Genomic DNA, 72,089 nt, shown 5'->3' with positions numbered 1-72,089 from the left:
TATTCAAACTAAGGGCAGCTAGCTGGTGCAGTGGATAGAGCACAAGTCAGGAGGACCTGAGTTCAAATCCCACCTCAGACACTTGACATTCACTAGCTGTGTGACCCTGGCCAAGTCACTTAACCCCAATTGCCTCATCCTGGGTCATCTCCAGTCATCCTGAGGAATATCAGATCACTGGATCCAGATGGCTGTGGAAGAGAAGTGAGGCTGGTCACCTTGCACAGCCCTCCCTCACTCAAAACAAAGTCAAGTGCAAGTCATGTCATCATTTCTCTGATGGCGTGGTCTTCTTTGGCAACGAAAGACGAACACACACTATTCAAACTGATGGAAATATTTCAGACTTTGACACAAGGTAAAAATTTTGGCTGTTGATTTCCAGTACATTGTGTGCTATCTTTCCCTGCCCACTGGACACACATTAATAACAAGTTTGCTTTCTCACTTTGGCACTCGGGTTAGGCTGTAAGAACACACTTAAGGCTCTTCGAGGTCACTCCTTAAAATGAAGTGGAGTATTAAACTTTGAAACCTTTTGTTAACTTTTGACTGAACAAATAAAACTACCTCTTTGACATATTGGCATTGTGCATGATTTTACTCTACATTATTTTTCTTGGCAATAGATCTTTGTTGTTGTTTCAGTCCTGCATGACTCTACATGACTTCATTTGGGATCCCATTTTGGTTGGCAAAAAGTACTGGAATGATTTGCCATTTCCTTCTTCAGCTCATTTTACAGATGAGGAAACTGAGGCAGACAGGATTAAGTGATTTGCCCAGGGTCACACAACTAGTAAGTATCTGAAGCTGGATTAGAACTCAGGAAGATGAGTCTTCCTGACTGTTGGCCTGGTACTCTATCCACTGTGCCACCTTGCTGCCCACAGAACAGATCTGCTTAGGAAATAAACATGAGATTTTAATGTGCATTTCATTCAATCATTAATTCATTGCTAGGTGCAAGCCACTGAATAAGGCCTGTGGTCCACAGAAAGAAAAGTTCCTGCTCTCCTGGAAGTTGTCACATTAAAATTCTTTCTGCTAAATAAGTCTCAGAGACTAAAATTTCCCCTCTCTTCTCAGCACAAAGATGCATGTGCCAGAAGGAGCTGATACATCTCTCCTTTTTCTAGATGACCCAGGAAATATCCCCAAATAATTTAAATAATGAAGGGGGGGAGGAAGTTGTAGACAGAAGGATAATTGAGAAAAACAAGTTATTCTCCTGAAATCTGAGGTAGATCAGGAAGGACTAATCAGGCAGTATGATGACTAGATTTTAAAAGAGAGGCAAATAGTAATGAATCACCTTCAGCCTACGTGGGGTTGAAGACAGAAATCTATTTTCAAGATGCAAGAAAAAGGAGTTAACTTACTCTAGAGGTTTCTTGTGTGAGATTCCATGCACTGGGGTTCATGTATAAAATTAAGAATATTGGAAATAAGACTCTTTTGAGAGGCAAAAAACAAAACAAACACCACCCTCAGATTGTCCTCTACATATGAGACAGTGTTAAAGAGCTGGTCCCCTGGAAAAGAAGACTTCCATCATCTGCAGGAACTGAAAAGACCCTCCAAATTGTAAAGGGCACACTGCAAAAAGGAGAGCCTGGTTAACAGGAAGCAGAGGGTGATGAGTGCCATCTGGTGGAAAACAAGAGAATTGCTTAACTTCTGGGAGGGTTGTAGGGAAGGGAGTCCACCTGGAACTAGGAGCCATATAGAGTAATAGAACAGTTGAGCAGGGATGGGAGGCAGTGGAGACAAGAGGCTCCCTGATAAGCTCAAGAGGACTAAATTGTAGCTGTGGAGGACAGCAGCCCTGGTGGAAAATGTGGGAAATGAAAGCGGATGAGACTAAATAAAGCAGCCAAAGAATTGGAGGGAGGGGAGCATTGAAGGATGGGTGGGGAGATATTTCCAGATAGAATCCTGGGTGGGGCTAAGGGTCTGGCGGGTGTGCAAGGAAGGTTCGCTTATTTTTTATGGACTCATGTTTGTCCCCTTCAATTTCTATGAGTTTGTAAATAAAGCAGCGTTGTTCCCCTGTGTGTTTGTGAGGGGAGTAGATGACCAACCAAGTGGACATGTAGTTCCCAGATCCCACAATCACAGAACCTCAGAGTTGTAAAGGATCCAACAGATTATTTAGTTCAACTATTACCTGAATAAGATTCATAAGACATACTCTATTAATGTTTACCCTTTGCCTTAAGACCTCTAGTAAAGCTTCTATTACCTGTTGAGGGAGTTCATTTCATTTTTTAATACCTCTAATTCTTAATTGCCTTGCATCAAACCTGAATTTGAAGCTTCTACCTATTATTCCTGGGCAGCTAGGTGGTGCAGTGGATAAAGCACAGGGTCTGGAATCAGGAAACCTTATTTTCCTGAGTTCACATTAGGCCTCAGAAACTTATGTGACCCTGGGCAAGTCATTTAACTCCATTTGCCTGAGTTCCTCATCTATAAAATGATCTAGAGAAGGAAATGGCAGACCACTCCAGTATCTTTGCTAAAAATTAAATTTTTTTAAAAATTAAAAACTCCAAATGGGGTCACAAGGAGTTGGACATGACCACACAGCACCAAACATCTATTCCTCTTAGTTCTTCCTTCCAGCAGAACCAGTTGAATCCCTCATCTGGGTGACAATGCTTCAGACATCTATTAGTCCTCCTTCTTCCCAAGTAAGCATCACCAGGATAAACATCCTGCTGGCATGGTCCTAGAAGGCCTTCACCATCTTCACTGCCATCTTCAGGGCATAGTATCAATATCTTCACTAAAATGTAGCACAGTACTTCCAAGTCAAGCACAGAACCCAAGTGGTGGTCTGACCAGGGCAGAGGCTACTCCAAGTTTTGTTGAGAGTTATGGTTCAAGAATAGATGTTCATAGTAGTGACAATATATACTGCATGGAGAAAAGTCATCATTCTTCAAGAAGAAACTAAGGAATTAGAGTTCAGGTTCATGCTAGAACTTTGGAGTTGTTATAAGCCAATTGGCAGTCCAAGGCCCCAACAGTAGTAGTCCCTGCAGCTAAAGACCTTACTCTCCCCAACCCCAGCTAGGCTGTTATCATTCAATCAATCAACCAACAGTTATTAAATTCTTACTAGATGCCAGGTGCTGTGCTTAGCTCTGGGAATACACATACAAGAAATAGACAGTTCCTACCCCCAAAGATTTTATGTTCTAATGCAGATGGGGAATCAGAAAGAAAGATACACAGCACTTTCTCATGATGGAGGAGGCTTGATTTTAGTCTTGAGAGAAATGAAGAGATTGCTGAGCTGGGCACCTACCTTAAGTGGAGGTTCTAGGAGCAGACACAGAGGCAGAGAAAAGATGAATAAGAGTTGTGAGTTTGAAAAGAGTAAATGAGAAGTTGTAGTTGTTTGCCCTTCATTCTTGAAGAGGACATTAGGAGGGTGATGTCTTGACTTGCAAGTGAGTTGGATTTAAGTGAGGCAGAACTGTGCAAAGTCATTGGTCTCACTCTCTTCTCCAGGGTCATCTGAGTCTCATGGTAAGACATAGATCAAGATGACTGGAGATGATCCCAGATACATGGGAGATCTTGGTCTTTTTAAGCTAAGGTCTTTCCCAGATCTCAGTCTGAGATAACACTCATTCAGTGATTTAAAGCTAAGTCAGAAATGAGACAAAAGATGGTCTCATTCACCTACTTAAAAAAAAATCAAAGTGGGAATGGAAGACCTTCAGTGTGTCTGGCTAGAACAGAAACAATTGCTATTTAGACTCACTCTGAGCCATTGAAACCCAAACAATGACCAAGTGAGGCTTGAGCTGGAACCTATTGCTGACCAGTCCTAGAGAGCTGGTGTGATTTGGGTTTAAAGCCTGGTGAAGTAGCTCCATTTGAATCCTAAGGGTCTTTATGAGAAGTATAGAGCTGGAGAGAGATGTATCACACAAAGAGGCTTAGACTTTCTTTCTTGGAGAACAATCCAATGGAATGGCAGTAGTAGATCAATGGAGTTTTAAAACTAAGACTCTTGTACTTAGCAGAGTAACAGCTGGGACACACCAAATTCCTGGACAAAGCAAATATGTGTTTGGACCTAGCAGGACCCAGAGTCAGGGAACAGAGGCAGAATCACGATGTGGGAGAAGGCTCAACTCTTTTGTTATCTTAAGTATCACAGCCCTAAGCATGGGGCCTTGCCAACAAGGGTTTACCAGGGAAGGAAGGAGAGTTGTTTTGATTGCTTGTGGGTTTGTGTGATTTTTGTTTAGGATAGAGTCTTTACTATCCTCACAGTTTTGTTAACTTGTGGGTGGTTTGTTTATTTTTGGAAGCTGAAGGTCCTTTTCTCTTTGGTTAGAAACAAATTCTGATGTTTCAAAGGGAAACACTAGGTGGGGACACGAGTTTAAGAGACACATATTAAGAAGTCCCCAATTTTGAGCCTAGTTCACCAAAACCCATAATCATGGATTATAAGGCTGGCCCATATTTGGGACCATGGGTTATATCCTCAACTTACAACTAATGACTAATAACACCTATAGCACTTTCCTCACAAAATTACTGTGAGGATCAGATGAGATAAACTTAAATAAAGTACTTTGTAAACTTTAAAGCACTTTATACCAGTAATTATTTAGTTTGGCTTGGCTAGGCAAGCACCAAGTCAAGTCAGTAAACATTGATCAAGTGCTAATTATATGTCAGGCTGGTAATATAAATACAAGCAGAGAAAAAAGACCTTCCCTAGCCTCAAGGCGTTTATATTCTAATGAAGGAAGACAACTCATAAAAGGGAACTGAAAAGCTGTGGGTGGAAAGGGATAGAAGAGAAAACATGGAGGTACCCAGGGTAGGGACATCATGGAAAAAGTCTGGGAGAATCAAGAGTGCATCCTGGAGAAGAATGTACACCACTAACATACAGATGGCAAACTAGCCAATTTGGGGCAACAGTCATTATGTAGCATGTGAATGTGTGGCAGCGAAGAGACAAGAGCTCCAATGAACTTTCAGAGACTCTTCTGTGACTTGGTGACTCATCTGTTTTTCTTTTGGGGTTTTCTCTGGATTGGTTCTGAATGTCCTGGCTTCCAGAACTCTGTGACAGGCCATCAGAACTTTGTGTGAAATGTCTGTGTTTTGTTGGCTATGTGTGGATCCAAAGTTGGGTCCTGTGGTGCTTTGGGGCCCTGACTCAGGGAAAATTGTTCCAGATTTGTTTTCAAATTCCTGCTTCTGACACTTACTACATGTGTGACCCAAGTCATTCCACATCTTTGAAACTCAGTTCCTCATCTATAAAGTGAAGTGGTAAGATTAGACACCTAAGGTCCCCTACAGATCTAAATCTGTCATCCTATACATCAAAAAGTGAATCTGAGGAATAATGATAAGTATAACACTTGCATAAAACTTTATTCTTTGGTGGAGACCTTAAAAAAGGGGAGACATCCTGGTATTCTGGCTTCCAGTTTTAGGAGAGAAGACATAGGGTTCCAGATTCTCTTCAGGAAGAGATCCCTGAAGGGAGGGAAAGATCCTGGAAAGAAGGCAACATGTAGAGAAACTGGCACCTTGATCATGTCCCTATCCTCAGCCTGCTACACTAGAAACTTCAGACAACTTTCCTTTGGGTAAGATCTGAAACACTCTTGCAACTGAGCTAAGATATCTCCCTCTCAGCAAGAAAGTCCGTTCACTACATATATTATTTGGTATATACTCATCTGTATACCTTCTCTGATTTCCATAGCTATTGGCTTGAACAAATAGGTTTATTTGCTAGATGTGTTCTTTGTGGAACTGGCATTTTGGGGGAAAGTCAGTCTTTGATATATAGCTTGGGAAACTCATTCCTCATTAAAGAAGCTCAACTTGAACCTGAAAAGTAACTCCCTTAGAATTAACGAAGAAAAAATGTGAAGGAAGGTGGACTTGCTGTACCAGATCTCAAACTGCACTATCAAGATGTAATCATCAAAACAATCTGACACTGGCTAAGAAATAGAATGGTGGATCAGTGGAATAGATTGGGTATATAATACACAAGTAGTAAATGACCATAGTAATCTAAATCACTCTTACATAGAGAAATCCACATTGAAACAACCCTGAGGTACCACTTCATACCCATCAGATTGACTAATATGACAGAAATGATGACCAAGATGACTTCAGAAAAACCTGGAAAGACTTACATGAACTGATGCAAAGTGAAGTGAGCAGAACCAGGAGAACATTGTACATAGTAAAAGCAATATTGCAAGAGGATCAACCATGAGTGACTTAGCTCTTCTCAGCAATACAGTGATCCAAGACAATTCCAAAGAAGTCATGATGAAAAATGCTATCCACCTCCAGAGAAAGAACTGATGGAGTCTGAATGCAGATTGAAGCATATTGTTTTTCACTCTGTGTGTGTATGTGTGTGTGTGCTGTCTGTTTCTTCTTTCACAACATGACTGATATGGAAATATATTTTGCATGATTGCACATGTATAACTAATATAAAATTGTTTCCCATCTGAGGTGGGGGAAGAAGAAAGGGAGAGAATTTGAAACTCAATTTTTTTAAAAATTAAATTCACTTTTAATTCCCCTCCCCTCCCCCAAGGAAACTTTTCAGAACAGGGTCAACTGGCTAGTAAACTTCAAAAAACCTTTTAAAAAACCAATACTGACCCATGTGGACTGTACACAAGAACAAAAGTCAGCAAAAATCTCAACCCCACCCCCCACCCCAGACTTGATGGGAGTAACAAATGTTCACAAAAAAATGGAATATAAAACATTAGTTGAATTGTCATCCTAAACACACTAGAACCTATCTTTTATTCAAAGCATCACCTTAAATTAGGAGAAACTGAATTAGAAAAGTAAGCATAGGTAAGCTTCAGTGGATTTTAAAGTACAGCAAACAAACCATATTCTCAAGTTTGATTAAGTTGCTTATGTAAACTTAAAGTCAGGAGAATAACTTCAGGGTCTGTACTTTTTATATCAAGGGCTTTAAGTAAACAGTTGAGTGCTTTCCTGTATTTTCCCGCTTTCTTTCAGTTCCTTTCCACACCTGACAAGAGCCTCATACTCATCTGTTCCAGGAGCTGAAGTCGGATTGTATGCAGTTGTCTCTTGTGAATCTCGACTGGTCCCAGATGCACTCTGGGTTAAATGTGAGTGAGACACAGACAAAGAGCAGGGCTCACTTTGGGACAGTGAGATTTCTTCTACGGGTTCCTCTTCTGAATGTTCAGACTCTTGATTATACTCTGCTGTTTCTTCTTCTTCTGAATACTTGTCTGTACCCTTTTCATTACTGGCATCTTCTTCCATATCTTCAACGTGGTCTAAGACAACATTAATAAGGAATCTCCTTGAAGCCAGGGATCTTCTAGAGATTGCAGAATCATTTTCACCACTACATATTACAGATAAAAATAATTCAGATTGGGGTCTATTGCTTTTAGGAGTTGAGCTCAATTGTGTTAGTAATGGATTTGGAAAAGGGGGTAACATTTCTTCTGTCACAGAATCATCTTCATCATCTGAAACAATCCTCTTCATCATATGTCTCATTTTCACAGGGGCTATTTCATCTTCCATTTCACTTTCTTGATCAGAGAGATTCTCAAGCTGTGGAGGGCTACTCTGCCCTCTAGGATCAGTTGCTAAATCCTTCACGCTAGGCTTTCTTTCAGTGAGCTCCAAAGATTGCTTGGAAAGATTCTGTTCACTCTCTAGAGAGTCTTCCAAGAAAAGATTGAAATCACCAGCCTCCTGCAACAAAGAAGCTAAGTTGACCTCATTTGGTCTAGAATTCTCCATTTCACTTGTGCGTGCTGACAAATCACCAACTAAGCTAATGAGAGAAGGACCCAATTCCATAGACTTTTCTGGACTAATAGGCAAAATGGAAGATTCCAGTAAAATCTGAGCATTTGTTAGTTGATCTAGATTTGGCTCACGATCACCTTTTGCAGTTTCCTGAGTGTGATCTGGTAGAACTGGATGCCTATGAGCAGGTTTATTGGTATTTAATATTTCCATTTCACAACACTTTTCATTGGAAAAAGTAGTTATAGATTCATCATCCATTTTGTGTTCTGACCCATGAACATCCGATTGTTTTCCAGACACATCTACATTCCCGACAGAGAGATCATATGCCTCAATGTCTTCAATAATGCTCAAATTTGCCATTCCAGAATGGAGAGAGTCTTCTTGTGTAAGATCATTAAATTCAGAGCATTTTTCCTTTGACTTGGCAAATTTTGCAGGTTCTTTTGGCCAAGTTTCCTCAAGTCTGGCTCTTGTGTTGCTCAGTAAGAGCTTGTTATTCTGACACTCTAATTCAACCAGGAGTTGAGCCTTCTGAACCCTTTCTTGCACATACTGAGAATTCCCTACCTCAGACTCCTCAGGAACAGACACATCATGGGTGAACATCAAATCATGGTCAGAGATTCCTGCTATTCCCAAAGTGTGCAGGTAAGCAATATGTTCTTCCAATTTCTTATCAGTCTTTCTGTGACCAACATGCAGAGAATGCAGTTGCAATTGTGTTGCAGAACTCTGAAAATCCCCTATTGTAAAGAGCTCTCTCAATTCTTGCTTGCTAAAATATCTAACAGGGTTTTTTTGATCCCCAGTTGTTTGTCTTATTAACGAGTCCTTGAAAACCTGTCCTATATATTTTCTCCTCCACCGTACCGCAGGTGATCAACCTATAAACCACAACATTTTCTTTTTGCCCAATTCTGTAAACTCTATCTACAGCTCGTGCATCAGTTGCAGGATTCCAGCTAGGATCAAAAATGACCACTCTAGTTGCTGCAGTTAAAGTGAGACCTACTCCACCTCCTTGGGAAGTAAGGAGAAAAACAGAGATACCCTGACTGTTGAAATAAGTCAATTCGCCTCTGTCTTTCTGAAACATGAGTAACAGTTCCATCAATACACACAGTCTTGAAATTCTTTCTTTAGAAGGTGCTCTATGATGTCTACAAGTTTTCTGGATTGAGAAAACACCAGAGTTTGATGTCCTTCATCTTGTAATCTCTTAAGCAAAGCCATAAGGAACATCGCTTTCCCCGATTCTTGCATTAGGGATTCACGAGGTACCTGATCAATCTGGATATCAGAATGAACGACTTCATCTTCATCTCCACCAGAGAAGTTGCCTTCTTTGAGACCTAACAAACTGCAAGCCTGTGCTGACAGTAACCTCGGGTGATCACACAACTTCTTTAAGACAGTCAGCTCAGCCAAAGGCGACCGTGTTTCCATTAACAACTGTTTGATGTGCTTTAGGGATACAGATTTCCTATATATTTCTTCTTGCAAAGGTACTAAGTACACCCAAATAACTAACTAATTTTTCCTGAAAAGGAAAGGCATTTCACAGACAATGACACTACTTGGATCCTCTTCAGGAAGATTGCTTTGGGGTTTATTGACACTTTTCTTCTGTACATCTTCTTTAGTCCTCCTGAGAAAATAAGGTTTTATAAGTGTCATTAAGTTTTCAGATATTTTCAGTCCCAGGGCCTTCTCTCCTAAAGTAGCATCTTTCTCCGTGGCCCTAGTAATAGGATTTTCATATTCCATTTTAAAGGTTTTAGATGTTCCTAGCAAGGATCCCTGACAGGCAAAATCAAAGAGGGACCAGGGCTCATACAAGTTATTCTGAATTGGGGTTCCTGTCAGGAGGATGCGATTTTTCACAGGGATAGCCCGGGCAGCAATTGATGGCAGCTTTTAATTTTATGGGCTTCATCAAGTATAAGATAATCCCAGATAAACTCTTTTCCATCCAGTTGGGAAAGCTGCCGCCAATTGTTGATCAGCATTCGGTATGTTGTAACAGCCACCCCCTTCTTCCTCTGAATCCTGTTTAGATTTCGGGTATGTTCATTCTTGCCGGAACCATGAAAGGTGGCAACTCTCATTCCTGGGGTCCACTTAGCAAATTCTTCAGTCCATGTGTTGATAAGGCTGGTAGGCATGATCAGTAGCACATACCTCACAAGTTCAGCATCAAACATGGCAGAAAGGAAAGCAATAATCTGAAGAGTCTTCCCCAGTCCCATGTCATCTGCCAACATGCCACCTTTCTTTCTCTCTTTATACAGACTATAGAGAAAGGCCACACCTTCTTTCTGGTGCTCAAAAAGTTGATCGTGCAGTTCTCGATGCAGCATCAGGCCACTGTTGCCCACTTCGACCAACTCCTCATCTCCTCCCACCAGTAGCTCCTCCATGACTTCCTCTAGCCTCTGGATTCGGCTCAGAACCTTGTCATTGGTAAAAAAAAATATCTTTTGCTAAATAGAAAAGTTTAAGGGCTTCTTCTAGATTTCCATTCATGGTAGCTTCTTTTGCTTCTTTTACATATCTCCGGTAACTGGCTGCTTAGCCCGGGCTTAGATGCTCTGCTGCATCCCCTGCGGCCTCCGACTCCTCCATGGCCGCCTCAGACTTAGCCTCGGTCCAGCTCTCTGGCTCGGTCTCGGCCTCGGTCCCAGGCCCAGGCCCGACCTCAGCCTGGGGCTCTGCCGTCACTAGGGCTGCGGGGATGCTTAGGAGTTGAAACTCAAATTTTTAAAGAATGAATGTTAAAAATTGTTTTGAAATGTAATGGGGGGAAAAATAAAATATTATTTTAAAAAAGTATCTCCCTAAGACTAACAATATTTAGGGAGGCAGACAGATATAATTTTAGCTTGGTATCCTTTCTGTGAGGAGAGTAGAGGGGCTCTCCTCTGGTCCCAACCTCCTACTTCCCCTCTTGGCAGGAACCAAAGTCTCTCTTAGAGAAAAATAAGTGGAGAAGACTCTAGAGGTATCTCTAATCATACCTCCCTGAGAGCCACATCCAAACAAATCCATATAGATATAACCTACATGGGCAAAACATAGAACATTCCCCCTTCCCCAACCCACACCCACCCACACCCACATATATATCACTGATTCAGCTTATGTGATCTTCGGAAACTGAGCTTAACATCTTTATCCTTAGAAAAGTAGTGCCCAGCATAGGCACTGGGACATGATCTATTACATCAAATCACAAATAGAAAATGGGACAGCCACAGTTTAGTTCCTCCTTGAATTGGGACACTTCAGTTGTGAACTTCCTGTATAGAGAAACAGATGGTCTCATATTACTTTACCTCCATCCATTTAACCTAGTTTCTTTGGGCCAATAGTGCAACTTGGTAACTTTTTTCTTTTTAAATGAATATTTCAAAAGCATTGTTTTGTGATTATTTTAATTACAGCTACAGAGCCTTTCTCACTGTTACCACTCCCCCTGCTGTACATGAGGAGTGTTGGGAAATGGGGCTGAGCATAGGTACAGAAAAACAAAGCAGCAGAGTGGTACTACACCCAGAGAGAAAGGGATATGCAGGAGATATGCACTACACATATCTGTAAAGGATTTATTTTACTTGCTTTGTCAGTGAGTGGGGAGAGGGGTGGGAATTTGGAACTGAAAATAAAAACTGAATCTTAAAAAAAGAGGATGTAGGCATTGACACTTGCCTGGACTGACTGCTGATTCCACAGATTCTGCTCCAACATAGATTAACTTTGACCAGGAAAAGTAGTAATTCTCAGCAGTGATGAGGCAAACTCCCTCTGAATTCTTTTTCATACCTGAATTGTTTTTGTACTAGAATCTGCTGGCCAGTCCTTTGGAAGTGTGAGTCAAATAGTCTTTGAGAACTGTATTATTATAGTTTCTACCTGCTCAAGGAAGACTTGAATTGTACATTGGTCTGGGTGCAGATCAAACTTATGTCTGTGCAGGGGAGACAGGGCAGCTTTTGAGGTGGTTTAGAGTCATGGGATTTCAGCGGCTCATTTTAAGATTTCATGTTTTCTTATACGTTGTCTCCTTGATGTTGTATTGTGTATTTGTCCATTTTATGTTAAGGGTAAAAAATGTTGTATGCAGTATTTCAGTATGTGAGACTAATACCTTAGAGGAACCAACTTCACTATGCCTATGTAAAGTAACTGGCAGTCACTGAAGATAGAGCATAGTCAAAAGGAAGTAGGGTTAGTTAGTGTGTGGGAGTTGTGTTAAGTTCTCTTCACTCAGAATGCCTCACATTACTCTCCACAAGGGGGCTGGGGAACATGCTTCCAAGAGAGTTATGATGGTGAGCAATAACAGTGCCACTTGTAGACTTTCTGTACCTGGTTCCAATCTGCTAACCAACTGATTAAGATGAGCCTTTTCAGTTGGCTACGTAGTCAGAACTGGAGGTGCCTTCAGAAGGAACCAGCTAACCAAAGCCTCAGTACTTTTCTGCTCTCTGTGGATCTCTGCCCTTAGTTTGACTCTTTACCTGAGAGCGTCTGTCATTGCTCCAAGGGGAGAGGCCTTAGGCCTTGCCTTTTCCTCTCTCATCCTCAATAATCCTGAGAAAATTGACCTTGGTCCCTTACCTTGCTGTCTGTTCTTTCTTTTTAGGTGGAGACTCAGACATTGTTTCAAAAGTTCAGGGGAGAGCAAACCTCTAGGATCTGGGAGCCACTGAGGCTGAGATACTGGGAGGATTTCAGTTCAGTGCTGGATTTGGCCACATGTCCAGCACAGATGCCCTGAAGAGCAAGGGATGACCTTGGGGAATGAGCTTCAGGAACCAGCCCAGCAGGAGTGGAGACAAGGACTTATCTTGAAGTCATGTTATATGTGAGCATGAACTTGTGGGATCAAGCTATGTAGAAATTATTAAGTCTGAGTCCACTCTCCCCAGAAACTGAAGTGGTATAATGGAGACTGTACCCCTCAAGGTACTGGGGAGGGGAATGTTTGTACTTTTATTATTGTATATGATAATGTTTAATATAAAATTTTAGAATAATCTCTTTGTTCTCTCTGAAGCAAACTCAGAGAGTGCCTTTTCCTATGTCAGCAAAAGCCAGCCAAGGCCGACTCTACACTCCTTCAGGAGACCTTTAACCTAAGACACTATATCTTGAATAATGAGGCTTTCCTTTGTATCTTATTATCTATAGACATACACTATGTTATGGCATATTAATGGTAAAGAAAAATAGACATCTGAGGTCGTAATTTCTATTGAACTTTGTTTAGCCTTTTCCTATGTCAGTTATCTGTTTAGGGCAGGAAGCCTGCCACTCACTAGTGGTGGGATTTCCTTCTTTACCACCGAGACATATGTTTACCCAGCTGGAATCCCAAGGCCTGACCAACATTACTTTGTTAATTGTCCTGTCTCACTGAATTTATGATTTGCTCAATTAGGAGAGTTCCTTTCTCACAGCAAAAGGTATATAAGTCAGAAGATTTCTGCACTGGGTAGCCAGAACATTTCTGGCTCCATAATGCATTATGTTACCGTTGTCTTTAATAGGGAATTGATTAATTAATTAATTAAATCATAAAATGTATGCAATTAGCCTGTTGCCTTTTCTTGGTAAGTTTTCAGGTCAACATATATCTTTGAAATAAATATATTTATAAAAGCTAGTTGAGATTAAGTGGATAAATGGAACAGGAACACTATTCACTGCAGCTAATATTACTATCGTAACACAACCTTACAGTTGTTGTGTTTGTCCTTTGTTTACAAAGAGGAGCATGACATCAGAGAAATGATGACATGACTTGCACTTGACTTTGTTTTGAGTGAAGTTGAGCTATGCAAGATCAACAGCCTTACTTTCTTCTCCTGAGCCAGCTGGATCCAGTGACCAGATATTCACTGGGATAACTGGAGATGGCCCAGTTTTTAGACTAAGGCCTTTTCAGGTACTCACTTAAAGTTAGGTAATGCCCATTCAGTGAATAGGACTCTTTAAAAGATAGTGAGTCAGGGGGATGGCCCTTTAATAGAAAAGAGAAAATTAATACATAAATCCCTCTGGGAGGGGCAGGAGCCTAATGGTTGTTGTTTTGAAGAGAAACGGTTACTACTGACATTCACTGTAAGCCAGGAGGGTCCAAAACCAGCCAGTGAGCTGAGGTTGGCAGGGACCCTTTGCTGTTCAATCCATGGGCTTCAGAGTGCATAGGGTCCAAGGCTTTAGGGAAGACAAGAAAGAAAAAGAGAGAGAGAGAGACAGAGACAGAGAGAGAGAGAGGGAGGGAAAGAGGGAAGAAGGGAAGGGAAGGGAAGAGAAGGGAAGGGAAGGGAAGGGAAGGGAAGGGAAGGGAAGGGAAGGGAAGGGAAGGGAAGGGAAGGGAAACACAACCAAGGGGCATTTGAGCTAATCACTCCCCAGTCCTCAAGGTGCTCCCTAGGATGATGAAGCTCCAAAGTTGAAATGAAACCATTTACTCTGATAGTGAGGCTAGAGAGATACGCATACTTACTAATTGTTAGACCCATAAATCCATACACTTCTAGACAAGGAGTGGTGCTGCCCTATAGAGAGGGACAGAGCTGAGGGCTAGAATAGATGTGACTCCTTAGTAACTATAGAGAGCATGGCACTCATCAAGGGAAGGCAAGTACTCTGAAGGAAGTGTCTAATGGTGCCACCTGGTGTTTAAACAGATATCTTCAATATCTATTTAAATAAAGCTGAAACTTTTATTTCAATGGCTTAAATAGGCTTTACTAACATAATTTTTTAAAACAACTCTATTTTCATCATTTCACCTGATCAAAAATCTTTAGTGACTTCCCACTGCCTGTAATATGAGATGTTTATGTTGGTATTCAAGGTTCTCTAGGGTGGCAGCCTTGAAAGGAACTTCAGAAATCATTTAGTTCAACCTATTAACCAAAACATAAATCCCTTTCCCTAACAAGTTCTCACCAAACATCCACTTGAAGAGACCTCCAGTGTTGGGGAATGTCCTACTTCCTAGGGCAACCCATTCTATGTATGTTTCGCAGTCCATTCAATTCAGTTCTCTCTAATTATTTATAGTAACGCTTTAACGAGATGGGTGTTTGTTATTGAAAGACTGGCAATTTCTCTCTAACTTAATAGATAGTCCCTGAGAGCAGGTGTAAGTCAGAATTTCATTAACCTGTGGCCAACCTGATAATGTATGTGCCTTTCTGACAGTAACCTGATCTTCAGGGAGTATATATAGAGTCCACAACCAAGACCATACTCAAAGGGAAGGGCAGAGCCAAGATGGCAAAGTAAGGGGAGCATTTTTCTCAGCTCTATTAATATTCTTCTCTAAACTTTTAAAAAAGTATCAAAATGAATTCTAAGTGGCCCAACTAACAAAAAAAGTCAAAGTGAATCATTTTTCAAGCCTAGGACAACTTAAGAGGTCAGAAAGAGAGATATGTGAACACTGGGGTGGGAGCTGGTCAGGAGCACAGTAAACTGGAAACAACATGGGTCTTAGAGGCAGTGACAGAAGCAGTAGCTCTACTGGGAGTACTCAGCACTTAAATGTGGTAAGGGATTTAATATCTGGTGATAATGTTTAATATAAAATTTTGGAATAATCTCTTTGTTCTCTCTGAAGTAAACTCAGAGAGTGCCTCTTCCTATGTCAGTAAAAGCCAGCCAAGGCCGACTCTACACTCCTTAAGGAGACCTTTAACCTAAGACACTATATCTTGAATAATGAGGCTTTCCTTTGTATCTTATTATCTATAGACATATACTATGTTATGGCATATTAGTGGTAAAGAAAATATAGACATCTTGGGTCGTAATTTCTATGTGAAACTTTGTCAAACTCTGTTACCTTGTTGTATTTACAACCTATGCAATTAGGAAATTCCTTTCTAATGGTCCAGTTAGTCACTTATGGAGATCATGAATCTGAAGGACACAGAACACTTCTTTGTCCTAAAACATATTTAAGCCTGCCCAATTCTTTGTATCGGTAGCCAGAACATTTCTGGCTCCATAATGCATTATGTTACCGTTGTCTTTAATAGGGAATTGATTAATTAATTAATTAAATCATAAAATGTATGCAATTAGCCTGTTGCCTTTTCTCTAATTAAGTTTTCAGGTCAACACTGGTCAGAAAGATAACACATGGGACTCTTGTGCTAGCACTGGGCCCTGGACTAGATGCCATTTTGCAAGTCTATTGCCCATAACCTAGTTCTAGGTCCTCATTCAGGGTAGTGAGGAGCACTTGTGATCATAAGAAAGCAGAGGTTCTATTTGGGTATGGGTTGCAATATCAGGGCAGGGAGGAGTTGTGATTGAGAGGAAGCAGGGGCCCTACCTTTGGCACTGTGGGTAAGTACTAAAGCATAAACTAGAAGAGCAGTGACCATATCTCTCCTTGGATACACCACCTTGAACACACCAAAAACTAACAGGCCTCTGGAACTAACTATGAAAACAGTAGGGCAAAAAGTCTTAAGCTTGGGAGAATTATCTTTTCAAAGAAGACTATGACATCAGAGAAATGATGACATGACTTAGACTTGACTTTGTTTTGAGGGAGGGAGGGCTGCGCAAGGTCACCAGCCTCACTTTCCCTCCTGGGTCATCTGGATCCAGTGACCAGATATTCATCAGAATGACTGGAGAAGGCCCAGGGTGCAATAGGAGACCTTGGCCTATGTGGGTACTTACTTAGAATGAGGCAATGCCCATTCAGTAAATAGGCCTCTTTAAGAAGTAAACAGGGAATGGTCCCTTTAATGAGCAAAAGAAAGAAAAAAAAATAAGCACATGGAGCTGGGGGGGAAGAGCAACAGTTAGGGAAATGTACTTTGACATTCAAACAATGTGGTCCGCTCCTCAGAGTTGCACTCTCTGCAGTAGAATTTGAATGCCTGGCAGTTCAGCTAAAGAAAGGATCTTATCCTTGTCCAGTATCTTATACTGATAGGTGATCTTCAGACTCTTCCTAAGACAATTCAAATGGAAGTAATTAAGTTTCCTGAAATGGCACTGGTATACTATCCAGGTTTCACAGGCATACAACGAGGTCAGCACAATGTCTCAGTAGACCTTCAGTCTGGTAGAGAGTCTAATACCTCTCCTCTCCCATACTTTCCTTCAGTAAATTATTTAACTTTAAAAGACTACAATCAAAGACTAAAGTGGAGGGAAAATTTGTGTGTGACATTTTGTTCACAGATGATTATGCACCCAATGCAGCCTCCGAGGTTGAGATGAAACAAAATATGAATTGATTCTCCACTGCTTGTGCCAATTTTGGCCTAACAATTAACACCAAGAAAAGAGAGGTTCTTTAACAGCCAGTGCCACACCATACACATGTGGAACCATCAGTTACAGCAAATGGAGAAATTTTAACTGCTGTAGATAAAGTTCACTTACATTAGCAGTATACTTTTCAGGGATATACACATAGATGATAAGGTTGACACACACATTGCCAGAACTATTTCAGTATTTCACATAGAAGAGGCACAAGAGGAAAAATTTTTACAATGGAGGGGAATTAGTGAGGGGGATTGGATAATATCTGAACCTCATTTTCCTTTGTATTGGTTCAAAGAGTAAAGAAAAAAATACATACATACACATATACAGTTGGGTATGGAAATTCATCTTATACAAAGTAGAAGGGGAATGGGCTAAAGGAAAGGGGAAATGATAAGAGAGAGGGAAGATTAAGGGAGGGGGTGGTCAGAAGCAAAACAGACTTTTGAGGAGGGGACAGGGTAAAAAAAAGGAAAGGAAGAAAATAGGATGGAGAGAAATATACAGTTAGCAATCATAACTGTGAATATGGATGGAGTGAATTTACCCCACAAAATGGAAATGGATGGCAGGATGGATTAAAAATCAGGTAGAAATATGTTGCTTACAAGAGACACACGAAATAGAAAGCCACACATAGGGTTAAAATAAATGGCTGGAGCAGAATCTATTATGCTTCAGCTTAAGTGAAAAAAAGGCAGGGGTAGCAATTGTGATCTCAAACAAAGGAAAAGCAAAAACAAGCTTAGTTAAGAGAAAATTAGGGAAACTACATTTTGCTAAACGGTACCATAGACAATGAAGTAATATCAATATTAAACATATATGAACCAAATGGCATTTCTTGAAGAAAATGTTAGATAAATTACAGGAGGAAATAGTACAATTATGCTAGTGGGGGACTTCAACTTATCCCTCTCAGATCTAGATAAATTAAACCATAAAATGAATAACAAAAAAGTTAAGGAGATGAATAGAATGTTAGAAAAGTTAGATATGCTAGGTCTCTGAAGTTTACTGAATAAGAATAGAAATAAACCTTCTCAAATGTACATGGCACCTTCACAAAAATTAACCATGTATTAAGCCACAAAAACCTCACAACTAAATTCAGAAAAGCACAAATATAAAATGCATCCTTTTCAGACTATAATGCAATAAAAATGACATTCAATAAAGGAGCATGGAAATAGATTTAAAAAATTAACTGGAAGCTAAATAATCTAATGATAAAGAAAGAGTAGACCAAAGAACAAATCATGGAAATAATAATACCTTTAAAAATAATGACAAAAATGAGACAACATACCAAAATTTGTGGGATGCAGTGTATTGCCAAGGCAATATTCACAGCACTAAAGGCGATTATGAATATGTCAGTGTAGTTCTGAATCACAAAGTATAACAGACTCTCTACATGGAAGGCAGAAGAAAAACATTTATTAAGACACCAGAAAGTCAAATCCCAATACCAGAAAGTCAAATCTATCATAGTAACCAAGAAGTCAATACACACTGGCACAGCAGGGGACAAAGGCATTTCCAATCTTTCCTCCCCCCCACCCCAACTCCCCTATTGCTGGGGCTTTCCCACAAACAAACACTCAGAAGCCTAGGTGTGTCTGCTTGCCTGTGTCCTTCCCAGCTTTGACTAGTTTGACCAACTTCCTCTCAGCTCTGCTCGACCCTTCCTGTTCTACCCATTCAGCAAGCTCCTCCTACCACATGTGACTTAGACTTTCATGTGATTTAAGCAGGTTACATGGGCCTATTAATAAATGGGAAAGATCTTTCCATTTAAATTACCATTACATGCAGCCAAAGCAATACTTAGGGGAATTTTATATCTCTAAACACTTAAATCAATAAAAGAAAGAAAACAGATCAAAGAATTGGGCATTCAATTAAAAAAATAGAAAAAACAAATTAAACATATCCCTAATTAAATACTAACATAGAAATCCAGAAAAATCAAAGAAAAGATTAATAAAATTTTAAGAAAAATTGAATTAATAAATACAACTATCAACTGACTTTATAAAAAATAAATGAAATAGACAAACCATTGGTTAACTTGACTAATTGAAAAAAAGAAAAAATGAAAACCACATTACCAGGGTGAATGCACCAATTATGAAGATGAAATTAAAGCAATTTTTGCCAAATTATATGTCAGTAAAATGAGCAATCTTAGTGAAATGGATGAATATTTACAAAAATATAAATTGCCCAGATTAACAGAAGAGGAAATAGAATAAATATCCTTCCTAGAAAAAAAATTGAACAAGTCATAAATGAGCTCTCTAAGAAAATATTCCTAGGGTTAGATGGATTTACAAGTAAACTCTACGAAATATTTAAATAATGAGTTCCAACTATTCTTAAAAATAGGTGGAGTGTTACAAAATTCCTTCTATGACACAAATATGGTTTTAATACTTATACCGGGAAGAACAAAAACATAGAAAGAAAACTATAGACCAATTTCTTAACTAATATTGATGCAAAATTTTAAAAAATACTAGCAAAGGGACTATCCAATATATTACAAGATCACACACTATAACCAGGTTGGATTTATCCTAGAAGTTCATGGCTCAAAATTAGGAAAACTAGAAGCAAAACTGACCTTGTTAAGAGTAAGAACAACAAAAATCATATAATTATATTAATAGATGCAGAAAAAGCTTTTTGACAAAATAATATACCCATTTCTCTTTAAAAGCACTGGAAATCAGATGAATAAATGGAGCTTTTAATGAAATGAAAAGTAGTATCTATCTAAAACCAAGAGCAAGCATTATCTGTGATGGGAATAATCCTGAAAATTTCCCCATAAGATCAGGGGTGAAGCAAGGATGACCATTATTAACATTATTATTCAATATTGTACTAAAAATGTAGCAATAGCAATGAGAAAGGAAAAAAAAATTGAAGGAAAATCGGAATGGGCAATGAGATCATAAAACTATCACTTTTTGCTGATGATGTCATGGCATATTTAGAGAAGCCAAGAGAATTGAATAATAACTAATTAAAACAATTAACAACTTTAGCAGAGTTGCAGCATATAAAATATAAACTCATATAAATCATCAATATGTTTATAAAGTATCAACAAAACCAAGCAGGAAGAGATAAAAAGATATATTTCATTTAAAATAACTGTAGACAGCATAAAATACTTGGGAGTCTACCTGCCAAGACACATAATAGAACTATATGAACACAATTACAAAACTTTTTTTACACTAATATAGATCTGAACAGTTAGAAAAATATTAATTTGCTAATGGGGAGGCGAAGACAATGTAACAAAAATTACAAAACTCCCTAAATTAATGTACCTATTCAATGCCATAGTAAATAAAATATTATGGATAATTTTGATTACATGAAATTAAAATGTTTTTGCACAAACAAAACTATTGTAGCTAAAATTAGAAAGAAAGTAGTAAAGTAGGAAATAAATTTTACAGCAAGTTTCTTTGATAAAAATCTCATTTGACAAATAGAAAACAAGTCTCCTTTTAAATGGCTAAATTTCTGTCATCCTGTATTTATACAGCTGATTTTAAAAATCTAACTGCAGAACTTTACATTCATTTCTATTATATTTCATCTTTTTCATCTACTAAATTGTAGAGGTGATAAGTTACTGGTAAGTATGCCCCACAATGAAAACAAGGATCTTTAAAAGTACTGAAGAAGTAAATTTTACGTCTTCAGAAGTCTTGATTGAAATACAGCTCTTGAATACAGGTACTTAAGGCATTATGTGAAAAAGATGAGCCAAAATTAATAACTCATCTTTCAAAGAAAGGTAAAACATTCAATGATTTGGTCAAATTGATTTTATTTATTTCAATCAATCAATATACGTACCATACTCCTGTTATTTTACAAAATTTGTTTAATCACCTGATTTCTTTGAAAGACCATTTTTTTCTCCTGAAGTATTATACTCAGTTTTGCTGGGTAGGTGATTCTTGGTTTTAGTCCTAGTTCCTTTGACTTCTGGAATATCCTATTCCATTCCCTTCGATCCCTTAATGTAGAGGGTGCTAGATCTTATGTTATCCTGATTGTATTTCCACAATACTTGAATTGTTTCTTTCTAGCTGCTTGCAATATTTTCTCTTTCACCTGGGAATTCTGGAATTTGGCCACAATGTTCCTAGGAGTTTCTCTTTTTGGATCTCTTTCAAGAGGTGTTCTGTGGATTCCTTGAATATTTATTTTGCCCTCTGGTTCTAGAATCTCAGGGCAGTTTTCCTTGATAATTTCATGGAAGATGATGTCTAGGCTCTTCTTTTGATCATGGTTTTCAGGTAGTCCCAGAATTTTTACATTGTCTCTCCTGAATTTATTTTCCAGGTCAGTTGTTTTTCCAATAAGATATTTCACATTATCTTCCATTTTTCCAATCTTCTCGCTATGTTCTGTGATACCTGTCTTTCTCACAAAGTCCTTAGCGTCCATCTGTGCCATTCTAGTTTTGAAAGAACTATTTTCTTCAGTGAGCTTTTGAATCTCCTTTTCCATTTGGCTAATTCTGCTTTTGAAAGCATTCTTCTCCTCATTGGCTTTTTGAACCTCTTTTGCCCATTGAGTTAGGCTAGTTTTCAAGGTGTTAATTTCTTCAACATTTTTTTGGTTCTCCTTTAGCAGGGAGCTGATCTGCTTTTCATGCTTCTCTTTCATCCCTCTCATTGCTCTTCCCAGTTTTTCCTCCACCTCTCTAACTTGATTTTCAAAATTCTTTTTGAGCTCTTCCATGGCCTGAGCCCATTGGGTGGGCTGGGACACAGAATCCTTGATTTCTGTGTCTTTGCCTGATGGTAAGCATTGTTCTTCCTCATCAGAGAGGAAGGGAGGAAATGTCTGTTCTCCAAGAAAGTAGCCTTCAATAGTTTTATTTCTTTTCCCTTTTCTGGGCATTCTCCCCAGCCAGTAACTTGAACTTGACCTCTGAATATTCTCCTCACACCCACCTCGCCTCCTGGCCCTCCCAGCCAGCGTTTGGGGACTGAGATTCAAATGCTGCTTCCTGCCTTAGGGCTTTTGGCAGGGGCAGGGCTGCTATTCAGTGTGAGAATTAAGTTCAGGTAGTCAGGTCGGGGCAGGGCCGCCTCTCAGGCTCAGTTCCCTCAGGGGGTTTATGTACAGACCTTCCACAATGGATCTAGGCTCCCGCCCACTTGGGGAGCCCCTGTCTGCCGCCGCCTCTCAGCTTCTATCTCCCAGGGGGGCCCGAGCCATGGGAGCACCCCACTCCCCTCTCGACCCGCCAAAGAGACTCTCTCACCGACCCCCGTCACCTGTGGGTGGAGGGGCTTGTGCTGCCACTGGAGATCCCGTCCCTGAAGCCTGCTCGGATCTGTACCTCTCTGAGCCGCGGCCGCTGCAGGTCTGGGCTGGGCTCCGCATCTGCAGCGCGACGGACCTTTTGCAAGAGGTTTGCAGGTCCCTCTGTGGGTGGAGGGACCTGCGTGGCCGCTGGAGATCCCATCCCTGTAGCCCGCTTGGATCTTTTCCTCTTGGTGTCGCGGCCGCTGCAGGGCTGCCCTCAGCTCCCAGTCCCGGTGCCCAGTCCACAGCACAAAGGACCCCCTGCGAGAGGTTTGCAGGTCTCTCCGGAACAGAAATCTCCCTCGCTCCAATATTCCGTGGCCTCTGGGTGCAGAATTCACCGTGAGTTGGTCCCCTCTAGCCATTCTGTGGGTTGTGGGTTCGGAGCTACGTGTATGTGTGTCTTTCTACTCCGCCATCTTCTAATCACCTGATTTCTTAACAGAGAAATAAGGGCCTTACTCTGATTTCCACATCACACAATGGAAAGATCCAAGTTCCTTGAGATATACAATAGAGAATGCCTAGCCCCACATCTTTAACTATTCAAAATAACATTACTCTCATTAGGATGGTGTTTCATGATTTAATTTCTTCTCAAGTATCGGATCTTTTCCACTTAAGGCTTTGCTTCTGCTCAGATTCCATCTCTATTAAAGCACTGGCCATTCTGTCATGATCAAAATGGCATCTTGGACTTGGTATGGTCTACTTTCAAGGGGAACTTGAGCAATCAACTCTTCGCTGATGTGACAATGGCCAAGTTCATGTAAATATTTGAATACATTGAAGTCACACTTTAGTGTTTAAGTTTTGGTTATTGTAGCCTTAATTCTCTTCCCCTACTCCCCCCTCACCCTTCGCACCATCCCTCATTCCTGTAGAACATAAGCTTTTGGAGGGAAACCGATTGTGTTGGCTTTTATCTTTGTATCTGATGTGAACAAACTTGAACCTCAGACAATAGCCACACAGTCTAGAGGCTGAGCACATGGTAGATATTCAAATGATAATAAATAATGCTAACAAAGCACTCTAAAGGTTTTCATTGTGTGACATGCATTGAAAATATTATCATTCCCATATTAGAAATGAGAAAACTGAAGCCAAGAGGAATTACACAACCACCTCAAGGACACAAGGGTGGTAAATGTTCCCCTCCTATACTTAAACAAGGGCCAATGCTATAAGATCATAGATCTGGATCTAGAAGCAACCTCAGAGGTCATCTATCTAGCCTTCCATTTTATAGATGGGGAAACAGTCCCAGGAGGTAAAATTACTTTTCCAAAGTTATACGGGTAGGAAATAAAAGAGCCAGAATTGGAGTCTAAGTCCTCTCAGTATTCTTTCTCCCATACTAGCAATCATTGGTATCTATTCTTAAGGCTGAGTTTATAAAATAGAATAAACTATACAATATAAAAATACGAATGCTTTATTTAGAACTATGTCAAACAATGACTGAGATGTTTGGAAACATTAAGACTTCTCCTAGCATTTCAGATCCCTTCTAGCTATTTAATATATTTTTCACCTTGCTTTTGAATGAGTAAAGATTATATGATAAACTTTCTTTTTTGTGCAGATATGTTAGTCAATTATTCCAGGCCTGTCACTTTTTTTTTTTGGCCTGAACCTATGATTTCATTGGTAGAGAGAATTCCCAATGAAGAAAATGCCTCTACCAACTGGTAGTCTTAGAGAGTTGACCTGGACATTATGCGGTAAAATGACATGTAAAGGGTCATATTTGTCAATATTTTTTACACCCAGGTCTTCCTGATTCAGAAGCTGGCTCTCCATCTACTATGTCAGATTTCTTTTTTTTTTTTTTTTTTTTTATTAAATTTATTTATTTAACTTTTAACATTCATTTTCACAAAATTTTGGGTTACAAATTTTCTCCCCTTTTATCCCCTCCCCCCCCAAACACCAAGCATTCTAATTGCCCCTATGACCAATCTGCTCTCTCTTCTATCATCTCTCTCTGCCCTTGTCTCCATCTTCTCTTTTGTCCTGTAGGGGCAGATAGCTTTCTATACCCCTTTACCTGTTTATCTTATTTCCTAGTGGCAAGAACATTACTCGACAGTTGATCCTAACACTTTGAGTTCCAACTTCTCTTCCTCCCTCCCTCCCCACCCCTTCCCTTTGGAAGGCAAGCAATTCAATATAGGCCATATCTGTGTAGTTTTGCAAATGACTTCCATAATAGTTGTGTTGTATAGGACTAACTATATTTCCCTCCATCCTATCCTGTCCCCCATTACTTCTATTCTCTTTTGATCCTATCCCTCCCCATGAGTGTCGACCTCGAATTGCACTCTCCTCCTCATGCCCTGCCTTCTATCATCCCCCCCCACCCTGCTTGTCCCCTTATCCCCCACTTTCCTGTATTGTGAGATAGGTTTTCCTACCAAAATGAGTGTGCACTTTATTCTTTTCTTTAGTGGAATGTGATGAGAGTAGACTTCATGTTTTTCTCTCACCTCCCCTCTTTATCCCTCCACTAATGAGTCTTTTGAGTGCCTCTTTTATGAGAGATAATTTGCCCCATTCAATTTCTCCCTTTCTCTTCCCAATATATTTCTCTCTCACTGCTTGATTTCATTTTGTTTTAAAGATATGATCCCAACCTATTCAATTCACTCTGTGCACTCTGTCTCTATGTATGTGAGCGTGTGTGCATGTGTAATCCCACCCAGTACCCAGATACTGAAATGTTTCAAGAGTTACAAATATTGTCTTTCCATGTAGGAATGTAAACAGTTCAGCTTTAGTAAGTCCCTTATGACTTCACTTTGCTGTTCACCTTTTCATGGTTCTCTTCATTCTTGTGTTTGAAAGTCAAATTTTCTTTTCAGCTCTGGTCTTTTCATCAAGAATACTTGAAAATCCTCTATTTCATTGAAAGACCATTTTTTCCCCTGAAGTATTATAGTCAGTTTTGCTGGGTAGGTGATTCTTGGTTTTAGTCCTAGTTCCTTTGACTTCTGGAATATACTGCTCCATGCCCTTCGATCCCTTAATGTAGAGGCTGCTAGATCTTGTGTTATCCTGATTGTATTTCCACAATACTTGAATTGTTTCTTTCTAGCTGCCTGCAGTATTTTCTCCTTGACCTGGGAACTCTGGAATTTGGCCACAATGTTCCTAGGAGTTTCTCTTTTTGGATCTCTTTCAGGCGGTGTTCTGTGGATTCCTTGAATATTTATTTTGCCCTCTGGTTCTAGAATCTCAGGGCAGTTTTCCTTAATAATTTCATGAAGGATGATGTCTAGGCTCTTCTTTTGATCATGGCTTTCAGGTAGTCCCATAATTTTTAAATTGTCTCTCCTGGATCTATTTTCCAGGTCTGTTGTTTTTCCAATGAGATATTTCACATTATCTTCCATTTTTCCATTCTTCTCTCTTTGTTCTGTGATTTCTTGGTTTTGCATAAAGTCATTAGCCTCCATCTGTGCCATTCTAATTTTGAGAGAACTGTTTTCTTCAGTGAGCTTTTGAATCTCCTTTTCCATTTGGCTAATTCTGCTTTTGAAAGCATTCTTCTCCTCATTGGCTTTTTGAACCTCTTTTGCCAATTGAGTTAGGCTAGTTTTTAAGGTGGTAATTTCTTCAACATTTTTTTGGGTCTCCCTTAGCAGGGAGCTGATCTGCTGTTCATGCTTTGACTTCATGTCTCTCATTTCTCTTCCCAGCTTTTCCTCTACCTCTCTAACTTGATTTTCAAAATTCTTTTTGAGCTCTTCCATGGCCTGAGCCCATTGGGTGGGCTGGGACACAGAAGCCTTGATTTCTGTGTCTTTGCCTGATGGTAAGCATTGTTCTTCCTCATCAGAAAGGAAGGGAGGAAATGCCTGTTCGCCAAGAAAGTAACCTTCTATAGTCTTATTTCTTTTCCCTTTTCTGGGCATTTTCCCAGCCAGTGACTTGACCTCTGAATATTTTCCTCACACCCACCTCACCTCCTGATCCTCCCAGCCCGTGTTTGTGGTCTGAGATTCAAATGCTGCTTCCAGCCTCAGGGCTTTTGGCGGGGGCAGGGCTGCTATTCAGTATGAGATTATGATCTGGTGCTGAGATCGGGGCAGGGCCACCTCTCAGGCTCAGTTCCCTCAGGGGGTTTATGCGCAGACCTTCCGCAATGGATTCAGGCTCCCGCCCGCTTGGGGAGCCCCTGTCTGCAGCCGCCTCTCAGCTTCTACCTCCCGGGGGGGGGCCTGAATTATGGGGGCACCCCACTCCCCTCTCGACCCGCCAAAGAGACTCTCTCACCCACCCCTGTCACCTGTGGGTGGAGGGACTTGTGCGGCCGCTGGAGATCCCGTCCCTGAAGCCTGCTCGGATCTGTTTCTCTCGGTGCCGCAGCCGTGGCCGCAGCAGGTCTCGGCTGAGCTTTGTGTCTGCAGCGCGACGGACCTTTTGCGAGAGGTTTGCAGATCCCTCTGTGGGTGGAGGGACCCGTGTGGCCGCTGGAGATCCTGTCTGTGAAGCCTGCTCGGATCTTTTCCTCTCGGTGCCGCGGCCGCGGCAGGGCTGCGCTCAGCTCCCAGTCCCGGCGCCCAGTCCGCAGCGCGAAGGACCCCCCGCGAGAGGTTTGCAGGTCTCTCTGGAACAGAAATCTCCCTCGCTCCAATATTCCGTGGCCTCTGGGTGCGGAATTCGCCGTGAGTTACTTCCCTGTAGCCATTCTATGGGTTGTGGGTTCAGAGCTATGTGTATGTGCGTCTTTCTACTCCGCCATCTTGGCTCCGCCCCCTATGTCAGATTTCTTATCCAATCTGTTAATCACTAGGGCCTTTTCTTGCAAATAAATCCTTTGAGGGATTAATTCTTGAGTAGTTGTGGTCTGCTGACACCTAGTGCCAATGCACTAATATAGCACAGATGAAGTAAGCACAGTGACTAGCTTGCAGAAACTGGTTTCAAAAGGATTATTTTTCATTACTTTTAGATACTCATACACTAACCAGAAGGAAGTAGGAAAGTAAGACTTTCCCTATCATTCTGAAATTAACATATGAAGTCTATGGAAGCCAAGAAATGATGGCAATTTTTGCATATTGCTGGCTTATCTAAATGTATTACTTATGTTCATTAATAAATTATGAAAATATCTGGTGTTTGTTCATGAATACAATGAGCTTCAATGCTGAAAAGAAATCTGCAGCAAATATACCTAGAGGTAAAGGTATGTATTCTATTTCATGTAAAATTAAACTCCAAGATTTGGGGTTTTAAGTCTTTCCAATAATTGCTAAGACAGCGGATAGAACACTGAATTTGAAGTCAGGAGACCTAGATTCCCATCCTAGCTCTTCCCACCCATGTGGCCTTGGAAAATCTCTTAACTTGTTAGATATGGTGAAAGACTTTTGATTTTATTGGTAGTGGGAAGCCCTGAAGAAAGAAACTCCCTCTACAAATGCAGGTTGGCAAATTCTGGGCACCATATAGTCTCAAAGCAGTGAGAGGTTAAATGATTGCCCAGGGTCACATAGTCAGTAGGTATCAGAAGTGCGACTTGAACCCAGGCCCCCCGACTTTGAGGAAGCCTCATTCACCATGCCAGCTCTTTCTCCCTTCCTTTCCTTTCTTTTTCCTAATCATGTCTAAGTGTGTGTCACCATGTCATAATGGTACAATAGAAAAATGCTAAGACAAACCTAAATTGATATACTGGCACTGACTACCTACTTACTAAGCTGTGTAATCCTGACAAACCATTTAACTTCTGTGAGTCTTGATTTTCTCATTTATAAAATGTGAGGAATGCCACTTAAAATTCTCCCCTCACATGGTATGTATTCTAACGTAATATGAGTTATTGTTTATGAAGTGTTTGCTAGGGCTCCTGATTGCTAGGTGGACTTGGGCTCTCAAACGACAAACTAACTTCAGATACAAAGATAAAAATTGTCATAGTCTCTGCCCTCTGGAAACTTGTTTTCTCCTGAAAAGTGCTAAGGCTAAGATGGAAACTTAAACAATGCATACCCTATATAACATTACCCTGACCAACACGACTTCACAATACTTATTAATACATTATTAGTTGCTATTACTAATACATTAGAGCCAAACCTTACCATAAAGTCATGAAACACAGCTGCAACATTGTTCCTGTGGAACTAAGAGGCCATTCCTACCCCTCACTGCAATATTCTTTCATCTAATATCATGTTGTTTCAAGCCTAATCAATGTAATTAGTTGGGGTAACCCTATGATTCTTTCAACAGTACAATCATTCATTCATCAGAGAGTAAATTATGCTTGCACAAGAACCTAATTAGTAGTTAGTCCCATAGGCATCTTAAATTCAACATGTTCAAAACAGAAATTGTTCTCTTCACCCCAAACCCACCCCCACCTGCCTGTCCTTTAGACTTCTCTGTTTCTTTTGGAGGGATCATTAACCTTACGGTCACACAGGTTCACTTGGAAATGTCTTTGACCTTTTCTGTCACCCAATGTAAGCAATTGCCATGACTTATCAATTGTACTTCTACTCCGTTTCTTCCATTTGTCTCCTCTCTCTTCACACAGCCACCACCCTAGTTTACACACTCTTACCTCTCATCTAGACTACTGCTTCTTCTTCCTGTTCTGTTTTCTGACTCTTTGTGACCCCGTGGACCACAGCACGCCAGTGCTGTCCATGGGGTTTTCTTGGCGAAGAGACTAGAGTGGTTTGCCATTTCCTTCTTTAGTGGGTTTGCAACTTCTAGCTTCTCCTCTTTCTACTATATCCTCTACACTACATTTTCTTAAAACACAGTTCTTATTATGTCACCTCCTCACCCCATCCTCTAAATGTTCAGTGACTTTCAGTTGACTGTAGGATAAAGCACAGCCTCTTCATCTTGATATTTATACTCATAACAATTTAACTCTAACCTTTCCAGACTTATTTCCCATTAATCCCTTTCCCACATTCTAAATACCTTCAAATTGGCCTACTTCTACCACACTCCCTATCCAACATATCATATCCACCTCTGTGCCTTTGTATGACAATATACAGAGCTTCCTTCCTTCTGCCATGTAGAACCCCCAGCTTCCTTCATTATCCAACTTGTGTGTCGCTTCATATTAGAAGTCTTTTCTGAGCTTCCTAGTTGTTAGAGCTCTTTCCTTCCAAAAATGTTCTTGTATTTACTTGTCTACTATTTATTTGTACTCCTTAGAACAAGAGCTCTTAACCTCCATGAGCTTGGTGTGTGTATATACACGACACACACTCACCATGTTTCTTCTGTAATCCTATGTATCTTATTTTATGCAATTAAAAATATTGTTCTGAGATTTCACCAGATTAAGGAGTCAATGACATAAAATTGGTTACAATTCCCTGCCCTAGACGGATCTAAACTCCTTGAAGGCAGGAACTTTTAAATTTCTGTCTTTGTATTCCAAGTGCCTAACATAGTAATATCTTTAATATGATTGAGTAGCATTTTTTAATATACCACCTGTAATGAGTAAAATCTTTCTTGAAGTACAGGCTCTGATGTGTGGAGCAGAGGAAGTCAGGTGATCCCACCTCAATGCATTCCCTTCTATCTACCCCCCTCCCTTTGTCCTAGGCTTTGGACTTTGTTAAAGTATTAAATCCATATGTATATGTATATGTATGCAAATGCATATGCATACACATATGTGAAATCTAGGGGAGTGATTGCTCAGATTAAGATTATAAATCTCTCTTTTCCTTTTTATTTCTCTTGTTTAGTCATCTTGAGCTGACTTAGAAGGTAGTGCAGACAGCACTGCCTGTTTTAGATGTTCCTGGAGAGAGTTCATTGTTCAGTTGCATCCCACTAAGGTGGGTGCTTGCCTCCACAATGGACGTTTTTCCAGACTCGGTTTGTTTCCAGTTCCCATCATCTACAGAACAATACACAAAGAAATGATAGCGACCACTAATACGTTTACTGTGTTCATCCTTTGTTGCTGAAGGACACCATGCCTTCAGAGAAATAATGACATGGCTTGCACTTGACTTTGTTTTGAGTGAGGGAGGGCTGTGCAGGTTACCAGCCTCACTTCTCCTCCAGAGTCATCTGAATCCAGTGACCAAATATTTACCAGGATGACTGGAGATGACCCAGGAGGAGGCAATTGGGGTTAAGTGACTTGCCCAAGGTCACACAGCTAGTGAGTGTCAAGTGTCTGAGATGAGATTTGACTCCTGCACTGGTGCTATATCCACTGCACCACCTAGGTGCCCATAATACATTTACTATAACACTATAATAAACAATGGCAAAGAAATGGACAGAAATTGCATTGGAGAAAGGGAAACACTTGTAGATACCTGCTGAGTGGATTCAACCAGTTGCCACTTAAACCAGGTTTTTTCTGTGTTAATTCCTTTCACTTGCAGAAAAGTAAAGTACAATTCCAGAGGAGTTATATAGTTAAGAGCAACTGCCTTCTCCTGAATGATGGGAGTAAAAATCTGTCTTTGGCTTAGCAAGGATCATCCCACCGAACCTGATCCACTAAGCTCATTACTCTCTGCTCATTCTTTCCTTGCAACAGCTGAATTGTTAACCTGGGTGGTGGCCCAATGGTTTAGCAACTGCCTCTTCTTTCAGTCTTTGAGGTGAAGATCAGAGAAGTATGAATTTCGTGCTGAATAACTCTACAAATTCCTAATGCATGCAAGATGGAGATGACTCAACTTTCTACCCTCATAATATCTACTGTCTCCACTTCTTTCCCAATGTCTTTCTCCCAGAACTCCCAGAAGCCTATACAAATTTCATTGTTCTATTGGTCAATTGAATCCTGAGAAAATGTCTCAATCTCTCTGGTTACTCTGATGCACAGCCAGATTCTGATATAGGTTTAGACCTGATTGATTGATAGAATAGTATCTTGTACATAACAAGCACTTAATATTTGCTGAATTTAATTGGATCCACAGGGGTCATGTCCTATCTAAACTTTGTCCTCTGGATAGTAGGCGTTCAGGAAATGTTTGTTGAATGAAACCGAACTAAGATAATGACAGTGACAAAAGTGGCAATTTCTCAAATTTGAATGTTACTGAAGCTTTTTTTTAAAATAATTTTTTCAACTAAAAAGTGATTCTTTTTTTTCTTTCTGCCTCCACACTACCATCCTCTCGAAAAAAAGAAGAAAATCCTCATAACAAATAGGCACAGCTAAGCAAAACATATTCCCTTATTGGTTATGTCCAAAAAATCTGTTTCATTCTGCATCACCTCTGTGAGGAAGTAGATAGTATATCTTCCTCCTGGGTCCCGGGGAATCATGGTTGACCAACTGTCTGGATTGCACTTCTTAAGTTGTTCATTTTTACAATGTTCTTGTTATTTTCCTGATTGTTCTTCAGGCTCTTTTCATTATACCCTGAATCAATTCATATGAATTTTCCCAATTTTCTCTGAAACTATATCTTCATCTATTCTTACAGGATAAAAGTATTTCATTACATTCACACATCATAATTTGTGTAATAACTCTCTAATAAAATACTCCTTTGGTCTCCAATTTTTAGCTACAACTAAAAGAATTACCATTATTTTTGTACATGTGAGTCTTTTTTCTCTCTTTGGTCTCTGGGATGTAGGACTAGTAGTGGTATTTCTAGGTCAAAGGGTATGCACAGTTTGGTAACTTTTTCAGAACAGTTCCCAACTGTTGTCTGAAATGACTGTACTAATTCACCAGGAAGGGAATAAGCATTTACATAGTTGGTTGGTTGTTTTTCATTCTCAAAGATGACCAAAATGACATCTCTATGCTAGAGTCAAGTTACAATGTGTCCAAAGGTGGCTGATCAGACAAAAATGAGCTTGTAATGTTCTACCACAGGTCAGGCACAAATAGTCTATGTGAACATTTGGGGTGGGTTCTCTAAATGCGAGCATCTCACATTTCTTTTGAGCTACTTCAATTCTGCTTTGCTCATAGAGCCCAATACCTTCTCTGATGATGGCACACTATGTTAACAAGTCCTGTGTCAGTGTCTCCCAGGTCATACAATCAATTATAAAGTTCTTCAGAGAGATCTTGAGAGTGTCTTTGTATCACTTCTTCTGAACCACCATGTAAGTGCTTGCCCAGTATGAGTACTCCATAAAATGATCTTTTTGGCAAGTGTATGTTTTACATTCGAAAAAACAACAAAAAACATATGTGCTAAATGTATTACAAATATCTGTTTTGAAACTTAGAACAATCCTTCAAGGTCAGTGCTGTTATTATGTCTATTTTACAACTGAGGAAACTGAGACAAAGGCTCTTGCCCAGGATCAGATAGCTAAGGAGTATCTGAGGCTGGATTTGAACTCTGGTCTTTCTGACTCCAGGTGCAGCTCAGTACCCACTAACCAGCTGCCACAGCTTTATCAGTAATGTATCAAAAGTGACTGTTTTTCCTCAGCCCTAGAACATTTATCATTTACCTTTTCCCCTCAATTTTGTCAATATAATGGGTGTGAGATAGAACCTCAGAGCTGCTTTAAACTGCATTTATCACATTATTAGTGATTTGGAGCATTTCCTCATATAGCTAAAGATAGCTTGGATTTTTTTTTCCCTTTAAAACTTCCTGTTCATATCCTTTTACCATTTCTCTGTTGCAGAATGGCTTTTTCTTATAAATTTGAACCATTTCCTTATATGCCTTTGAAATGTGACCTTTACCACAGAAATTTGCTGTAAAGATTTTTTTTCATTTCTATTAACTGTTTCCTTTTCAATCTTAGTTACATTGGTTTTGTTTGTGCAAAGCTTTTTAAATTCTGTGTATTCAAAATTGTCCATTTCATCTTCTGTGATCCTTTCTATCCCTTGTTTGGTTATGAACTCTCTCCTATTCATAAATCCAAAAAGTAATTTCTTTTTTTACTCTAATTTGTTTATCATATGACCTTTCACATGCAAGTCATGTATCCATTTGGGGCATATAGTGTGAAGTGTTGCTCTAAACATAACTTCTACCAGACTATTTTTGCCTTTTCTCATTAATATTTATCAAATAATGAGTCTGACTAGAGTAACTGGGTCTTTGGATTTATTGAAGACTAAGTTACTAGTTTTGTTTGCTGAAAAAACCCTGAGTTTTGTGTAGTGAGAGGGTAGTCTTTCCAGGACAACTGCCTTCTGCTTAGACCTAGGTGGTCTCCAAATCAGGGACTACTGATTAGAATGTAAATTGGAAGGGACCTCAAAGGTCACCCACTCCAACTAATATCTAAACACGAACCATTTCTATGACATCCCTGACAAGAGGATGAACATAGAAATGACTGTTTCTTCTTGGAGACTTCCAATGAGGGGGAACCAAGTACCTCCTGAGATGGTCCATTTCATTTGTGGATAACTCTCATTGTTACAAAGTTTTCCATTTGAAGCACAGCCAAGATGGAAGAGTGATAGAAAGCAATGTAATAAGCTCCTCTCCACAGACTCTTCCTAACAGTTCTAGAAAATGAACCAGACCAAATCTGATAGGGAAATCCAGAAAAAAGTCATGTGAAACCTTTGTCCAGCCCAACTCAGCATAGGGAGACAGGCAGAGAGGTCTGTGGACCCTGGGGATGGGCTCAGGCCAGGTGCATGCTGCACTATAATAACACAGAGCACTCCAGCACCCAATGACAGACTGTATATCAGGGCAAGAGGTGATCTCAGATCCATATCCTAGGCTCACACTAGGGGCCTGTGATTAGGACAAGTGCCAACTGGAAGCTTTGTCTCTCATTACTCAGTCCCATATCACAGATCCTGGACAGAGTAGAAGGGAATCTGCACATGGCAGTGATGTTCTATGGTAAGGAGGCCCCGGGCAGTGTATGGAGAAAGGAAGAAGTTTAGAAGCTAGCTGCAGAGCAGCAGTGATGTGGCTCAGATCTCAGGTGCAAAGCAAAGTTTCCCTTCCAACTTCTAACCTAGCTTGCAGATGAATAACCAAAGTGGACATCCCAGACTAAAGGAGAACCTACAAGTTCTTGAAAGTTGAAGCTTTCCAGTTGGCTGATAGAGGCCAAGTCCAGCAGCAGTCTACTCTTGCTCAGACACAAACCCAGGTCAGAGACTTGCAGAGCTCAGACCATGCGGGCAGCACTGATTTTGCTCTAAATCAGATCACTTTAGGAGCACTGAAAGCTTGTAGATCCCCAGCCTGTCACTGAAATCCTGAAATGAGACAACACTCAATACCCCAATAAAGCAGCAACAGCACCAGTCCAGACCTTCCTTCTAGAAGTGTCACAGAACCTAGCCCCAACATTAAATTCAAAATCAGAAAGAAGGCTGGAATAGGCAAACAAAGAAAGAACCCCACTACAGTGAGCCATTATGGTAGCAGAGACACTCAAGACATAAATGCAGGAGGGAATAACTCCAAAACATTTACAAGCATTGCTTCAGAGAAAAACACAGCTTGGGCACAAACTCAACGATTATTCTCAGAAGACATGAAATGAGAGTTTTAAAATGTTTTTATAAATGGAGTGAAGAGGAAAAATGGAAAAGAAATGAAAGCTATGGAGAAAAATATGGAAAGGGAAGATGGGATCAGTAATAACATTAGCTGGTCAATTCAATTCAATCTAAGTCAACATTTATTAAGCACCTATTCTGGTCAAAGCACTATGTTAGTTACAAACTGAAAACAGTCCCTGTTCAATGGGTTTAAGTTCCCCTGAGAAGATGCATTTTAAAAATTAAGTACATTTTTTGGGGGGGTATTCCGAGAACAATGATACCGTGGGGTTCAGGAAAAGATTTCACAGAGAAGCCCAAGCTGAGTCTTGAAGGAATAAAAGGATTCTGAGGATAAGGAGTACACACCAGGTACAGGACATAATACATACAAAGGTCTGGAGTCAGGAAATGGAGTATTGAGAGAACAGCTAGTGTTCTGACTTGGATGGAGCAGATCTTCTGATGATTAGTATGAAATAGACTGTAAAGTAGGCAGGAGATAGATTGTGAAGGATCTTAAACTGGAAGGGACTGGAATTTGTATTTTATCCTAGAATCATTCTGTGGGGAACCCCTGAAGGTTTCTGAACATGGGAATGACATAGTCAGATCTCCAAGGTCATCCAATTGGAATTACATAGTAAGCACTAAGTGATATGGAACTGGAGTTCAGGAGAAAGAAATTAGGATATTAAATTAGTGTTTATAATATACATACATATTATACATATATACACATATACATACATACACACATATGTATATATACACAATGGTATATATACATATCTACATATGCATGCATGCATATATATGTATATGTGTGTATATATATACATATATATGTATATATACATATATATGTATATATACAGAGAGAGAGAGAGCTGGGGATCACATGCATAAAAATGATGGTTGTCTTCAATAGAAACAGGAAACTGAAGGAGATAGGAGAGAATGTGATGTGTTTAGTTTGGGCACATTTGAGATGATAAGACATCTCAGATACCCAAGAAGCAGTTGCTGATGCAAGAATGAATTCAAGAGAGACTCTGCCGGGGGTATGGTGGTCATGAGAGTAGTGGTGGTTTGATTTGCCTGGCTACCTTCTGTGTTTCCCTCAGGGAAAAAGGTGAAGTACCAGAAGAACAGGAAGGAATGAAAAGCCTGGAGTTTGAAGCAGAAATAAGGAGCAGGTTTAGGAAAAGAGGAAGGAGGTTATCATAAGAGATACTTCAGAGTTCAAAATCATGGAGGTGGCACAGGTATGAGTGACAAAGAGATTCAACAACTCTGTGGGTAGTTGTGAAGATACACACCATGGGAATTAAGCAGGTTGATGAACTGAATATCAAGAGCATTTGAGGACACATCAACATGTGCACAGAAGTCTCCCAAGTGTGAGGGAAAGGGTTGGGATGGAAAGATAGGTAAGCTAGATATTCAACTCCTTGGAAAATGAAGTAAAATGACCTGAAGGCTGGTAAGAAGACTGATTAGGACCAAACTCTATATAGGTTTACAGACAAATGGAGTGAACACCAAAGGATAGATTGTTGAGTGATGGTGATGGAGAATCTGGAAGAAGCAATAGAGAGCAAGGAACATGCATCCTTCATCTGCCTGTCTAATGTGTCTAGGCATATTAGAAGAGTACCTAATGCTGAGAAGGATGACCAAGAGAGAACTAGATTTATGGGAACACAAAAGATGGAAAGAATTTAAGAAGAGATCTAGGATGGAACCAAGTTTTAGAATAATAAAACAAATTTTAGAGGGCAGTGGAAGAAAGGGACTGGAGCATATTAGGGTTAGCTGGACGGGGATAAGGTACTGGGAAAAATGGGTATGAATCTGCTAGACATCAAACCAGGGAAGTACCTGTTCTTCCAGTGTCTTGTGATTATAGAGGGCAGCATTAGCATGGCTCTTCCCTCTATGAATACCAGGTCAAAAGATAGAGTTGCTCAGCAGGTTTGTATGCAAATACTGTTAAGCCTTGCAGGACTCCCAAACTTTATGCTTTACCAACACAGCCTTCAATAATTGAGAGTTTCCCTCATGTTGTCATGTGACAATGGTGTAGAACTTTAGAGGGTGACTTAGCATAGCTTGCCCAGGTATTACAGATATATAATGAACCAGGCCCAGAATTGAATAGGATGAGATCAAGCTTGAGTACATTTGCAAACCTGTGTGGCACTTTTAATGGCACCTAGCTGCTCATTTCTGAAAAAATTGAACTCTTCAATACCAATATTCTCCTGGTGATTCAATATGGCTGCCAATCACAGGAGCTCAGAAAAATCAGAACTGCAAGTGAACCTAAAGACTATGGAAAGATGTGGGGATACTATAAAATGTGGGTTGTAGCATATGTCTGACAAAGAATTGCATGAGAAAAGTAGAATGCAAGATGTTGTTTGGGTGAGTTACAATATCATTAAAGACAAATATATCTGAAAGTGGGTCTGTTATGTAGGGAGAAGGGACAACAGATAGACAGCCTGCATATTCCATTGGTATACACAAAATATGAAAAGAACCCAAGGAAGGAAGTCTTCCAATGTATTGGGTGGATCTTCTATGGAGGATTTATATAAAGATATGGATAAGAACTATACTGGATAAGGAGCTATAGATGGGTTGTAATCTGTACACAATGAAGCACACATATTTCAGAGCAACAAATACTGAGGTTGTATGACAGGTACCATACTTACTGCACATACTCCTTTGAGACTTCAGCAGGTCCACTTCTCTGAACAAATGCTTACTGAATGACTAACTGATTTGATGTTCACATAGATTGTGTTAGAGCCGGGAAATGAAGCCTCACCCTTTATTAAGGGCCTAATATGTGCCTAGTAATGTTAAACATGGAGGATACAAAGAAAGGCAAAAGACAGTCCCTGCTTTTGAGGAGATTATAATCTAATGGGAGAGACAATGTAGTGCTTTAGTTTCCTAAACTATAAAATGAGGGGATTATATTGGATATAAGATCTCTTTCAGCTCTAAATCTGTGATTTGATATATTCACTCAGCATCTCTAATGTTTCATCTAAACAGCATCTATGTTTTCTTAGTAATGCCATGCAATAATCAGCCAGGAGCTAAAGAGCCTAGAAGTGGCCCCTAGAGGAGGCTTCAGAGCAGGTCTCTGGCTTAATTTCACATCCCTAGCCAACTTTACCTTGCTCATACATTTTCCTCTATTCCTCAGACTTCTCCCTTTAATTGGCCATGAACTGAAAATGAAGCATATTTATTATTCATCGTAAATAGTATATAAAATTTTGTGCTCCTCATTCTTAATTATAAAAGCTTATGAACTGAAAATTTTATATTTTTTCTTAAAAACACAAGAACCAATTAAATAAAATTCACTGCTAAGTTCCATTTTTACCTCACTGGGACCTTGGATTGACTTTTTTTCCTCTGTGAATCAATGGCTCATAAAAGAAAATGGGGTCCTACCCATGTACTGAGAAATTCAGTTGTTAGATATGACCTCTAAAGAATGCAGGATACCAGCATTCAAGGGCTTACTTCATTATATAAAGCTGGGTTACTATGGGCAAATCACTTAACCCCTTTAATTTTCAACTTCCTTATCTGTGAAATAGATACATAAAATAGGGAGGACAATACAACTTGTATTATCTTCTTCACAGATTGTGTGGTTTGTCCTTTAGGAAGATGATGTGACTTGAAAATGAATTGGATTTGAGTGAGGGAGGGTGGTGCAAAGTCACCTGCCTCACTTTCTCCTCTAGAGCCATCTGAGTCCAGTGGTCTGAAACAGAACAGGACACCACAGATGGCCTAGGATGCAGGGGCAGACCTTGGTCTTTTTAGATTAAGGTCTTTCAAAGGTCTCACTTTGAAGTAGGCAAAACCCATTAAGTGAATAGGCCTGTTTAAGAAGTGAGTAAAAGAATGCCCCCTTTAATAAAAAAATAAACAAAACTAGAAGGACTGCTGAACACAAGAGAAACAAATACCCTTTACATTCACTCTGAGCCAGGAGGGCCTAAAAGGTAACTGTTAAGTGGTGCTTGGGGCCTATTGCTGTCCAGTCAACGACAGCCTGAGTGGATTTAAGGCCTGGTCTTTCAGAAGGACATCTAGCTAGCACACCCCAAGATAACTAAGTAGGTTTCAGCCATCAAAATTTACCTTCCTTTGGGCAGAAGACCCTCACAATGCCCCATGTGGGAAGGAGAGAGGACGGGTGTTGTGAAGAAAGTGCTTTGAAAACTATAAAGTGCTATACCAATGTGAACTATTTTAAAAAAATTGTTGAATATCTGTATGGAAAGTATATTGCTGGGGAAAGGACATCGACTGGTTTCAAGGAACTAACAATCCAGTAGGAAGCTAAAATTTTTAAAAATAAGAGTTACCAAGTGAGATGAGAGGGGGAAGAGAGCAAATGACACTAAACTTCGAAAAGTGTAGGCTGAGGATTCTTAGTGATGGGGTTATGGGACCTGGACCCCTAAAAGGAAAAGACCACGTCTTTTAGAGCAACCCAGTCCCAGAATTTTCCCATACATTTCAGCAACCCACATTACTGGAACTTCTGCCCAAGGCAACTGGCCCACCCCAGCCCACTTAGATCACTTCATTAGCTTACTTGAGAGTCCTTTTACAGTTGCACCAGGCCTCCCCTAGACTACTTACCATTCCTTAATTCCATCCAGATTCACTCTCCCTTTTGTATGTAAGCATCAGTCTCAACCCCATTAAACTGAAGATTCCCTAAGAATCTCACTCTGCCTGGAAGTTTTGAGTGCACAAATCATTCCAGGTGGACAGCGCTGCATACCCTGACACTTCAGGGCTCCCAGCAACCCCCATCTGCATTACCAGAACTGACACTTCCTCAGATGCATTTCCCTCCCCCACCTCCTTGCTTCATCACTAATAGGGAAGAATATTTCCTCTGAGACTCAAAAATGTCTCTTGTTGGAATTCTTTCTTTCTCTCTTCTTCCTTTTACCAGATAGCTGCATAGCTCAGGGGTCAAGGTGACTGGGCAGTGCTCCAGCCTGGTTACCATGGCAAAGCCATTTGGGCCTCAGCCTAGCAGTTAGACCAACTGACTGGAGTGTTCCTTAGACCAGGGGAGCAAACCAAGACCATCTCTCCCAAAACTCTATTTACTACATAGGAGAGGAGAGGAGAAAAGAAAGAGGGTTGCTTACCCTTAGGGCCCAATATGTTCTTAATTAGCCTGTTTTGCAAGGCATCTCTTCATTGTAGAACATATTATACAATTAATTTCCACTAAGCTCTCTCTTTTCTTTCAGAACACACTTCCTCCAAGAAGCATTTTTGGATGTGATTCCAGATTAGACTTTACCTAGCTCAAGTTACTTCTTTTATTTTTGTGTTTATCTTCCTGATTATACACACATATGGTGGAAATCAAGAAAATGTGTTCGGCTGTATGAACAAGGGATTGCTAGAAACACAGAACTTCAGTTTTCCTGTTATAGAACAGGGATGAGATAGCTTCTGAGAGTCCTGCTTAACTCTGAGGTTCTTGGATGCTGTGAGTAAGATATGACATTATCTACACTACTAGATGACCTGAAGGTTTTTGATAATTCATGTAATGGAACTTAGGAAAAAGTCTACATAAAAGTCTGATATTCTTAGTGCTTCAGGGAGTTAGGCAAGCAGTAAAGCTGATTAAATAGTAGGAAAGGAGGCTATAATAATAAATATTCTTTCAAGAGCAATGTGATGATTTATTTTTCTTTAGAGAGGACTTGGAACTTCTAAATGTTATTTTAAAAAAGATTTTAAAATAGGATTATCTAAAAAGTACATTTTCAAGCTTGTATGTTGTATGCATATACAGTTTATTATATGAACATAGACTATTGCATATTATATTTTCTATATGTGTATATATACAATGTTGCATATTATATACATATACACAATAGACATGCCAGAAAAATTCAAGTTTTAGAAATCATATTTTATCTTATTTTTTATAACATTCAGAAGTTCCAAGTCCTCTCTAAACAAAAGTAAATAAATCATCACATTGCTCTTAAAAGAATATTATTTCCTACTTTTGATCAGCTTTACTACTTGCCTAAGGTTTGATCAAAAACTATATGCAAAGTGCTTTTAGAGCCTTAAAATGCTACTTTAGTTATTATGACTTGATTACATATGGGCAACATATACTATTGTGATGCTTTTTAAAAAATATATGTTAGCTCCACAACTTTTTAGAAACAGGATTTCACTAAATTGCACCTTTTATTTAACAACCAAGAGAGACATTCCTACTCTATAGAAAAAAACCAAGTGAATTAATTCTCAGCCAATTAGTTTTGGAATAATTTATTTAACTCGGCAAGGTTTAGCTATGGAGCTATTAACATTATCACTCCAATGCCTTGCATTTGAAAATGACGGCAAGTGAAATAGTATATCTGTATAAAAAAAGATAACTTTGGCTTTAAAAAAAAAAAGAGGAAGAATTAAGAGACGACAGGGATTATTTTGCTTTTGGGATCTACAGGCCAATTTTTTTTTTTGGCTAAATTAGTGGACGACTACTGGAAGTGAATCAACACCAAGATCCTGGGGGTGGGGGAAGGGGAGAGGTAGGAGAGGGGGAACAACTAACTGCCTTCCAGAGCACTCATTTCATAACATGCATGTGACTCGAGTCAAAAGCAGCGAATAGGACGGGCAGTTTCCTTGGCAGCCTCGGAAGCTCACATGACCTCAAGCTCAGTACTTTCTGTCTGCATTTTGTGCCAAGTCTTACAGAAATGTTCAGGCAGTTTATCTAAGTCTCCAGAAAGCAACATCAGCATTTCCACGAAGATAAAATTTGTTCCAGAAAAAGTGAAGTGTGCTGATGACAGCACAGTTTGTAAGCCATATACGTGTGTGTGTGTATGTATACAGACAGATAAGAGGGAGAGAGGGAGAGAGGGAGAGGGAGAGAGAGAGAGAGAGAGACAGAGAGAGAGAGAGAGAGAGAGAGAGAGAGAGAGAGAGAGAGAGAGAGAGAGAGAGAGAGAGAGAGAGAGAGAGAGAGAGAGATTTATGTACGTCCATCAGGAGGGAGGCGGAGGGGAACGTGAAAGGTTTAAGCCTGCCAGTCTAGGTTAACAGGTTACTGGCAAGTCATAAAACAGCACCCGAAAGGTAAACAAACACTCCACCGGGAGAGAGGCACGACTGGCTCTGGTTCTCAGAGCTCTTCCCGGGAGCAGGTGGTGGCCCGCGCTGCCCCCCTTCCCCTGGCAGCCCACGCCTTCCCTGGTCCCGGATGACTCAGCTCTCTTGACCTTTATGTGGTGAGCTGCAAAGATGAATCGGAAAAGAGAAACTGAACTCATTTCCCCAAGTGACAGACAGTACTCGGGGAGAGGCTGCCTGCAGCATCCCCGCCCTCCTGGAGAGAAGAGGGAAGAGCCCCGACGCAGAAAAGAGCAGAGAGGAATCCCCTGAGGCCATGGGGAATCCCAAACCTTTCCTTTCTTCCCCATCCCCCGCACACACCCATAGGTCCTCACGTCCTGCCAATCTCCCCGGCTCAGTACTTTCTTGAGTGCTCATTTCCCAAGAGCTCCCTCATCAACACAGCCATCCACTTAAAGGTGCTATGAACACAAGTGACTTGATTTCCATTCCCCGGCATGCAACGCCGAGTCCTCACCGGCACCCTTCCTTTTCCCCATCCTGCGAAGCGGTAGGGAAGTGCAACAGGTAGCACCGTAGGGCAACCTAGGAAATGTGGTCCCTCGTTGGTTCAAGGTTACGTCTTCAGGCGGACCAGCGAGCGGCTTGAGACTACAACTCCCGGCAGGCAAAGCGAGCCATCTTGTTTTCCCTTCGTATTACCATAATTCTTTACTTTCCCCTTCCTCTTCTTCCTTAGCTAGGGCCCTGAGCCGCGGTGCCTCACGGCACTCGTAGTCCTGATCCGGTCCAAGCCTTCATTATCCCGAGGTCAGACGCACAAGCTGGTAGACTCTAATTCCCAGAGGGCAGAGCGAAGGCCGCGCCTGCGCGTTCTCCTCGGGAGGGCGTGTGTGTATGTCTGTGTGTGAGAGAGGGGTGGGGAGAGAGAGAGAGTGTGTGTGTGTGTGTGTTTGTGTGTGTGTGAGAGAGAGCGAGAGAGAGGGAGAGAGAGAGACAGAGAGAGCGAGGGAGAGCGAGAGTGAAAGCGAGAGAGAGCGAGAGAGAGAGCGAGAGAGAGAGAGAGTGTGCCTGGTAGGGTGGAGGCCGTTACGTTCGGGGCAACGGCTACGACAGTGAAGAAGCAATTAGAGAAGCGGCGTCCAGTGTTTCCGCCTTCACTTAGGTGTCGGTGGGGGGGGCTGATAAAGGGAGGAAAGCGAGTCGCCAGTCGGGCGAGCCGGGGCCTGGGCCGGACTGATTTGGGCCGGTGCGGGTCAGGGCTATGAGCCTTTGAGGGGTCGCCCGGGGCGCGGAGCGAGACCCGAGAGCGGAGAGCGATGTCTCAGCCGCCGCCGCCACCGCCTCCCCCTCCTCCTCCCCCTCCCCCCGAGGCGCCGGCGGCGGCCGCTGCTGCGGCCGTGGCTCAGGGGCTGCTCGCGAAGCGGAAGGACCGACGCATCCTGTCCGGGAACTGCCCGGACCCCAAGTGCCAGGCGCGTTTGTTCTTCCCGGCCTCCGGCTCAGCCAGCATCGAGTGCACGGAGTGCGGGCAGCGGCACGAGCAGCACCAGCTGCTGGGGGTGGAGGAGGTGACCGACCCGGACGTGGTGCTGCACAACCTGCTCCGGAACGCGCTGCTCGGGGTGACGGGGGCCCCCAAGAAGAACACGGAGCTGGTGAAGGTGCTGGGCCTCTCCAACTACCACTGCAAACTGCTGTCGCCCATCCTGGCCCGATATGGGATGGACAAACAGACGGGCAGGGCCAAGCTGCTGCGAGACATGAATCAGGGCGAGCTGTTTGACTGCGCCCTGTTGGGCGACCGCGCCTTTCTCATTGAGCCCGAGCATGTGAACACTGTGGGTTACGGCAAGGACCGATCTGGAAGTCTGCTCTACTTGCATGACACCCTGGAGGACATTAAGAGGGCCAACCGGAGTCAGGAGTGCTTGATTCCGGTGCACGTAGACGGGGATGGACACTGCTTGGTGCATGCTGTGTCCCGGGCCCTAGTGGGCCGGGAGCTCTTCTGGCATGCCTTGAGAGAGAATCTTAAGCAGCACTTTCAGCAGCACCTGGCTCGGTATCAAGCCCTCTTTCACGACTTCATTGATGCTGCGGAGTGGGAGGACATTATCAACGAATGTGACCCCCTTTTTGTACCACCTGAGGGTGTTCCCTTGGGGTTGAGAAACATCCACATTTTTGGCCTTGCCAATGTGTTACACCGGCCTATTATTCTGCTGGATTCCCTCAGTGGCATGAGAAGCTCTGGGGACTATTCTGCCACTTTTCTTCCTGGACTTATCCCTGCAGAGAAGTGCACTGGTAGAGATGGCCATTTGAACAAACCAATCTGCATTGCCTGGAGTAGCTCTGGCCGAAACCACTATATTCCTTTGGTTGGTATAAAAGGGGCTGCTTTACCCAAACTGCCCATGAAGCTACTGCCTAAAGCATGGGGAGTACCTCAGGACCTCATTAAAAAGTATATTAAACTTGAGGAGGATGGTGGGTGTGTGATTGGAGGAGATAGAAGTTTGCAGGACAAATACTTACTGAGGCTTGTGGCTGCTATGGAGGAGGTCTTCATGGACAAACATGGTATTCATCCTAGTTTAGTTGCAGATGTTCATCAATATTTCTACAGAAGAACTGGGGTAATAGGAGTTCAACCTGAAGAAGTAACAGCTGCTGCAAAAAAAGCAGTGATGGATAATCGCCTTCACAAGTGTTTGATCTGTGGTGCCCTTTCTGAACTTCATGTGCCCCCTGAGTGGTTGGCCCCAGGAGGGAAATTGTACAACCTGGCCAAAAGTACCCATGGTCAGCTGAGGCCTGACAAAAATTATAGCTTCCCTTTGAACAATCTGGTGTGCTCATATGATTCGTTGAAGGATGTTCTGATACCAGACTACAATCTGAGTAATCTAACAGCTTGTAATTGGTGCCATGGCACATCAGTGCGAAGAGTTAGAGGTGATGGTTCTGTTGTATATTTGGATGGGGACAGAACTAATACCAGATCCACTGGAGGTAAATGTGGTTGTGGATTCAAACATTATTGGGAAGGTAAAGAATACGACAATCTGCCTGAAGCTTTTCCTATTACTTTGGAATGGAGTGGAAGAGTGGTCAGAGAAACAGTGTATTGGTTCCAGTATGAAAGCGATGTGTCTTTGAATAGCAATGTTTATGACGTTGCAATGAAACTTGTTACCAAACATTTCCCTGGTGAATTTGGGAGTGAAATCCTAGTTCAGAAAGTTGTCCACACTATATTGCATCAGACAGCCAAAAAGAATCCTGATGACTACACTCCTGTAAATATTGATGGTGCTCATGCCCAGAGAGTTGAGGATGTACAACATGGGCAAGATTTGGAGTCTCAACTTCCAACCAAAATTATTCTTACTGGGCAGAAAACAAAAACTTTGCACAAGGAGGAATTAAATATGAGTAAAACTGAAAGAACTATTCAACAGAACATTACGGAACAAGCTTCTATAATGCAGAAACGGAAAACTGAGAAGTTAAAACAAGAACAAAAAGCCCAACCTAGAACTGTTTCCCCAAGCATCATTCGTGATGGGCCATCATCTGCTCCTGCTACTCCTACCAAGGCCCCTTATTCACCGGTATCTACTAAGGAGAAGAAGATCCGCATAACAACAAATGATGGGCGACAGTCAATGCTTACACTCAAACCCTCAACAACCTATTTTGAACTTCAGGAGAGCATAGCTAGAGAATTTGATATTCCTCCATATTTACAGTGTATTCGATATGGTTTTCCTCCTAAAGAGCTAATGCCCCCCAAAGCTGGAATGGAAAAGGAACCTGTGCCCTTACAACATGGTGATAGAATAACAATAGAAATCCTAAAAGGTAAAGAGGAAGGTGGTCAGCCCAGTGCAGCACACTCAGCACACACTGTGAAACATGAAGATATTGCTGTTACTAGCAAAATATCTTCTAAGGAATTTCAGGAGCACAGTGACAAGGAAATGTACTCCCTGTGCCTTCTGGCAACATTAATGGGTAAGATCAATTTACTTTATGTAGCCTGTATCTTCTTCGTAAAATGAAGAAAGTGTTTCTCCCCTTTTCAGGGGACCCTGAGGTCTGTGAAAATCAGACCATATATGCTAGAAGAAAATGGCTTGCTAATATGGGTTTTTGACATGTCTGGGTAAATATGCCAAGATTGCAAAGATGTGCTTTTGCTGTCATTCGATTCCTTAGAACAACATAATTTATACTTGCAGTGTTTTTTAAATACCATGTCTGACCTTTCATTTTTTTCAAAGGCTTAGGTGGCAATTGAGTCTACCCACCTTTCCTCCTTTGATTTTTGTTTAAATTTATTGTTTTCCTGTGTTTAGGTCAGGTGATTCAGGACTTCCTGTCTGATGAATTGCAGTTTCTGGTGTTGATATTTCCACCCTGCCCCCACCTAATTCAGTGCTGGTGTTGTCTTGACTCCTTTTCCTGTTCCCTCCTGCCTTACTCCAATTCACATCTTTTTTTAGTAGCTTTAAGTGCCTTCATTTGCCTTAGTGAATGTCTTTGTAATGAAGTGTCATAGGGAGAAAGAGGTAGGTATGGGGTTGATTTTGAACTATATTAGGGAGAAAGGGTGTGACTTTGTTCTTTCAGTGATGCAGCTGAAATTAATGAAAAAAAACTCTTGTTACTAGTGAAATGTAATTTAAAGTTTTAGACAATAATTTTGTATTCTAGCCAGTTTGAATAGGAGTAGAAGTTGAATAGCAAGGCTTATGACATTGCAAGGTGATGTGAAGAAAACAAATGTAGATATCAATAGTTCCTGATTGTTTTTTCTTGAAAGATTTCTGATTTCCACAAGGGTAGTGTCGTAGCATAGCATAGTAGCATCGAAATGGTACTAAATGTCAATGTTTCTTTACTTTATTAGGTAAAGACTCAGATTTCTTTCTGAACTATTAATTTTGGGGTTGTACTAGTTATAACAAAATCTTTTTAATGCATTGGTTTAGTGGACAGTATTAATTCAGAAATTTCAGTTCTGGTTCAGACTCCTCTATAAACCAACTCATGATCTTATAAAATTACCTAGGCAATCACTTTGTTTGACCTTTTCCTGCAAGTTTGTGGTGTTATTACAGAAAGAATTCTGTCTTAATGAATTTGTAGGGAAGTAGAAATTTTTGAGTTAGAGCAGTTATTTTGTTTACATGAAACAAATGTTAAACATGGTGTTATTGTTTATAAACATCTCCTGTGAATACTTTCTTTTCATATGTAAATATAGGCACTTAAATTTGTAGATTTGTAACCCAAGCAGATTTTAAACATTATCTACTCTAAACTTCTTAATTTTACATATGAGGAAACTGAGGTCCAGACAGGGTAAGTGATTTGCTCAAAGTTGTAGTTACAAGTGACAGAAGCAGGATTTGAACCCAGGTCCAGTATTCTTTCTGCTTAACTTTGCACATTTATTATTATTATTATTATTTTTATGTGTCTAAATGCAATAAAATATGACTTTTTGGAAGTGTACGATTTATAAATTTGAGTTCTAATCCTAACTTTGCCATTATAATTTAAATCATAATGTACATTATAGTTTTATTTAGAATTTTGTTTGTTGGTTATCATTTTGAATTTTAATATTAACTTTAGGTATCGTTAGCTGTAGCCTTGAACTTGTCACTTAACCTCTATGTGTCTCAAATTTTCTCACCTGTAAAATGAAGCACTTGGACTAGATGATATCTAAGTTCCCTTCCAGTTCTAACGTTGTCCGTTTATCCTGAGTATCTGTTTGGCAAAGGACGGAGAACACTTGATGCCTGGAGAGACTTTAAAATGATGAAGCCCAGGATAGAGACAAAGTGTGAAGGATGTTTTGTTTCTTCAGTGACCACATCTGAGTAAAGCTGGTGATAATTAAGAAATACCTTATGGTGCTTCGGGCACTTTACTGTACTGCGTAATTTGATTTCAATCCTGAGTTGAAGGATTCCTGTGACTTTCCAGCTTTTATCAGTTAGAGACTAACACACTTTAACCACATAGCAAAATTATAAAATCCCTAGATACCAGCAATATATAATTTTGAAAAGCATACCTTTAAAAAAAGAATAATGGATGATGCACATATTTTAAAACAGATGACTTTTAGTATCTGCCATTAAAAAAATAGTTGACCACTAATAGAGACTTGTGGCATTGTTTTATAGGGGTTTTTGATTCAGAATATTCATATATCAAATTCATCGTATCTGCAGCAGAAAAGCATCCCTCTCTCAGGAGCATCTACCCTATCACTAATATTGGTCACTGGCCACAGTGTAGAACTAGCCTTCTTTCTATAGTGCTGGATGTTTTACTGCTAATTAAGAAAAAAAAAACCCCTCAGGATTCTAACTGAATAATGTCATGTCTTAGGGGATAGTCCACCTCTTCATCTGGATAACTGAATGTTAATGAGCTTAATGCCTTTCTGCAAGTTATCTACCAGTCTTTAAATGACACATGGGTAAATTGTGCATCTTTTGATACTGTCGACTCTATGGTATTAAAATGTCTTCTAAATCCAAATTTAACTTAGTGTGCCATACTGTATTATTGGGTCAGTTTCACTTTTCTTGTTGTTGTAGTATTAATTCAGTTTTCATGTCACATTTTTTTCCCCTTAAAGTGACATACTAATTTAGGTGAGAGAAAATAACCTATTTTATATTTGCATAAGTGGTGGTATAATACCTTTTGTGTTTTTCTGTTTTCATACCAGTTATTGTTCACTTTTTAGGAATGGAGTGATGTTTTCATTATTTGATTTTGAAACCTCTTCCTAATTCCATACCAGCTTGCAAAGAGCAGTATGAATTTGAAGTGATTTTGTTAACTTATTATATATTTTTAAAATCTTAAAACTGCTTGAAATTGGATTCACCCAGGCAAGTTACAAAGCCATTGTTGGGAATACTGTAGATGTAATTGGATCTGAATATAATTACTGTATCTCTGAATTTTTCTTTAAAATGTTGGATGAAAGGCAATTGTATACAATTGAAATGTCACTTTAGTTAGTACCTCACTGTCCTTCATCTTTCCATAGGCCTTAGTGGACCAATATGTACTGTGTACTTCTAACAGGGAAGCATTCATAACTTTGTATAAAACATCATTAACAGTATTTATATCCTACTTAAGATGCATTTGCGCAGTGCTGTATTTGGTTATGTTTTACATGTTTTCTGAAGTCATGAGTTTTAACATTGATTGCACAGAGTGGATGCACTTGGGAAGTTGGGCATACTAAGAAGAGAGGCAAGCAGATGATTCCTGGAGCTGTTTTGGCTAAATAATCTGTATTAGAGAGTGGAAATGAGAGAATAGATGGCAATAGTTCCTTCATTTAATTCATTTAAATCTTTTGTAGTGCAAACAGATTTTCCTCATTTGCAGTAGAAATTTGTATTTTAACAGTACATTTTTTTAATGGTTACAGATTCTTTAGTTCGTAGCCATAGTTCATTTTTTGGCAAGTTTTAGAGTATGTTGAATTATAAATTTTCATTACTAAATTTCACAAAATCGTTAAAATTTTTGTGTTAATTTTAGATTTCAAACTTTATAGTCAGATCTCAATTACGGCATTCACTTTATGAATTAGCAAACAGTTTTATATCCTTCACCATTTTACCATTACTATTCAGGATACACACCTCATCTGAGGAAATGTTAGAACTTGACATGCCACTGCTGTGGATTGTGTTGTTTCTTGGGTTTAAAAAAAAATATGGCATGATAGGATGATAGATTTAGAGCTGAAAGGGACCTTAGATTTAATACAGTTCTCTCATTTTACAAATGAGAGCAGTAGTAAGAAGCAGTTCTGGGATTAGAACTTGACTTCAAATCTTGTATTTTTTCAGCTGTGCCATTCTGCCTTATCATTAAAATGACAAGGTGGTTGGTAGTAATTGATTGAAAAATCCAGTTGCTAATTTTCTAACATATTTATGCCTAGTAGATGTGAGAGGTTACAGTTGAGATAGGTAAACTCAGTAAGAATGGACAGGAAAAGAGGGTTTATACTTCCAGTTGTGGTACTGCTGGGACTGGAGTAAAGAGCCAGTGAGAACATGGGAGTATTGAAAATGGGAGCTAATTGCAAAGTATGGGTCCCTTAAGATTAGAGATGGGTTTTAGCCATCTCTGTTTTCCTGACCTCAGTTCTCACTTTTTCATCGGTATTATTTGTGTTTGGCAAACTTATAAGTGGAGTTAGAGAATTTATTCCGAATGTGGGATTTTCTATAGGAAGAGGAAAAAAATTTTGGTGAGTTGGAAAAGAGATAGTGTTGAACATGTAAGGCCTGTTGAAGGCCTTCAGTGAAGGTTGAAGTGATCATTCAGTCATTAAACATTTATTAGGTGCTTAATATGTGTCAGACTCTGCTAAGTGCTGAAGACCTACAAAGGCAGAAGACAGTCCCTGTGCATGAGGAGCTCCCAATCTACTAGGGGAGATTATGTGAAAATAAACTATATAATCAGTCAATAAACATTTATTAAGTGTTTACTGTGTGCCAATCACTGTGCTAAGTGCTGTTTGAGGAAATACTCAAGAGGTAAGGCACCAGAATTAAGAGGGCTCAGGAAAGGTTTCCTGTAGAAGGTAGGATTTTAGCCAGATATTGAAGGAAGCCAGGAAAACCAGGAGGAGAAGATGACGAAAGAGAACAGTAGAAGTGGGGAAGAATAGTCAGAAAAGGAACAGAAGTAGAATCGTCAGTGCTTTGTGTAGCACCAGGAAAGTTTTGTTGGGGAAGTTATAAAAGAAATAATTGTCTTTTTTTTTTGGCCCATTTATTTCAAGTAATCATTGATATTAGTAGCTCATGTTTATATGGTACTTCATAGTCTTATCAGTTTTGATTCTTTTTAGTGGGCAAATCGCTGATCTCTGGACCTCAGTTTCCTCATGGGTAAAATAGGAGTAATAATTTTTGCATCATGTACCTCATAGGGCTATGGTAAGGACAATCCTTTGTTCTGAGTATTAGAGTTGTAAGGGACCTTAGAGGTCATCTAGTCTTATACCCATCATTTTCTTTAACTATGAATGGATAAAATGGTTTAATCACAAAGTCCCCTTCTAAAACCATTGTTTTTGTTGTTCTAGATGAGATAATAGAATGAATTCTAACAGGTATTATGGTCCTTGGTACCAATATTGACTCTGGATCTGTTTTTGTTGTTCTACAGGAGAAGATATCTGGTCTCATGCGAAGGGACTTCCTCACTTGTTCCAACAGGGTGGGGTGTTCTACAACATAATGAAGAAAACAATGGGTACAATTTATTTCTAACTTTATTCTTGGATAATATATCTACTCAAGTCATTTTGACATTAGGGAAGTTTGCATTTAAGTGGGTGTACCTTTAAGAAAAATCTGGATTGTATATGGTAGTCAAATCAGTTAATGTGTTATTACTGACATCTGTTGGACAGATATTTTTCTTGCTACATCATCACTAGAAGTGTTCAAATAATTTGAACTTTGTCACTTTCTCCTTATCTAAAAATTGCCAAGTGCAAGGAGTAGAAAAGTTGAGTAGTTTTTTATAGCTCTTATCAGACAAAGTCCATGGAATAATAGTTATACCCCGCAATAAGAAAGTTATGGTTGGTTATAGAGTGAAAAGCAGATTGAATAGCAAGCTCATTGAGGTAATCAGAAGCAGAAAATATGTGGATTTTTTATTAAATATCATAATAAATGATTGTATTTGAGATTTTCTGACCCAACTCTGTTAATCACTAATTAACTTTTCCCTCCCCTTATACTTTATATTCTTAATCTTATATACAATAGTGTATATGTATACATATATATGCATGTGTATATGTGTATATGTGTATGTATTTATTATATCTACTTATTCACACATGCTTAGAATCATAGGCCATACTTCTTTTTCTCCTTTGCTCACCAATGTTATAAATCCTTTTCCTAAGTTCTAGGGATATTGTGCAGGTTTCTGTTTCCTTTGGAGTCCTGGTCTTATGAATCAACGTTTACTTTTTGGCTTATCTGAGTCCCACTAAACTTTATAGTTTTGTTCTACTTAAAAGTAATATTTTCCTTTCTTTCATTGGTATTTTCATGTTTCTGGTTGAAATACCTACTTAATGTTTAGCCTTATGAGAGTTCTTAGCTATATGGGGAGGAGAAGTAAATTATTGAAATTTTGTTGCATTAAATACAGCCATTTGTAATCGAATCTCCCTGTAAGACTATCTCCTAATTTGTTTCTTGTAGAATTGCCATTGAAATGATGACAACAGTGCATATTGTAGATAGGTAAATTTAATAGAATAGTTTTACCTGGCAAATATTTTGTTCCGTTGTTCCAGAGGATCATTGTATGCTACATTTTTCACTCAAAAACTCCTCTTTCCTTTCTCTCCTCTTCCCTCATCTGCAAAATCCCAAAGCCATACTACCAGACACACAATCAGCACATAGTATAGCTAGGTTGGTCAGATCCTTAGTAACAAGTATCCTGAGATTTTTATGCTTTGAGTCATATTTGGTATGGAAGAAATTTAGTGTTATTTTTGGAATTTGGGGAAATATTTAAACTAAATTACTTTTTTAAAAACCCTCTACATTTTACGTTATATGAAACAGAGGTTAGGGCAGCTAGGTATAGAAGTAGAGTGCTGGGTCAGGAAGGCTCCTCTTCCTGAGTTCAGATCTTGCCACAGTGCTTACTAGCTGTGTGACTCTAAGCAATCCAATTAACCTTGTTTGCCTCAGTTTCTTCATCTGTGAAATGAACTGGAGAAGAAGATGACAGACTGTTCCCAGTATCCTTGCCAGGAAAGCCCCAAATTGGGTAATGAAGAGTAAGATACCATTGAAACAACTGAACAGCAACAAGAGACTAACTAGAAAAGAGTGGTTCCACAATTTTAACTTGAGATATATTAATGAATTTCATAAGAATATGTAAATTATGACATCAGATAACCTAGAGGTCCATGAATGAAGGAGGTCATGTGGGAATGATAAGGATGCAGTAACTTAAGTCTAGTTTTTATAATATGGGGAGGTTAAATATTCTAGCTAAGTGAGTAATTTTAATAAAACTTTGTTAAGCTGATTTCTCTATTCAGGGTGGTATGAAGTTTGAAGCAGCTGCTGACTGGCTGCCCCATTGTTTGATAGAGTGATTGAAGAAGCTACCTGGTCTTATTTGTCTCCGTTTTTCTTGGTTCCCTAAGTTTTGAATGGGAGAGACTTAATGTTACATTTAATTTTGATGGAATATGTTATTATCAGTTCTTGAAGAATCACACTACCCTACAAAAATAATAGGTGTTTTTCTTACCTGGTAGAATTTAGTTTTAGTTCTGTTGCCACTGAAAAACTTAAAAAGAGAAATGTATTTTCTGGACAAAGTGTATTCTAGATAAAACAGCAACTCTCCTTCATTTTCTTCCCTCTCCCCCTCCACTTCATTTTCGGAAAGAAGGGAGCCAGAACATATTTTAGATTATTCTTCCAGTGGTAAAAGATTTGACTCTAAAGGACAGAAAGATTTATAAATTGAAAGAAGTTATAAAGCTAAAGTAGCTTTATATACTTTGGAGATATTAAAGTCCCTCTTTTTTGTATATAGAAGGATGAAGAACTATGTTAAATTATGCCTATTTTTTGCTATTAAAGCATCATTAATTCAGACTTAGAATTGTAAAGAAATGTTATATTTTGTGAGTTGGCACTAAGTATATTAAAATGCAGGTCTGAATTTTTTCAAGATTCAGGATTTGTGATAAGTAGGAAAGATTTACAAATTTTATCTTTTTATCATCTTGATAAAGGAAATTAATATGGTGAAGAAAATTGCAAGAAAGAATTTAATTTTCCTTGTTTTTAAGTAGTTTAGTTCCCTTTTATATATGAATATATTCATATTTTTAATATTTAAAATATATTTTTATTCATACCTTTTGTTTTTATATTTCCTGTTTTCGCCTTGGATCCTTTCCCTCTTCACCTTCCAGAGAACCATCCCTTATAACAAAGAACTTTTTCTTAAAAAGAAGAAAAAGTCTCAGCAAAAATGATCAATTTATCAAAAAATTGTGACATCATATACAAGGTTTCAAACTCTAGCCTCTTCTATGTAGTGGGGGAGGGATGTTCTTATAGGTCTTCATTGAGCTTTATAATTTCATAATCAGAATTTCTGTTTTGATTGTTTTGTAGTTCTATTTACATTGTTGTAATCATTGTGTATATTGTTTTCCTGGCTCTCCTTATTTTCTTTGCATCAGTTTGTGTCTTTCCAAGCTTCTCTGTATTCTCTGTATTATTTCTTAGAGCCCAGTAATATTCTGTTGTATTCCACAATTTGTTTAGCCTTTCCAGATAATGGGCACTTGCCTTATTTATAGTTTTTTGCAGCCGCAAAAAATGTGCTTCTAAAAAATTTTGGTGTATTGATATTCTTAACTGTAGAGGCTTTCTTATCTGTCTAGAGAGTCTGCCTGTAAGCCTTTAGGTCTTGGGTTAGAATCTTTATCTGACACCTACTGGCTGTGTGAATCTGGGCAAATCATGTAGTTGCCTGGTACTCTAGGCAAGTCTTAAGACCACAAGTTACAGAAAAGGTACTGAGGCTGGGCATACTAGCAAATGATTCAAATACAGTAGCAAAGCTGTCAGAGAGGCTGAGGCTAATGGATTGCTCAGTTCTGAGTTGGAGTGGGCTAAAGTCATTGGGTGTCTGCACTAAGTCTGGTAACAGTGTGGTGAGCCTCCAGGGAGAGATCATCAGCATAATTTTAATATATTTTGAAATATGCATTCTAAAAATACAGAGTTAAAGTTGTCTGTTATTTTAATTAAGCAGAACAAACCTAAAATGAAAATAAAATATTTCCATAAAACCATCTAGACTGGAAGTTTTGGAAAGCCACAAAAATGTTTCAGAAATATATCATAGCAACTTAGATATAGAATCATAAGGAATCTCAGACACCAGCCAGTACATTTTACTTCCTTATGTATAGTTAGGGAAGTTTTGGTGTGGTAAGGCTAAAGTGATTTGCTTTAAGGTCATACAGGTAATAAGCATCAGAGGCAAAATTTGAACCCAAGGCTTCTGACTGTAGAGCCAGTGCTTTTTCCACTGTACTTTCTCTCCCTCCCCTGCATCAGCTAGATTAGAAGTAAAATTAACCAACAGATACTTACACGTTTATTTGCCAACTGTGTCCAATCTAGGCCATAGGGATATAAAAATCAAAAGTGAAACAGTTTGTGTCTTTAAGGAGGTTATTTTCTATTGAGAGAAAACACATATAGTGGTTGATTGATGACTGCTTATACAAACTAGCCTACTATATCTACTAATTGACCTCAGACAAAGAGATTGTGCTTCAATTTGACGTCCCATCAAGGCTGTCAAGCCATTTTACCATCCTCTTGCTGCCCTGTGTCCCATCCTGCCTTTCTACCTCCTAAAAAACGCTCCTTTTCCTGGCCACTACTTCCTTATATAGATTTTCTTCTCTTATTAGAATGTAAGCTCTTTGAGGGCAGAGGATTTCTGGTTTTTGTTTGTTTTTAATTTGTGTCCTCACTGCTTTGCAGAGTGCCTGGCCTTCTGTAAATGCTTAATATGTACTTTTTCATTCATTTGGAGGTGAGGAGAGGGACATGCATTATAGACATGGGGACAACCTTTGGTAATGTGTCAAGTGAGAAACAGGAACAAAGACAGTTGGGTGTACTATTGAATTCGTGAGAGAATATGAGCTATAGTACTGGAAAGGTAGATTGAAGCCAGGCTGTGAAGGCTTAAATGCCAAACAGATGAATTGGGTCTGATGACTGAGGTAGTAAGGGGCCCTAGGAGATTACTGAGCAAGGAAGTGACATGTTTAGACTCATGCTTGAGTACTGTCATTTGGTAGATGTGTGGAGATTTGGAAATTGGAGGAGGCCAGTTAGGAAGCTATTGTGAGGCCAGACCAGATGAGAAGTGGTGAGGACTCCATACTAATGAGCATAGGCCATTTTTCATTGTTACTTTCAAAGCTTTTTATTTTTCACTGTAGTCTTCAGAAGGTTCAAGTCCTCTGTGTGATAGTAAACAAAGGAATAGCTAGTATGCTTGTTAGCATTTTAAAAAATTTAAAATTTGGACCCCAAATCAGACCGGCTTTTTTCTTTAATTATACTGATTTTTGTGAAGTTTTGTATACATATGTGAAAAGAGAATGTTAACTTTTTTTTATTGTGAGCATATAAGACCTGGGTTCAAGTTCTGCCTCTTATATGAGCTATGGGACTGTGGGCAAGGCATCTCAGTGCCCTGGGCAACTAAGACTCCAGGTTATAGATGAATCATTGACATACATTGAGGAGTTACCACATTGGGTATGAAATCACAGGTCCAGACCCCTTCTCCTTCTCCCCTCAAAAGGGGGAAGGCTATGTACAGTTACCTAGGTTGCGATAACTTGTATATGTAATGCTATAAATTGTTTGAAAAATGGAAAGAGTTTTTAAAAATATACCTTTTTGAAAGCTAAGAGATATTTATCAGATACGAAACTTGATATAATTGAGTTAAATTGGATGTAAAAACTGATATAGATGCCTTATTTTATGTAATGAATAGGCAGACCTCTGAAATATTTCTGACAGCATATCCAACATTCCATACTCATAGTCCCACATGCTTCCAGGAATGGTACATTTCCTCATTTCTTCTTCCTTTAAGACACCTTTAATGTTATAAAAACTTTAATATAGAAACTTTAATATACATCAGAGCAGCTTTTATTGTTACTTTATTTGTAGTAATTATAATGTAAATTTTTGTGATGCTTTGTGTTTTGTCAACGTTCTCATTTGGGTCTCATTTTAGAACAAATCAGGTCAGTGGTACAAGTATGATTATCTTCATCTCCAGTCACCACAGATCGTTTCCTTTCTTAACATAGCCCCCTTGTGACCTGTGTGACCTTCGACAAATTATTTAACCTCCATATGTCTATGTGTCCTCAACTGTAAAACAGGTGTTGGACTAGATGATGTCCCGAATTCCTTCCAGCTTTAAATCTGTGATGTTTTTTCCTTGCATTTTTGGCTTTAATTTATACTTATCCCTGTAACATATTTTCATATATTTTAGCTTAGTTATTCTGTATGTCTGATTTCATCAATATGAGTGCAAGGTTTTTAAGGATAAGCATTTTATAATGTCGGTCAATATGCATTTTATTAAGTGCCTACAATGTGCCAGACACTGTGCTAAACAGTGAGATACAAGAACAAAATTTAAATAGTGCCTGCCCTTAAAAAGCTTATGTTTTAATGAGGGATGCAACATGTACATATTTAGGTCTTTTCAAGCCACCTACAAAGAAGACAGGAGGTAAGCATGATAGGGAAGGCACTAGCAACTGGGGAGACCAGAATAGGCTTCAGGAATGAGGTGATGTTGAGTTGAGTCTTGAAAAAACCCTGGGGACTTCTAGGTGGTTCAGTGCATAGAGCACTGGCCCTGGAGTCAGGAGGATCTGAGCTCAAGTCTGGCCTTAGACACTTACTAGCTGTGTCACTTAACCCTGAATGTCTCCAAGAAAGAAAGAAACCAAGTATTCCAAGAAGCAGAGGTGAGGAGGAATACTGTGTGCCCGAGTCCGTACGTAAGAAGTGCAGACAGACAGAAGATAGATAATTGTCATTGAAGAACAGCAAGTAGATCAGTATGACTGGATCACAGAGAGCGTGGGGAGGAGTGCTGTGTGAGAGAGCTTTAAATGACAAACAGGAGGAGAATTACATTTGTCCTAGAGTTTGAGTAGAAGGGTGACCCATGCTCCTGCTTTTAAGGAAAACTCTGGTCTTCTTTGAGAGCGAAGGACAAACAACGTATGTATGTATGTGTGTATGTATGTATATATGGTGTGTATATACTATATATATATGTATATATGTGTGTGTATATCTATATCTATGTTTCCCCAATAATAATCATAGGATTGAACTGAATTACTGCCATTGAAAGTGCTGGGTCATTTATAAAAAAGATTCAACATATCACAGGATTTTGAACTACCTTTCTGAATCATAAAAAAGTTAAATCATGTTCATTATTTAGTGTTAAGATAATTTTACTCTATGTGAATTTGGATCATCAACATGTAGTATTTATTTGATAATTCTCTGCATCATGATACTTAATCAAAATGATCCCTTTCCTGGCTATGTCAGGTAACAGGCATTCACTATATTAGGTACTGTAATATTTGGGAGTTACAAGCATGTTAGAAACTACTAAACTAAGAATGATCCTTATTCTTTAATAGCTACAGTTGGTTTGTGTAGAGGAAAAGTTAACTTACTGTTGTCTAACAGAAAGTTATGAAGGTAATTGTAAATACAGAAGCTCAGCAGTTATATTCTGTCTCCTGCACTAAAGAAGTCCAGATTCATTTAGAATGCTAAGAATTAGACTTGTCATTCAGGGAGGACAATAAATTTAGGTTGTTGTTCTGTAAACTATTTTTCGTGGTTGATACTAAGAGAAGAAAAGTCATCCCACATTAGGATATATTGAATCTTCCAAAGTATTTGTAGTCTTTGAATTTTATCTTTGAATACGTTCCTTTCTCATATTTGACAGTTAATCTGTAAAGCATCATATAAGTGTCAGTTGCTAGTATATAGATGTAATGACATTGAAGATAGGAAAGGAGATGAGGTATGCCTACTGTTTAGGCATAAAGTTTATTCTTAGAAAAAGCCTCATGTTATGAGAAGTTTGGCTTTAAAGCTAAACGATTACAAATGAATTAGCACTTAACCTTTTTTGGTGATCACAATAGATGGATGAAAAATGAAGAGAGACTTTTATATTATTAGACTACATGTTTGAAGTCATTATAATCTGTTGTTTTACTTCAGCAAGCATTTAAGAAGCACCTCCTGTATAATGTACTATGCTGTGTACTAGGGGATGCCAAGACAAAAAATGAAACACCTGTTCCCAAATAATTTACATTCTGTGGAATTCTAATTTCCCTTGGGATACAGGATAGAGATGAAAACTTAAACAGTGATATGTCAAAATATCCCCACTCCAAATGTTAGAGAATTGAAGGAACTCCCAAGGGAAGGGTGAGCCTGATGCACCTGTACTCAGATGCAAATATGGGAATATATTAAAGGAAATCACAGAATCTTAATCGAAGACATATGAAGATCAGGAATGGAATATGGGATCTGGAGAAGACCTTAATCCTATTTATCAAGGAATCCAAATGTCTTGCTGTGAGAGAGGCATAACCCCAAACTAAAAGGAGCTTTGAGAAAAAAAGGCAGGCAGCAGTGGTGAAAAAAAGGATGGAGAGGTTATGATCATCAAATTAGATGGGCTAGGGAACACCAAGGTTCCCAAGACAAAGGGCAAACAAGAAGATCAAGTCTCCAGGCTGTAATATTAGAAGAATGTTGGAGAATAGCTATGGCCCAGTGACAGGAAAAAGAAGAAAAGAATTCCCAGGGAGAGAGGCAGAAAGATGACCGCTGAGTAGACAAAGAAATGTCCTTGGAAAGTCATCTCTTCTTAACCAGAGGAAAATATTCGTGTAACTGGGGACTGAACTGTTTCTCTTCTGAATATCAGAGCAGAAAGTCATCTAGTCTGATTAGTGAATTCCACAAATGATGTGATTATGTCTCCTGGACCTTAAGTAACTTACTTAAGGTCACAGAGTAATAAAATAGTAGATTGGGCTCTAGTCCAAATGTTTTGAACTCATGTCTATACTTCCTTCTAATATATCTTACATTAACACTCTCAAGGGTGGGAAGAAAGAAGTAGGGTAAACATGCCAGGGCCTAGAAAAACGACCTTTGTCCCAAAAAATTGGGACAGAGTATATCTGGTACTCTTAAGTGCCTTAAACTGACTGTAACATAGCCATACAAAAACTACATTCAAATGTTTTGCATCCTGAAATTTCCTCACACTACTGTAGTCTGGTTATTTATCTGAACAGATTGTATCTTAATCTGTTGGTAGGCAAGGTGAGGAGGGAAAAGAGTAAAGCCAGAGAAGTGAAGGGCTGGGACCCAGTGTCTGTAAGAGATTCACAATTATTACCTTTGGGTAGGTAAGAACGAATTGTATTGACAAAAGATGGGTGTTGTACTCCATTCTGGCACAACTGGTGATGGATACTTTAATTATTTTTATAGAATAGAATAAATTACTGTGGACTAAGACCAAATTTCTTTTAAAATAGAACATTTACTTTTTTCCCTTAATAAACACCAGTGTGAACTGTCCCTTTATAGAATATTAGTTGTACAGAAAACTGAATTAGATGACATGAGTTCTAGTCTTCAGCTCTTTTTTTTGTTTTGTTTTTGTTTTTTTTATAAGCTATATAACCTTGAACAAATTATTTAATGTCTCTCAGTCTGAGTTTTCTTGTTTATAAAATGAGAGCTTGAACTAGAAGATTTCTGTGTTAAAAAGAAGTCTTAAGATACCATAGCAGAAGCCTCAGTTAACTGAAATGAAGTTTATTTAAGAAGTGTGTTTGAGTGTCTGTTGTGTGTATGGGTTAGTTGAGGAATGAGATGTAGACGTATAAGACATATTTACTACCTTTGAGTATCTTAAAAGTCTAGTTGATAAAACCAGACACTCATCAGTTTTTAAAAAAATTTTAAATGAATAAAATAATTCTAAGAGTAAACTGAACCCCCCAAAAAGACTTGGTTAATATAAACATTTCATTTTTGTTTTTGAGGTGTGATATATATATATGTCATAAGTAGCACTACGACATTTACCAGCTTGGCATCTCTCCATGGTGCTAGAGTCAGTCCCAATATCCCCCAAATGCTCACTGCAGTATACTATACTGAGTATAGTCTCCCTTCTCTCCCCTTTCTTTGTCTTCCCTTCCCTTTCCCCAACAATATTTTTCAGACCTGGCATCCATGAACAAAACTTCTTTACAGGGGACAAAAATGACCAGAGATTGTTTCTCAAGATAGATAGGAACACAGCTGGGGTGGGTGTAGTACCTTGGGTGGAGGTGCCAGTGAACTGGGCTGCTGAAATGTATTGGAAGATTTGGGGACTGGGTTGTTTTCAAAGACAAGGTCTTTTCCTTTTAGGGGTCCATGTCTTATCATCCCATCTTATTCAGTGTCTGTCACATAGTAGGTACTTAAATTATTTTTTATTGATTGCCTGGTATTGAGTGTGTGGAGGGGAATATAATAAATGGTGGCACTAATAGAAATACAGTTATGCCTTCCGCATTGAGACTTTCCTCAGAGTGGTTTTGATATATCGCAGGTCAGTGTGAGAAATTAAATGGGAATTTTTTGGGAGTTTTGCAGAAGCCATAGATGACACAGAAAAAGTTTAGAAACTCAGAAATGCCTAAAATATGCATGTAGTATTATATAATATCAACATATTTTATGTTTCGATACCATAATAATTCAGGCTTCTCTCACTAAAACATTTTACGTGAATTTTCCAGATCGCTGTGGGGTGGGAAGTGGGAGGTGATGGAAGGTGAGGGGGGAAAGGAGGGAATGTGCTGGTGCTATGCTGTTTTCCTAACTGACTTGATGTGGAAGAGATAACTGTAGTGAAATTTAAAAAAAGGAGTAGGTTTGGAGAGACTATAATAAGCTCAAGCTGGGGCATGTTGTGTATATGGTACCAGTAGGTACCTTTAAGCCACTGAAGCCATGAAAGTCAATGAGATTGCTTAAGGGAGAGTCTAGAGAGGGAAGCATCAGGGACCTACCCTTGGGTAATGTTTTTCTAGGAGGGAGTCTTCTAGTGCTTGGGAAGTCAGATAAACAGATGAAGAAAGCTTGGAGAACTAGGAGGTGGAGCTTTTGAATTTAAAAGAGGAAAGTGATGGGAGGGGATGGTAGTATCAGTATTGTCCCTAGGTCTAGGAGAATGAAGAGATGTTTCTGGTTGAAAGTAGGCTACCAGATTGGGCAAATAGGAGAAGATCTTTGAGACTGAAGCGTTAGTAGAGTAATTGAGAAATAGGCAACAGATTGCAAGGAGGGGTTTAGGACAGAGTAGGAAGTGCAGCTAGGTGGTGAATTAGAGAGAGTACCAGGCCTGGAGTCAGGAAGACTCCTCTTTGTGAATTCAAATCCTGCTGTGTGACCCTGAGCAGGTTACTTAACCTTAGTTCTTCATCTGTAAAATAGGCTGGAAAAGGAAATGATCAACTACTCCAAGTATCCTTGCCAAGAAAACCCCAAGTTGGGTTATGAAAAGTCAGACCCAGCTGAAAAAATGACTCAATGAGGAGGTGAAGAAGCAGAGGTCTAGGATTAAGACCACTTTTTTCAGAAGTTTGGCAGTGAAAGGATAAGGGGAAAGAGTGGTTGGTAGTTGAAAGAAGTTGAAGGATTGAGGAAGTTTTTTTTTAGGATTGGAGAAACTGAGGATGTTTATCTTAGCCTGGTGATATGGATATGAAAGTAAGCAAGAGAGCAAAATGATGTTTATAGCAAGTTGTTTGGTCTAGGAGTTGAAAAGAGGTTGAGGGGGCAAGGAAAGGGATTATTAGCTTGAGCCAGGGGAGAGGATACCTTTTCTTTTGTGACTTGTAGGGAAGGAGTAAAGGTTGGGTGATGCTCCTGAGAGGTTTAGCAGAACTGAGGTGAAGGGAGCTTCTGTCTTATGGATGCAGTCTTAATGAAGGGAGAGGCTAATTTTTTATTGCAAATGTTAGGAGTGTGATTTATGGATTTCAGTTCAGTATTGAGCAGCCCATCTTATAAAAGGGAAGCAGTCTGAGATATAATGATACTTTATCTGTAAGGAAGTTTATAGTTTTATATAGTTTATGTATAGTTTATAGTTTTCAAAGCATTTACATATATATTTCAAAATAATTTGGATGGATTCATGGGTTCTCAGTATTATAAAATAGTGATTATAAAACAGTTATATAAATTTTTCACCACCACCCTCATGTACTTTACATGTCTTTTTTATGATTCTCACATATTCATTGTTTTCTTCAATGCAGTAATATTCTGTTACAATGCAGTTTTTAACCTGCATCTATAGATTCCCAAAGAGACCACGGAAAGATTTCTGGAGGGGAGTTACGAACTTGGATGGGAGAAAAAAATACTATCTTTATTTCAGTATAAATGGTTTCTTTTATAATTCTATGTATTTTAAAACATTGTTCTGAGAAAAGATCCATAAGCTTCACTAGACGGCCCAAGGGCTTCATGACACAAAAAAGGTTAAGAACCCTTCTGCATAACAATCAGTGTGTTTAACCATTTGCCAATTGATGGATATCTACTTTGTTTCCAATTCTTTGCTGTCATCAAAGTACTACTGTGAATATTTTGGTGAGTAGAACTCACTGCCTCTTATGGAAGCCCACTCTACTTTTGGACAACTCCAACAGTCAGGAAGTTTCCCCATATACGTCTGAGTGAGAGACAGTGTGGCAGAGGAGTTTGGGCAGGCTTTGGGTTCAAATTCTGCCTCTGACACATAGTGACTGTATGACTCTGAGGACACCTCTCGGTGCTCCAGGCAATTTTCTAAGACTTTGTTCCACAACAGTTGTTGATCTACTGTGAGGGGGGCTTTCCTTACTGGAGGTCCACAGGCCCAGACCCCTTCCACTTTCTCTCTAGGAACCTAATTGAAATGTGCCTCTCTGCAACTTCTACCCATTGCTCTTTTAAAAAAAAAAAAATCAATATTTTATTTTTTACCTCAATTACATGTAAAAACAATTTAAACATTCTTTTTTCAAACTTTGAGTTCTGAATTCCCTCCCTCCCTCTCTCCTTCCTCTTCCCGCCTCATTGAGAAGGCATGCAATTTGATGTAGGTTATACATGTGCAGTTCCATGTAAGTCATTCTGTGAAAGAAAACACAGACAAAATAACCCAAGAAAAATAAAGTTACGTTTCAATCTGCATTCAGATTCCATCAGTTATTTCTGTGGAGATGGACATCATTCTTTGTCATAAGTCCTTCAGAATTGTCTTAAATCATTGTTATTGCTGAGATATTGCTGTTACTATGTACAATGTTCTCCTAGTTCTACTCGTTTCACTTTGCATCAGTTCATGTAAGTCTTTCCCAGTTTTTCTGAGAGCATCCTGCTCATTATTTCTTATAGTGTAACAGTAGCCTTTCACAATCATGTACCACAGCTTGTTCTGTCATTCCCCAGTTGATGGGCATCCTCTCAATTTCCAATTCTTTGCCACACAAAAAGATCTGCTATAATAGTTTTCTACATGTAGGTCCTTTTCCTTTTTGTTTTTCACCTCTTCCTTAGTCAAAGGGTATGCATGTTTTATAGCTCTTTGGGAATAGTTCCAAATGACTCTTCAGAATCTACCCATTGCTCTTGTCTGACCTTTGAGATCAGTCTACACCCCTCTTGCACATGAAGGAGCTTCAAATACTTGAAGACAGTTGTTCAAACTGTTCTTCTTTAGGCTAAATCTCTCTAGTTCTTGTAGCGGATTCTTTTGTGTTATTGTCTGGTACTTTTTCCATCCTAGTCACCATTCCCTCGGTATGTTCCAGTTTGCCATTGACCTAAATGTGGCACACAGAACTAAACACAGTACTCTAGATGCTGTTTGACCAGGGAAATTATAGCAGGGATATGCCTCTCAGTGAAGTCCAAAATGGGATTAACTTTTTTTGGTTTGTTTGTCATGTCGTATTGTTGATTTGCATTGCATTGCATTGAAAGTCCATTAAGTTTGCTGGAGTTAACATACAGTTCTGTTGTCAGTCACTGTTCCATGTCCTTAGTTTATCACATTTCAACAGATTAGTTTTGTCTTCCCCTTTCCCCATCCCTTTTTTTGTTTTTAGCTTACCAAGGGTTTTTTTGGATCTTGACTGTGCTATTCAGTTTTTTAACTATCGCTTTAAGTTTTGTTATCTTTAAATTTAATAAACATGTAATAAACATTTATGCCTTTATCCAAATCACTGATTTAAATGTTGACTAGATTCTCTGTGGTATTCCACTAGAGACTTCTCCAGTTTGCTACTTAAAGCTCCTTTGATTATAACTTTCTGGGTCCAGTTTAAATCTACCCTTAACTCTTATCATTTGGCCGAGTTCTTCATTTTATCTACAAAGAAAGGACAAGCATGAGAGACTTTGTTAGATGCTTGTTAAAATTCACATATACAACATATATGGCATTTCCCTGGTCCACTAGTTTAGTAACCCTGTCAAAAAAAGAAATTAGGTTAGTTGGGCATGACCTCTTCTTGATTAATTTATAAAGTGGGAGAAATGCTCCCACTTCTAAATACTTACTTAACTGTTTTTAAATACATTCTTTAATTTCCTGCAGGAATCATTCAAGCTCACACATCTGTAGTTTGAAAAGTTCATCTGTTTCTCTTTTTAAAAAATTTTATATTTGCCTGTCTTCAATTCTGGAACTTCTTTCCCATTTTTCATGATTTTTCAAAGATAACCAACAGCAGCTTAACATCAGAGCTAGAGTTGAATTGGGCTCTTCTGTTTTTGAAAGATATTTATTTGGGATGTCTGTTTAAGCAGAAATATGTTTATTTAGGCCAAGTTATTTGCACTCAGTTGAAGTCAGCTAGATATTATTTCCAACTTCTTACCTTCCAGTTAACCCTTTTTGTTCTAGTCTGCCCCCTCATTATTGTTTTTCTTAGTAGGAAAAAGCAGAAATAAAATAAGAGCCTACTGCCATCTCTTGTCATCAATCTCCTCCGAATAGCAGTCCCATTTTTTCATTGATATTACTCTTGTCTCCAGTGTAGCTTTTCTTTTTAAGCTTTTTTTGTTATTCTTACCATTCATTACTGGCTTTAGCTTCTTCTGTGGTTTAGACTTCCAGACACACTATTGTCATTTTCAGTTACTGCCTTTGCTTCCATTTTCTCTTCTTGTTCTTTAAAAATCTAAATTGATCAGTTAATTCCTTGGGTATTCATATTGGTCTTTTTATATTGCTCTTACTTCATTGAAAGTTATTAGAATAGCATTCTTTGGAGTATCCAATCCTTTTTAGGCCAACTTTCTCTTAGGAATTTTAGGTTCTGGGATCTTACTCATCTGAACTCTTTGACTGTACTGAAATCCCAGATATGTTTCAGATTGTGCCTGGTTTCCCCCTCCTTATCTGACATGAATTTTCTATGATAGATTACTCATTTTCTCCTAAAGTTCCTATCATTTCTACTTTGGCAGTGAATTTCTCCTTATTGATCAGAATCCATTCCAGAATAGAAGTTCCTGTTATGTACTTTCTCCTCCTTTTGAAGAATGAAATGATCATAAGGCAAGTCAAGAATTAATCAGCTGCTCTACTGTTAGAAAAGGGAGTGTTCCAGAAGATGTTTGGACAGTTGAAGTACCCTGTCTTTACTCTTTTATGCCTCCATGCCATGATGTGATCAGTTTCCTGGGCTCATCCATTTTCTTTTGTTTATATGATCCCACCATAATAACAGTTATTACTCCTTCAATTGATCCTTATCCAAAAGATCCCGACTATGTTTTCCCTCTCTTGTTTGTGGATTTTCTTATGAATGTATTATCTTAATATTTGATGCAATTATTCTACCACATCCTTTTGCATAAGATGTACTCTATCATAGTCATATTCCAGTCACATACTATCCAATTTGTAAGATCAAATTTACCTTGTTTTAACATAGTTTGCTTTATTATTAGCCTAGATATCTAATACTATGAGATATCATCCTGCCCCTCTTTTTGAATAATCTTGTGTTATACCTGCTGTTCTGTGTTATCTGGCCTACTAGATTTTTATGAATTATCTCTCACTTCATCTCTTTATCATTTTCAGTTTGAATACTTTTTGGTTAGTTTTTCATGTTTACAGGCAATTTTAAAAAGCCTTTCTCTCAGTGACCTCCTTAGAACATATGCCTTATAGTGAAATCTGGGTCAAAGCGTATGAACGCTTTTAGTCTCTTTATTTACATATTTCCACATTGCTTTCCAGAATGAATAGATTTCCAGCTCCATCAGTAATGCATTGGTGTTTCTGTACAGGGGCAGCTAGGTGTCAAAAGTGGGTTTGGAATCAGGAAGACCTGAGTTCATATCTGATCTGACACTAGCTGCGTGTCCTATGCTATTTTGTCTCTTTACCTTTGGTAACACTGTCCTTTATAAATAAACTACTCTTCTTTCTCTTTCTGCTTTTTTTTAATTCTTGCCCATTTTTAAAAGTCCAATTCAGATGTCACTTCTTCCATGAAACCTTTGCTTATTTTTCTGTTGGTAACAGCCTTTTCTCTCAAGTTTATCTAAACTTGATGTTTCCTCCAGGATCTACCCAAGGGCCCTATACCTACTAAGTGCTTAGTACACTAAGTATAGAAAAGAAACCAAGGTTAATTTGTCATGGCATTTTGAATGAAGGCATGTTGGCCTCTTAGGAATCATCTCTACTCTAAGTGATCACAAAACAATGAACCATTCTAGAACGATTCTAGAATCTTGTCATGTTCATCGGCCAGTAGTTTGATAGACTCATGGAGCTGGTAGGGATCCCTGAGGCTATCAGTGCCAACTCTCTCATTTTACAGATGAGGAAATGGGGTTAAAGGACTTGCTCAAGGTCACCTAAGTATAGTATTAGGGGTGTGTGATTGAACCCAGGGTCCTCTGACACTAGACCTAGTTCCCACACTTGAGATGATATTTATCCATCTCAAATATTACAACACATTTTTTGTTTTTGTTGTTGTGATTCAGGAAAGATGACTAACGTGTATGTGATTTCATTACCCTGGTTTGTACTTTTACTGGACCAGGAAATCTTATGCTCACTAATGGTAATTAGACACTTTTTATAATTCCCTATTAACCACTTTTATAATTTCCAGTCTGAAGATCATTCTCCATTGTAGGAAAAATAACAGCAAAAAAAGGAATTCACTAGTTCTTCCCTCTTTCTTATCTTTCAATAACAAGTATAAATTCTCTTTCATATTCATCTTGACCTAGTATAGCTAAAGAAAACCTTTGTCATCTTGAGCACTTATTGCAGTCCTTATTAAAGTATCTTGCTAATCTTTAATATTCATCATTATGCATTTTTTCATGCTTTATGTTGTCCTTCAAAAGTCTGAGTATCTTTGATGATATCTCTGTTTAATCATATTGTTCTCTTTAGACATCTTTTCATTGTCATCAGAAATCTGGAGAATTGCTTCTTCAGTCAACAAACATTATCTTATGTGCTTACTATATGCTGGACACTGCAGTCTAAATGCTGGGGATACAAAGAACATTAAATATACAAAAACATCCCTGCCCCTAAGAACTTTACATGCTAATGCAGAAACAGCATGTAAATAATAGGCCGGAAGACCAAATCTCACTCTCCATTATGGTATTATTAGGCAACTGTCCATTAAATATGTTAGATGTGTTTGTAAAAATTGTAGAATTTGAATTTTAGAAAACTGAATCACATTTCTCTTGAATTACATAATATACTTTCTGAGATACTGCTTCATTTTAAATTGTTTATTAGCTAATATTTTCTCCCAGTGGTTATTTTCCTTTTGTAGTTTTATCCTTTTCCATCAAGTAGGTAAAGAGTTATGAGCAAATGCTTTAAGTTCATTTTCTATATGGTGGGATATCCTTATTTTAATTTTTTGGTTTCTAAACTATTAGGTATGGAAAAGCTGCATAAAGCTGCTGACCACTTACTGAATTAATCTAGTTAAGCTTCACTATATTTCAGAGGTAACAATGCTTTTTCAATAATCTTTTAAATAAGAATTGAAGAAATTAAATTTCTGACTTTTTCCCTTCTTCACAGGTATGACTGATGGCAAGCACTGCACTTTCCCACATCTTCCTGGTAAAACCTTTGTCTACAATGCTTCAGAAGACAGATTGGAATTGTGTGTGGATGCTGCAGGGCACTTCCCCATTGGTCCTAATGTTGAAGATTTAGTGAAAGAGGCTGTAAGTCAGGTTCGGTCAGAGACTACTTCAAGAAGTCGAGAATCAAGTCCCTCACATGGTCTCTTGAAATTAGGTAGTGGTGGTGTAGTGAAAAAGAAATCAGAACAGCTGCATAATGTGACTGCCTTCCAAGGAAAGGGGCATTCTCTCGGGACTGCATCCAGTAGCCCCCACCTTGAGCAGAGAGCTAGAGAAGGTCCAGTTATCAGAAAACATAGTGCAGGGACAGATTTTGCTGCTAGTTCTGCAAAACCAGATCCTTCTGTATTCACAGCGCCTTCTAGTAACAGTGAGCTTATTCGGATAGCTCCTGGAGTAGTAACAATGAGAGACAGCAGGCAGCTGGATCCTAACTTGATTGAAGCCCAGCGAAAAAAGTTGCAGGAAATGGTTTCATCAATCCAGGCTTCAATGGACAGGCACTTGCGGGATCAGAACACAGAGCAGTCACCAACTGATTTCCCTCAAAGGAAAGTAGAAGTTGTAAGTTCATCTGCAAAATCTGGGAGTTTTCAGGCTGGCTTACCTGAATCTTTTCCCATAACTGGTGGTACTGAGCATTTGAATGCGGAAACTAGTGGAAATGTAACAAGTGCAGTGGGAACAACATTTGCCACAAGGTCAAAAGCACAAAAAGGAAATTCTGTGGAGGAACCTGAAGAGATGGATAGTCAAGATGCTGACATGACTAATGCAACTGAGCCAATGGATCATTCTTGATTAGTGAGGGGCTAATAAAGGCAGAATGTTTATTGTGAATATGTAATGTTGTTGGCTGGACCACATACATGATTAGTCATTTAAAAGAAAAAATCTTGTATGTATACTTCAAAGATTATATCTTGTTATTCAGTGCATGATCGCAAGTGTGTGATTGGCAATAGCTTTTAATATACTCCTGCCCAGGCTGGCTCTGAATTACCTGTAAATTAGTTATTAGAAGATGCACTGAGAATGAGTTTCTGCTGTAGATGTGGGTAATTGAAAGTTCTTTATAATTTTAATTCCATGAGAGTCTTAATTCTTCAAACATGTGAAAGTTCTCTTGCTAAAAGTATGTTTAAGATTATTGAAAAAGCTAGAACTGGGCAAAAATTAAATTTCTTGAAGTTAATGTTATTCCAAATAACCATCCCAGACATTTATTATAGTGTAAAAATACGTTTATGTAAATCTGAGAACAACCAGAACTGAACTGTATATTAAAATTCATAATACAGTATATTAGACACTTTATATGAACCTGACATTTCCTTAGATTTAAGTATATTCATAGAACTACGTATTCTTGATTAAAATAACTTGGAAATAGAGGGTAATGATACAGTTTTTGCCAGTTGAGCAAGGCTAAAACAAAAAAGCTATTCTCGAATGATAAAGTGAATTTGATTCCGTTATGTTACTGTCTGAATCAACACAGCCTGTTAGGGTGCGCTGTTAGTAAGCGGTAGCATGTTAATATTGTCTCCTGAAACCTAAGCAAGGCAAATGCCACTTAATTTTTTAATCTCACAGAAAGGTTGGTTAGAGAGAGTTGTTGTAGGAAGTACAATAGATAATGGTAGATACAGTTACATGATCTCCAATTTTCAAAGTTTGTCAGTCACAGAGAACTTACAAATGAGAATTATTCTTTATTAATGAGTTGCTTTGTTCTAAAATTTTGATCAATGGTATTTAACTTGTATATGCTAAGTGTCTTTGTTGAAATTTCTTGGAAACAGAAATTGTTTCCTATTTTTATTTTCGGTGCCCATAGGATCATTATTTGTTGACTTCACTTGAATTTGTGGTGCAAATTTTGTTGCATCATACCCTGAGCAACTTGGCATTCACTTAGTGTATTCATGAAATCTTTAGTGCCAGCTTCCTTGAGAAGCAGCTGTCATGCTTATTCCATAAGACAAAGAATGTTTATCCTCATATTGGTATTGCACTATTTTACCTCTTATCCTGCAGATCTGTATTCTGTAATGTGCATTTTATTTTACTAACCTCTGTTCACTGAAATTAAGTTCAATTGCGTGGATGGAAAGACAAAATGTATGTTAATAGTCTCTTCTCTAGAGCATTGAAGGCCTGGTTTTTCTGTGTTTTCACATGTAAAACAGGTCCATGAAAATTACATTTTAATTCGGAAAATAAGGTTACCTTATTACATGTAAAACAGGTCCATGAAAATTACATTTTAATTCGGAAAATAAGGTTACCTTATCAGATATTTAAAAATCTTTTTTGTCATAAGGAATTTAGGCACTTTAATTAATGCTTCTTGGTTTAAAAAAAAAAGGTTCTCTGTGAAAGTACATCAATTGAAGTCACTTAATTTTGGGGAATCTGAACACTTTAAACTGAGTGAGGCATGTTTGGGTTAATTTTATCAAGTTTTTTTTTTTTTTAATTTTGAAACTTTTAGGTTTTTTTGGTTTCTAAATTTTACTTAGAAGAATTTGTCTTTCTGCAGATCAGAGAATAGGTTGAAGGAGATTTATAACTATTTTATAGTGTGTACTATTTTTGCATAAAGTGTGGAATATAACCACCAAATAACATTTCACATTTGGCTATAAGAACTCTTATGTATAAATTTACAAACTACAGTATCTAACCACAATAATTATTTTGGCTTTCTTGGTCACTAAAATATACATTTCCTCTTCTTTTACCACAGGGAAACTGTCTAACATGGTAATTCCTTGCTTCCAGGTAAATCGCAGCATCACCTTTTCTTTAACACAAAAATATTTTCTTTACTTGTGACTCTGTATGTTAGGTTGCTGATTTCCAGATCTTATTTGAGTATAAAGTAAAACAAACACAAAGTTAGCCTCTCATAT

The 72,089-nt window shown here is 39.0% G+C and overlaps 1 protein-coding gene and 1 pseudogene across 1 annotated transcript; one reads left to right on the top strand and one right to left on the bottom strand.

The window, feature by feature from the left end:
- Positions 1-6,625: 6,625 nt before the first annotated feature.
- LOC140498420 (DNA excision repair protein ERCC-6-like pseudogene) lies at positions 6,626-10,660 on the bottom strand (annotated as a pseudogene).
- A 32,456-nt stretch (positions 10,661-43,116) lies between these two features.
- Positions 43,117-70,011, top strand: VCPIP1 (valosin containing protein interacting protein 1). Its single transcript, XM_072604725.1, has 3 exons — positions 43,117-46,192; positions 51,419-51,505; positions 69,104-70,011. Exons 1-3 carry the CDS (start codon positions 43,489-43,491, stop codon positions 69,970-69,972), a joined length of 3,660 nt encoding a protein of 1,219 aa, XP_072460826.1. The 5' UTR covers positions 43,117-43,488; the 3' UTR covers positions 69,973-70,011.
- Positions 70,012-72,089: the final 2,078 nt, after the last annotated feature.

The sequence above is a fragment of the Notamacropus eugenii genome, chromosome 4 (genome assembly GCF_028372415.1).
Source record: "Notamacropus eugenii isolate mMacEug1 chromosome 4, mMacEug1.pri_v2, whole genome shotgun sequence".
NCBI lineage: Eukaryota > Metazoa > Chordata > Mammalia > Diprotodontia > Macropodidae > Notamacropus > Notamacropus eugenii.
The sequence above is the reverse complement of the archived record's forward strand: the minus strand, read 5'-3'. Positions and strand labels throughout refer to the sequence as shown.

What these genes read in the sequence shown, in the direction of transcription:
- VCPIP1 (XM_072604725.1), top strand. Translation starts at nt 43,489, where the DNA reads ATGTCTCAGCCGCCGCCGCCACCGCCTCCCCCTCCTCCTCCCCCTCCC. An exon ending in CCTTCTGGCAACATTAATGG is followed by an intron (nt 46,193 to 51,418) that starts GTAAGATCAATT and finishes GTTGTTCTACAG; the next exon opens with GAGAAGATATCTGGTCTCAT. An exon ending in CATAATGAAGAAAACAATGG is followed by an intron (nt 51,506 to 69,103) that starts GTACAATTTATT and finishes CCTTCTTCACAG; the next exon opens with GTATGACTGATGGCAAGCAC.